Source organism: Ostrea edulis, chromosome 8 (assembly GCF_947568905.1).
Source record: "Ostrea edulis chromosome 8, xbOstEdul1.1, whole genome shotgun sequence".
NCBI classification, from domain to species: Eukaryota; Metazoa; Mollusca; class Bivalvia; order Ostreida; family Ostreidae; genus Ostrea; species Ostrea edulis.
Genome location: NC_079171.1, coordinates 17399460 through 17466913, shown reverse-complemented (window position 1 = coordinate 17466913; position 67454 = coordinate 17399460). Strand labels below are relative to the sequence as shown.

The 67454-nt window shown below is 35.3% G+C and overlaps 2 protein-coding genes across 2 annotated transcripts; one reads left to right on the top strand and one right to left on the bottom strand.

Annotated features, from left to right (window-relative positions):
- The first annotated feature begins 7969 nt into the window (after window positions 1-7969).
- On the top strand, window positions 7970-14349 carry LOC125661601 (uncharacterized). The gene is made up of 3 exons (XM_048893663.2): window positions 7970-8040; window positions 12068-14086; window positions 14214-14349. Exons 1-2 carry the CDS (start codon window positions 8002-8004, stop codon window positions 14048-14050), a joined length of 2022 nt encoding a protein of 673 aa, XP_048749620.2. The 5' UTR covers window positions 7970-8001; the 3' UTR covers window positions 14051-14086; window positions 14214-14349.
- A 653-nt stretch (window positions 14350-15002) lies between these two features.
- Window positions 15003-43165, bottom strand: LOC125661602 (calcium and integrin-binding protein 1-like). The gene is made up of 7 exons (XM_048893668.2): window positions 43109-43165; window positions 41777-41811; window positions 41533-41632; window positions 36000-36147; window positions 31037-31146; window positions 15339-15427; window positions 15003-15114 (listed from the first exon to the last, which is right to left on the bottom strand). Exons 1-7 carry the CDS (start codon window positions 43163-43165, stop codon window positions 15093-15095), a joined length of 561 nt encoding a protein of 186 aa, XP_048749625.1. The 3' UTR covers window positions 15003-15092.
- Window positions 43166-67454: the final 24289 nt, after the last annotated feature.

Sequence of the window (67454 nt, the reverse complement as noted above, 5' to 3'; positions counted from 1 at the left end):
TGAATTCTAATGCAAGATCGAATTAATGAAGGATATAATATGTTGGATGGTATCTGTAATCCAGAAGCATATGTTATACCTTCAATTTGAGGTAATGAAATGTGTTAACTGTTGAAACATTCTAAACTGAGTAGCAAGCATAATTAAGCTATATGTGAGGAAGAGGCCCATAGGCCACAATGCACATCTGACCTACCAAGGATGTGCTTAGTAGGAAGATTTTTAAAAATGTGGTCCCATCCAACCCCTTGGAGTCGTAACTAAGACAAACTTGAATCTAGACTAACTAAGGATGCTTCCATATCAATATTTTTAATGATGCCTTTGCTGTTCTTGAGAAGATTTTTTTTAAAATCCTATATATTTCATTGTAAAGTATGATCCCCAATTGTTGGCATACCCTACCCCTGGGGGTTATTACTTGAACATACTTGAATCAACACTATGAAACGAAGGTTTCACATAAGTTACAGTGTTTTTTACTCTGTGGTTGTTGTTGTTGAGTTTGTAAAAAAAAAAATGTGACAAAATTTTCACTAATTCTTGGGTATTTCCGCTTAAAAGAGTTCATATGAACAAAATTGATTGTATTTCCCCTGCATAAACTGGTAAAGCAGACACATGAAGCAACTGATTTTGAATGCAAACATTTTTGGGCAAGTCCTCTGGGTTAAGATGTTCATGTGGACAGGCCTGTCTTGCATGCTTGTATAAAACATCACCTTTTTCGAGAACAAAATGAATATCATTCGCATCCCAATCTCCAAACAATTTTTGGTTAACTGCATTAAATGCAATGCACACAAGTGAATTTGCTACACATTGTTTACCTCTGCTATATTCTGAGAAAGTTTCTGACCCTTGATGAAAGTTGGCAGACACGCATTTCAAAATTATGGGATCTTTTCTTACATTGTGACTTTTTCTTTTTTTGACAGATTTTGGGCTCTCCCTTTGATGACTATCAAAATCATGATTTTTTTCTTTTTTTGCTACCCTTCATATCTGATGACGACAACAACTGTCAACTCTTGAAATAACTCATTCAATTCTTGAGTCAAAGTTAAACCAGTCCAAGAAAATTTCCACTCTTGAAATATCAACTCTTGAAAACAAGTGTCAACTCTTGAGATAATTCATTCAACTCTTGAGATAAATCATATTTCGTGACAAAGAAATGTAAACTTGATTTCCAATATATTACTTCCAATGGAGTTCTTTTCTTGAATAACAAATATATTCACAAAAACATGTTCATTTATATTTCTTAATCAATGTTTACAGCTATCTGACTTGACCATGAAAGAGCGCGGGAAATGGCGCTCGGCCCTTTCGATCGAAGATTACATGTTTACACCCAGATTTAGTATTAAAATCTCAAAAAATGAGTCCAAAAGAAATATCTGGTAAACTTGTACGAAATTAACACATTGGGTTTCAGATAATTATCTTGAGTTAATGCGTTGGCAAGAATATATCAGTTCTCTCAGGCAAGACGTTTTCTCCTTGTTGATAAACAGGATAGCGTGGCGCGTATGGATACAGAGAAATAGTGCAGAGTTTAATATTAAAATTCTAATTACACACAATTTCTGCTTGATAAATACAACAGATCACATACAAGGAAGACTTCTTCAATCTGACATAAAACAGAATTTATATATAACAGTTTAATAAAAATGGAACATAGCATCAATGTGAACTATTTTTTGATAGGCGATAAATCGGCTAATTAACATAATTTTCAGACATAAGAGGAGACAGCTGTTTACCCAGAATTCCTAGAGAAAAATAGACCATGTTTTCCCCCGTCTATATGTGAAAATGCGAATGAATACAGAAGCAATGCAAATCGTTTCCTACAGTCCAATTCTGTTTTTCTACGATCGTGGAATAAAATGTTGGCAAACGACAAATAATTTTGATCTTGTTTACAAACCTAAACACTAATTCGCGATTCCTTTTGATGTGTGGACTTTGTTTCATATCGAAGGGATAAAAATTGCAATTTCATAAATTCTTATTTAACTCGCTTATCGTAGAGGGTAAACATATGGATCCTATATCAATCTCAAAGTGAATTGTGACAGCTTTTACGTTGCATTAGCATATGTGACAACAAATTTCTTATATTAAAAATCAAAGTGATTTCGCAAATGGTAGTGATTAAAACAGGGCGCCATTGAAGCTGGGGTCTGACATACGAGGCTGACTTACGTCACCTCGAAAAAGAAAAATACAAACCAACAAAATATGGGATTTATCGAACTCCAGTAAATGTGCTTTGTATCAACATTTTATTGATGATATTGATGTTCGATTATTGATAGACAAAACAGATATTAATCAATGTATATACGTGAGCAAAGAATAAAAATTTATCACCTAAACAAATAAAGATTAAAAATATCTTTACTTTTAAACAAACCTTTAGAAAACTCCGTACTTTCATTAAGAAAGTAATAAAATAAAATGTGCTCCCCTACCTAGAATGCCCATACTTCACATTAATGATAACAGGATTTTTTTTAACTTGATAAATACTTTATTACACGCATGTATTATATATAACACAGCGTTTTGCCTTTATATTTTATATACCATTGCATAATGGTGATGAGATCCAATAAATTGAATTGAGTACATGTAGTCTTGAAATATCACAAAGTATACAGTTGACAACGATTGAAATAAAAATGCAGACGTTTTCTTGTTTATTCAGTGACTCACAAACTTCCTCGTCTTCTGAATGAAAGTTGTAAAACAAACGTACTACATATGTAGGTATTGATCATTTATAACATAAAACGGGGGTAAAATTCATCTCATCTCCGCTATAGCTATGGGTTTTGGGTCAACTGTGCCTTCGTGGACGAATAATCTTGGCTAGCGAAGATGGAAAAAAATGCCTAGATAGTCCACTTGCATAAACATGTATTATGAAGGTTAAATCGAAAAATTATCCAGTAAATTCAATGATGCTGTAGTATATATAGCGTGTATTTATTTTATGTTTGACTGAGAGGGAGATAGACAGCTAAACACGTAACATCGTTTTAGAAGGGGGGGGGGGGGCTCATTCATTAGTCCTAACCCGTGCCAGCGAAAAAATTTAATGTTTAAAGAAAACAATATGGGAAATTAAAAAAAAATTCACAATGAAAGGGGATGGATAATTAATCAGAAGGAAATTGTACTTTCAAGATTTATACTGAACGTATTAAACTTCCGGTATCTGCATACATAATCAATGATTACCAATGCTCTCTCTCTCTCTCTCTCTCTCTCTCTCTCTCTCTCTCTCATTATCTAATGCATCTAAATTTTAAAATGATTTCATATAGCAATTAAAGATTTTAATAATCGATAGCGTATATGAATAAAAGCAACTAATCATTAAGTCATTTCTGTATATATTGGTATTAGTCTTTTTTCATGAACTAGTTGTATTTCACACGGAGGTTTTACATCTTTAAATATTGATTACAGGCACGTAGAATCGGAGAGGGTGTGATATGAAAGCTAGGGATTTAGTCTTGTAGCGACCTACCCACTGCGAGATTTAAGAAATTGAAGTCGGAAAGGGAAATTGAGACAGTTTCAGACTACTCCCCCCCCCCAACACACACACACACACACACACACACACACACACATGTACAGGTTATCGTGATCGGACAATTTAAGCACCATTTTTTGTTGTTATCTTATTGCTTGTCAAGAATTTTACCCAACTTAACCGGCAACATACTCCTTCTGATACACTGAAAAATATAAGTAATGTTAGCACGGGGCTCTATAAAGTTCAATCTGCAGTTTGGTCATACTTCGTCATTCAATAACTTATTTTAAAAAATAAAAAAAAGTTTGTCGGGTTGGCGGTACTATGATGTATGACTATAACAATGACCTGTGTATAACTTGTACATCCAATGCAAATTCGAAGGGTTTTTCGCCTCAGTAGAACAATTGGGGGTCAGCTAATCCGTGTATTTGAAATCAAGAGAAGTGCTTGGCTTCTTGGGGAAAGTGTGAAATATATTGGGTCGGCGCAAGATACCCGTGATCTTAGACTAGATCTGATATCGCGCAGACCCAATATATTTCACACTTTTCAGAAGAAGTCAATATCCAAACTAGCTAACCGTAATTTAGTTATATAAATACTGTGACAAAGACCCTAGGAATTTGCATGGTATATATACTTATTATACAAAAATCATTACATTATCCAGACACTCTCGATGAACATTTTTTTTTAATGAAAACCTCTATCCAAGTACAAATGTACATTGAACATAAGTCTCGGTCAAATTTAATGAACTCGGGATTTTAAAAACAAATCATTCGATTGTTTGTATTTTTGCTTCTATTAATTATGTAATAAATTCCAATATGTTAATGATCGATCGAGAGAAAGAGAGCACATCGGTAATTATTAAATATCCCTATTACATGTTGTACATGTATGCTTTTTCATTTACTGAATATACTAATTCACATTCAAAACAGGAATTGCCTGCAATACGCATTATTTAAATATAAAGTTAAGAATAGTTTAACGAACAAAGAAGACTAAAAGAAAAAATTCAAAGCCAGGTTTTCTCCAAAAAAAAATAATATATAGTGTTTGGCATCGTTGGAATTGGCTCAAAATGCTGAAAAACAATATAAGTATCGGGGGGGGGGGGGAGTATTGACATTTTTTTCTTTTCTTCAAATTCCACCCTTATCATGATTATTTGGCAGCTGTGTGTATTCGCAAATAAACGTGGAACATATTTTTTCTCAAGACTATTTCAAATTTTTACAGTGGATAGTTAAGCTTTGTTTAAATTCAAAATAACTGATCGAATTCTGAGCGACAATCTACCTCCACCTTTCTTCGATGCCATAGCAAAATGACTTGCACGATTCTCGGGGCGTGGCTTGAACGGTCTTCATTCAAGCTTCTGTAGGCGTGGCTACTGCACGAAACGTTTCTTGCATTGAACGATTCTTGCACGAAACGGTTTAAAGGTGGCAGGGGACAGTTTCTTTGGTTTTGAAACATGTGGATAGGGGGTATACACCAAAGTCAGATTATGACAGACTAATGAAAAATCATATTTCCCTTTTATGTCAATACTTGTATTTCATATTAGTGTAGTTAATAAATTATGACCCTAAATTACATGTAATCTATAAATACTGGTGCTGGTGCACAAAACATGCTCTGAGCAGGTTCCCCCTTTTTGCTTTGATTTTCCCTCATTTGGGCTAATCCGCACCACCCCCACACCATCACTGTACCAAACATGGGGATTTAGACACTGTGCACAATCAAGAATCCTATCTGCCCTTCTCAAAAATCTACCTCTCATATGGGGCCATCCACCTTCCCTCACAGCTACAGACCTTTTGCTAGACCCTGCATGTTTTCACCGGAATTTCTTCAACAACTGACCACGTGTCTTAGTTTCGTATTTGCACCCATCTATATGCTAGGAATCATGGTGACACCTACATGTTGTATATCAACATTTTTACTAAGCACTCAGCTACATTTGACATGCATCCTAAAATTATTGTATACATTTTTACACATGTAATATCACTTCAAATACGGGGTAATTCCATTTTTAAAAAAAGTTGACCGGGCCTATAGTGCGAAACTGTCCCCTGCTACCTTTGCACGCTTTGCACGGAACGGTGAACGGTCTGCACGGAACGGTGAACGGAACGAAACGAAACGAAACGCTTTGGAGGTGTAGTAGTACACTTCAGGGTCTGTAATACATTCTGAATCACGAGTACGTTACCGCGATGTTGTCAGTGTTCTATATACTAATACATTCTGAATCACGATTACGTTATCGCGAAGTCGTCAGTGTTCTATATAATAATACATTCTGAATCACGAGTACGTTACCGCGATGTCGTCAGTGTTCTATATAATAATGCATTCTGAATCACGAGAACGTTACCGCGATGTTGTCAGTGTTCTATATAATAATACATTCTGAATCACGAGTACGTTACCGCGATGTCGTCAGTGTTCTATATAATAATTCATTCTGAATCACGAGTACGTTACCGCGATGTCGTCAGTGTTCTATATAATAATTCATTCTGAATCACGAGTACGTTACCGCGATGTTGTCAGTGTTCTATATAATAATTCATTCTGAATCACGAATACGTTACCGCGATGTCGTCAGTGTTCTATATAATAATTCATTCTGAATCACGAGTACGTTACCGCGAAGTCGTCAGTGTTCTATATAATAATGCATTCTGAATCACGAGAACGTTACCGCGATGTCGTCAGTGTTCTATATAATAATTCATTCTGAATCACGAGTACGTTACCGCGATGTCGTCAGTGTTCTATATAATAATGCATTCTGAATCACGAGTACGTTACCGCGATGTTGTCAGTGTTCTATATAATAATACATTCTGAATCACGAGTACGTTACCGCGATGTCGTCAGTGTTCTATATAATAATTCATTCTGAATCACGAGTACGTTACCGCGATGTCGTCAGTGTTCTATATAATAATGCATTCTGAATCACGAGTACGTTACCGCGATGTTGTCAGTGTTCAAAATAATAATACATTCTGAATCACGAGTACGTTACCGCGATGTTGTCAGTGTTCTATATAATAATACATTCTGAATCACGAGTACGTTACCGCGATGTCGTCAGTGTTCTATATAATAATTCATTCTGAATCACGAGTACGTTACCGCGATGTCGTCAGTGTTCTATATAATAATTCATTCTGAATCACGAGTACGTTACCACGATGTTGTCAGTGTTCTATATAATAATTCATTCTGAATCACGAATACGTTACCGCGATGTCGTCAGTGTTCTATATAATAATTCATTCTGAATCACGAGTACGTTACCGCGATGTCGTCAGTGTTCTATATAATAATGCATTCTGAATCACGAGAATGTTACCGCGATGTTGTCAGTGTTCTATATAATAATACATTCTGAATCACGACTACGTTACCGCGATGTCGTCAGTGTTCTATATAATAATGCATTCTGAATCACGAGTACGTTACCGCGATGTTGTCAGTGTTCTATATAATAATACATTCTGAATCACGAATACGTTACCGCGATGTCGTCAGTGTTCTATATAATAATTCATTCTGAATCACGAGTACGTTACCGCGATGTCGTCAGTGTTCTATATAATAATGCATTCTGAATCACGAGAATGTTACCGCGATGTTGTCAGTGTTCTATATAATAATACATTCTGAATCACGACTACGTTACCGCGATGTCGTCAGTGTTCTATATAATAATGCATTCTGAATCACGACTACGTTACCGCGATGTCGTCAGTGTTCTATATAATAATGCATTCTGAATCATGAGTACGTTACCGCGATGTCATCAGTGTTCTATATACTAATACATTCTGAATCACGAGTACGTTACCGCGATGTCGTCAGTGCTCTATATAGCAATGTATTTGGGGAGATTTTCATCTCTCAGAATACTTCCATGAAAAGTACCAATTTCAAAGTAATGTTTTCAATTTTAATGACACACAGTTCGTGTTTCTAAAAACTTGCTTTTTTTTAAAAGAAAAATTTCCTTGGAAGTACGATGGTGGTAAAAATGTTTGTTTACGAATATTTTTAATCTAATTGGTTTTTTCTTTTGGCCTTCTGATTAGTAATCAAGGTTAATTAGAATTGTCATTTCCTAAAGTTAATGCTGGTCTTCCCCAATTCCTCTGTCCCGTTAAGAAATTAATAAATGTAATTTCTGTGAGCATCAAACGATAAATATTCCAGTCACATATTTTACCAACAAATTGAAATAAAATCAACGCATGTCTTAAAAGGAAAAACCAAACAATAATTCATTTGCATGACATCAATTGAAAGTGTCATTGTATTCCATACCTGTCAATCATTTCATTTTGGTCCCTATAAAAGGATATCATTCAGTTTCATTTTCCAGAGCTCAGAGGGAAGATAAGATGGTGGAAGTCCTGGTATTGGTCAGTCTCTTGATTCCGGTCAGTAGCTACTTGTTGTCTATAACGTAATTATTGGAGAGCGAATACCATATTACCATGCCTTAACCTTATTTCAATATAACGTAATACTAGAGGGTGAATATCATAATGTTATATCTTAGTAGGATTTCAATATAACGTAGTACTAGAGGGCGAATATCATAATGTCATATCTTAGCAGGATTTCAATATAACGTATTATTATATAGCTAATAAATAGTCTAATATAAAATCTGCGTAAAATCTAGAGAATGTTAGCTTTCAATATCCTGAGAATTTATTGAACGCTAACTTTACATTGCGTAAATTGTATGCGCCCGAAACATTCCGAGTATGAGCGTTCAATATTGACGTTACCGTAACGACGTAAACAAGCAAAAATGGCAGACGAAGGTCCTCCGAATTTGACAGAGCCGGTATTTGATATTTACTTAAGCATTATGTTTTACTGTACATAAATTATGATGTCCCCATTTACAAAATCAGTTTGCTTCATGCATTAATGACGGGTTAAATATTGAACAGTTAAGAAATGCATGCTGTTATTGCACACTGGCAATATTGATGAATTCTCGTCTATTTTGGAGTAGTTTGAGTGAAAATGGATATAACTTAACAACCAAATACTTTAGCTATATAATAAAAGGGTTATTGAACTTATATAGGTGAATATTGGCACTCGTTGGCTGTCAAAATGCACTCGCAAGCTCGTGCATTTTCACAGCCAACTCGTGCCAATATTCACCGATATAAGTTCAATAACCCTATAATATTGAAATCCTGCTAAGACATGACACTATGATATTCGCCCTCTAGCATTACGTTATATTGAAATCCTGCTAAGATATGACATTATGATATTCGCCCTCTAGTAATATAGGGTTATTGAACTTATATCGGTGAATATTGGCACGAGTTGGCTGTGAAGATGCACGAGCTTGCGAGTGCATTTTGACAGCCAACGAGTGCCAATATTCACCTATATAAGTTCAATAACCCTTTTATTATATAGCTAAAGTATTTAGTTGTAAAAATTATATCCCTTTTCACTCAAACTACTCCAAAATAGACGAGAATTCATTCATGTTGGCAGTGTGCAATAATAGTATGCATTTCTTAACTGTTCAATATTCAACCCGTCATTAATGCATGAAGCAAACTGATTTTGTAAATGGAGACATAATAATGTATGTACAGTAAAACATTTTGCTTAAGTAAATATCAAATACCGGCTCTGTCAGATTCGGAGGACCGTCGTCTGCCATTTTTGCTTGTTTACGTCGTTACGGTAACGTCAATATTGAACGCTCATACTCGGAATGTTTCGGTCGCATACAATTTACGCAATGCAAAGTTAGCGTTCAATAAATTCTCAGGATATTGAACGCTAACATTATCTAGATTTTACGCAGATTTTTTATCAGACTATTTATTAACTATATAATAAAACGTAATACTAGAGGGCGAATATCATATACATATACCCGGGGTAGGGGCGGAAGTGGGTATCCAAATAAAGTGAAATTTTCTGTGCTTTATATTAAATATATCTTCACTTAGGGCAGTTATGTTCATTTAAGAGTTCGTTGATATTTCCGTGTTTATATATATATATATATATTGTGGCCGAGTGGACTTACGCACTGGTTTGACAATCTTGCTAGGCGGTGGGTGCCGTACGTCGCTGGTTCGACCCCGGGCTGGGGCGAAAATTTTCAGTACCTAGTTGTGATTATTTAGTGCTTTATACATTAATTAATTGATTTTCACATGTATCGTTTAGATCCTAGGGGTAAACGTAAGGTTGGGTGTTATAATTGTTTGTTTGTGCTTTATATATATATATATATATATATATATATACATATAGTAAAATTATCACAAAGCCGCTGGAGTATACTGGACTAGTGTCTACAATTCTTCAGGATATCAATAGATATATCGAAACTCTGCAGTTCGTTGTATGTCTAAAACATGATATACAACTACGAAATGTTGTTTTTCTAGGCATTTAAAATTCTTGTAGTTTATTTTTCTAAAGATTTTTGCGTTCCAATACATGTAATTTTGTATCATATGAGTAAGTATAGCATGAGGTGTGCATTTAAAAAACTTCAGCAAGTGATAATAAACAAGATCAAGACATTGCATGTAATCGCTTGATATTCAATTCGATTATTACAGCGTGTGTGTATATAGTGCAAAATAATATTAAAAGAAAATGTTTTCTAGCTTTGAATATATTGTTGATTGGAACAATCAATATTGGAAGTTAATACCCATCGTTATCTCTAAAACGGCATTGTATCAATCTTTCGGAAGTTATTTTTATTTTGTGATGGAATTTGGAAGTTATAAAAAATTTCCTACTCCTTACCCCTAATGGAAAAAAAAGCATCTATCGCTTTTGGTTATATTGGTTCTGGGATACATGGAGCTATATAAAAATAAAGCTTTCAATTTTATAAACTTTTTTGCAAATAATTCATAATTATCAATCGTGTAATATTGTAGTATTTAAGCTTTAAACTAGAAATTATATTCATTCATACATTAGATGAAGGTCGTGATAAACAATTTTCTATGCCTTGATTGTATGCAAGACAGTATTGCATTTATCACGTTTGATTTACTGAATTATGCCCTAAAGGTCATTAGCAACAGGAAACTAAACCATAAAAATAAGCGAGGAAACCAATCGGCAAAACCCCTTAACTTGAAAAGGCTCTCAATGATTTCAAGAAACCACTTAATTTCTTTGTAAGGATGGAAGAAGATCATGTAATCTTTAACTTCGAACGGTTTCAAATTATTTATCATTAAATTCAGGGGAAGCTATTTTCATATTAAAAGAATTTTGGAATTTTCTTCAACACGTTAGAAGAGACAGTTGTGCATTTTCTTTTTTAGTTTTTTTTTTCCAATGTAAACGTTGGAGATTTAAGAAGGTGGTTCGTGGATATAGACTGAAATTCTGAATATTTATAGAACAGCCTACAAGTCTTACTTATTCAATCCTATAAGTAGCTCTGCGTGTAATATAAGTAGCTCTGCGTGTAATATATAAGTAGCTCTGCGTGTAATATAGAGAAAGGTAAAGCTGACGTGATCTCGTGATGAGCTTCTCTTAAACAGTGAAACAATATTGATAGTGAATTATCACACAATATCTCTGCTGAAATATTTACTTAGATGCATAAAAAACCTTAAGAAAACATGATAAACAGTATGGAACTCTCCGCTGTTCTGTACTAACGTGCTTACTTTATGTTCGTTCTTCGTTAACGTTCCGTTTACAATTTGATCATTTGATCATAATTAGTTCAACATTAGACACGATCTCCGTTTTTGTTGGATTGTATCGTTAGCGTTCCGTTTACTTTTCGATAATTTGCTCATCATTAGTTCAACTTTAGATCCGATCTTCCGAGAGGTCACGAGTTCGAGACCCACTCACGCCAATCCTAAGACGTAAATATAGATAGTGATTGCCCCTTCTGTTCAACAACATTAATCATAACTGTATAACTCCGCTTGGTATGCATACATATCCCCCTGACGGAACCTTTTCCTAAAACCAAGTTAATGTGATAATCCTAAAACTTCTAGAATTTACGGCTCAATACATGTATATTCATTGGCGATAAATTAATTTAAAACGGGCCAGAGACAAACAGCATTAGTGTCTTCGACAAAATCCAGCATTACCGCTTCGCTCAGAGAGTTTCATCGGACGTTCTACAGAGAATCACTACACACGGTTAATTTTGTTTCTATAATTCATGTACGAGTATATTGAAACGTAAGAAGTACTGCAATTGGTTTTTGTTGACATGATTTAAATAGTAAGGTTTGTTTAAAAATATACTGTATGAATTGGTTTAGGTCAGTTTCCGCTTGTTAAAAAAACCCCTTAAAAAACCCCCAAAACACGTTATGTACATTGACTAATTTGCTCAAAAATTAAAAAAAAGTAATGATATAGATGTTAATAAGCCATAAATAATTAATAATTTGTTACTTGCAGAGTACTATTCTCGGAATACCACAACATGGACCAGGTCAGACGACTGGACCCACGAATGGAAATCCCTACCTTAACTATTACCGCATGTTGTGGCAGTACTGGACTCTGTATAACCACGGTAGAATGAACATCAACAATGGACAGCGACAGCAGATAAACCCAGCTATGACCAACATGGGATTACATGGCACAATGGCCAACCGAGGCATGTCCAATCTAGCCCATGTTGACTACAACATCTTCAGCAAAAATAAGGACGACATCTATCCAGTTGGACATCACAAATACGAAGAGACCTATCCAAAAGAAAAGTATCCGAATAAAGATGTCTACTCCAAGCATCAAGACGAAGAATACACGTCAAGTCACTATGATACGCATCCCTCTAAATATCACAAAGATAAATATCACAAAGATAAATATCACAAAGATAAATACCCAATGGATTACAAACACGAAAAATATTCCAAGAATAAACATGTTGGTGATTATGGATGGGAGGACTACAAGCCAGGTCACAGACATGGTAAATATCCCAATGATAAATACCCAATGGATTACAAACACGAAAAATATTCCAAGAATAAACATGTTGGTGATTATGGATGGGAGGACTACAAGCCAGGTCACAGACATGGTAAATATCCCAATGATAAATACCCAATGGATTACAAACACGAAAAATATTCCAAGAATAAACATGTTGGTGATTATGGATGGGAGGACTACAAGCCAGGTCACAGACATGGTAAATATCCCAATGATAAATACCCAATGGATTACAAACACGAAAAATATTCCAAGAATAAACATGTTGGTGATTATGGATGGGAGGACTACAAGCCAGGTCACAGACATGGTAAATATCCCAATGATAAATACCCAATGGATTACAAACACGAAAAATATTCCAAGAATAAACATGTTGGTGATTATGGATGGGAGGACTACAAGCCAGGTCACAGACATGGTAAATATCCCAATGATAAATACCCCATCAAATACAAACACGACAAATATTCCAAGAATAAACATGTTGGTGATTATGGATGGGAGGACTACAAGCCAGGTCACATTCATGATAAATATCACAATGATAAATACCCAATAGATTACAAACACGACAAATATTCCAAGAATAAACATGTTGGTGATTATGGATGGGAGGACTACAAGCCAGGTCACAGACATGGTAAATATCCTCCTCATCACAAAGATAAGTACCCCATGAACTACATGTACGAAACACATTCCAAGAATAAACATGTTGGTGATTATGTAGTGGATAGCTACAAGCCAGGTCACAAGCATGATAAATATCCCTCTAAATATCCCAATGATAAATATCCCATCAGCTACAAACACGAAAAATATTCCAAGAATAAACATGTTGGTGATTATGGATGGGAGGACTACAAGCCAGGTCACAAACATGGTAAATATCCCAATTATCATCACAAAGATAAATATCCACATGGTTATCGGGATCAGAAATACAAACATCACCATTCAGACGGACATACAGATTATACTGCTGACTACCACGGTTTTAAATCCGGAAAGAAGGATCATATTTTTGACTTTGGATTGCCAATATCAGGCGCTAGAGAAGGGACCAGGGGAGTGGGTCCCGCAGGTTTGACAGGTGACGCTTTGGTCAATTTGGGTCTTCAGTCAAGTCTCACAAGACAGAGAAGCTTAGATCCAGAGTATAACCCAATACGTCCAAGAGGGGTCCATCGTTCACGTGCTGCAAGAGGGTTCCCTCGTTCACGTGCAGCAGGAGGATTGTTTGACTTTGGGCCATTTTCTGGACCATCAAGGAAACGACATCATAAGCACGACGATTATGAACATAAATATAACAAGAGAGAATACAAAACCAAGAAGACTGGACTCTATAACAACAAGAGAGAATACAAAACCGAGAAGACTGGACACTATAGCAAAAAGGGAAAGGGCAGTAAAAGGAAGACATATTAATGACAGTACGTGAAGGGAATAGCAATCCGACGAAAGGTAATTATATATTCAATAGCTTGTAGAATTTAACCAAATTAAATAAAACACAATTTCTCTGAAGTGATTTTGCCTGATATGAATAAAAATACGATTGATCGATTTAACAAGCATGTTATCATTGTAGATACGATGTTATCATTGAAGTTACGACTGGCTGATCGAACGTTGGGCAGTTTCTATGCAAAGGGGAATCATTTTGTAAAAGTATGACGCCATTGTTTCCTGTTTTGTTAATAAATTGTGTATGTATATGAATTTTATCACGGTGTTTTCCTCTATTTCATGCACAATATGTACTGGTTTTAACTTGATTAAACTGTCTAAACTGTAACACTCTGGCAATGAAATATATTTCCTGATCTTTGCATACTGCAATGGGACAAACACGTAGATGTACCAATAAATTATATGAAAATGATAAAAAAAAAAATAATTACGAATTTGACAAATTATCAATAGGTATTATACAAGTACTTATGTATTCAATGCAAGTGGAAATGTGATTTTTCTAATTCACATTTATGAAGGATTGACGTTTATGATTAATGCGCAATTGCGCGGGTAACATATTATCAGAGACATCACTGGTAAGGAGCGTTTGTTCACAATATGTAGTCCATTTCACGCCTCCTCCACACGTCCATCGCTCAATACCCCGCCCCCGTCTGACTATTCTTTCTGAACATCCATCTGTCCCATCACCATATTGTTGCTTTCTTTCTAAATTCAGCTGACAACCTTATGTGATCATTAATATTATCCGAGTCTGATATAAAAGCAATAAATAGGAATTTAGCTTGATTGGTTTTTTTAACAGATCAAATTAAATTTTAAAAATAATTTGCATCAAGTGTATAACATGTACAGCTTGATAAAAAATATGTAAATAGATCAAAACAATAATTCATATATATACGCAATGCACTTGATTTTATTTAGTCAAAGGATAATACAAGTACCAACTCGTCAATAATCGGTGTATGAAATAAAACGTTTAAAACTGTCAGAGACGGAACCGGAAGTTTCTGAAAAAAAAATAATTATTATTTAGCATTTGTTATTCTCGAATTCGAAAATGAGACTAAAATCGCCAATGTTCATTCATCTCATTCATCTTCAGTACTTATAGATACGATTAATTTCGGATCTATTCAGTGATTATGGATGACACAATTACTTTCTTGTAATGAGGTATATAATGTGATTGATATTGTGATTCCAGAAGTTTTGGTAAGTGTTGTATGTATACCTCACAATATCCGGACAGTTGTCCATCATGTTCTCAAACTCGACAAACGACAATGTTCCGTCATCATCTACATCTCCCTCATTATACATCTAAAATAAAACGACAATGTTCCATCATAATCTAAATCTCCCTCGTTATAATCTAATAATCAAAGGCCTGAAGGGCCTGAGAGTTAACTCGCTCTTCATTGTCAACTGGAAAAGGTAATCTTGAAGGAGCAAGATAGTAGTAATCAAGGATGACGAACATTGTGTGTGTGAGTTCGCATATGCACGCTTCTTTTAGCAGGATTTATACTTTAATGCATCATAACTGTAAGGTGACTAAATTTGACTAAGTCATGACCACTGCCATTTAAATTACATGTACATATCCAACAGGGATGTAAAAAGTAATTTCTAACTGATGATTGTGCTAAACAATCAATGATGTACAAATGCTAAGAATTGGAGGAAAATCATTATGTAGTCATATAGTACTTTATATCACAACAGAAAACCCTCAAATAAGCACAATGGTTGTAAGAAGAAACCATCCAACAAAAAAGTTTAGCAAATCAATTCCTTGAGCTTAAACTTTAGTCAATGTTACAATGACTATGCAGTTGACATCTGTAAGAAACATCGCTGTTTTTACTGTACTGACTGTCTGTGCTTATTTTGAGAGTTTATTCATCAACTAGTCATAAAATGCTACCATCAAAACAATAAAGAAAACAAGAAATGTTTGTAAAACAATACAAACATACAACAATACCCCCACTCCCAACGTGGTACAGAATTGTGAACGGTTATACACATGCATCATTGAATTGATAATAGTACCAAACTAATGCAAGTCAACATGTTGAGTGGATAATATCTTCTTATGTCCAGAATGGACTGACCTTTGAACATGTGACCTAAAATATATATGAGTCATAAAATATATATATTCCATAGGATGTACCAGTGTACCAAGTTTGGTGTCAGTCAAGCTACTGATTCTTGAAATATATGAGACAATATATTACTATGTCCAGTTTGACCCTTGATCTTTAACCATGTGACCTCAAAATCAATAGAGGTCATCTACTTCTTAAGATGTACCAGTGTTCCACGTTTGATGTCCGTCAACCAAAGGGTTCTCGAAATATTGAGTGGATAGTATATTCATATGTCCATTTTGACCCTTGACCTTTAACCATATGACCTTAGAATCATAAGGGGTCATCTACTCTTTATGATGTACCAGTGTACCAAGTTTGATGTCTGTCAAGCAAAGGGTCCTCAAGATATTGAATGGACAGTATATTCCTATGACGTCCAGAGTGGACTGACTTTTCACCTTTTGACCTAAAAATCAATAGGGGTCCTCTTCTACTCATAACCAACCAACATGTGAAATATCCTAACGATCAAGTGAATGGTTCCCAAGATATTGAGCGAACATGTGATCTGCCGACCGACAAGTGCAAAGTACCCCCCCCCCCCTCCTCTCTTCTTTGAAAGAGGGCATAAGTAATTTTTACAAAATCTCATATATATAGTCACATGAACTTAGAAATATGGCTGAATGGGTTTCCGTACTTCGGAAAAACATAAATACTGACTATCACATTGACATTAATGGCCTTCCATAATTCTAGAAAAAAACTGCAATCGGAATAATGCATTATGCTTATTAATTTACACTCGTATTTTACCAAATATAATACGCACTTTTTAATTATTTTTTTTTATGTGAAGGGACACATTATACATACCACTAAAGGTTTTTGACTTATTTTCTTTTAGTCAATGCAATGTGCACTTACAATGACGGTTTATCATATATAGATAAACCGTGTCATTTCATGCATATAGTAGTCTTATGGGTTATGAAAACCACGACAACTCTTGTAAGTAATTCCACATCAACCCCCCCCTTCTTTTTATTACGAACGACAGATATTATTAGTAGTCCCCCCCTTCTTATTACTTTCGGAGCATGCGCGTCATTTACTTCCTTTTCTGTCTCAGCATCCAACTTGGTACAGGCAAAAAATATCGAAAAATACAATCGTGCAAGATCGACGTTCTTTAAAAGAAATAAGTCATCAAATTCAACAGAAAAGATGCTGAGCGCAAAATCTCAACGGGCATCGAAATCAAGAAGCCCATACGCTACACAACCGGCATCCCGTGTGTTTTCAAAAAGTGTATTGGCCCGGGGGCGAACAAGCCATGATGTCGGACATGCGTCCACAGCGGGACAATCTACAAGGGTTACTCAGCCTCCATCTACCGCTTCATCATCGTCCGTGCGGACAACACAAATAGATGGGGAATCTCTTCAACAGTCGCTCGGTATCAACATTCCCTCTGTACCAGTGAATGCGATTCCTGTTGCTAATATCGTGCCCGACGCGGAGATGGCATCATCATCAGGGGCATCAATCAATCAAGGTATGGATGCTAATTTCGATATATGTACCCCTAGTCCATTTAACAGTGTGGCTTCTCCATTAGGAGCTCATGTCTCCCTGAATCTCAGAGAGAAAATTTGGAACAATGAATATGTGCATTTAAGTAAATTATTCCTGCAAGACCCCTGTTCAGAGAATCAAAACCAAATTGTTTTTGAAGGGGGTGTTTTCCTACTCAAACCTAAGATTAAGGAAAGAAAGATAGCAAATTTTTCTCAATGGCTGGATGCATTTTTCATCTATGCATCAATTTACCTACAAAAACACCCATTACAAGCCATTCCTCTTATAAGATACATCTCTACAATTAAAATGGGGGCGTCCAGCAATAATTTAGGTTGGTTGGAATTTCGTTTAAAGAAATCTGTTGACGCCTTCCTAAGTTGGGGATCAATTGATGCTGAGCTTTGGATGTTTTACATGCAGTCAGCACACTTTAACAAAACCCAGCAAATCACTCCAACCAACCATAAGTTTAATCTAAAATGTTATAATTTCAATTATGAGGGTTCTTTTCAGAAACAATATTGTAAATATATCCATCAGTGCATTAAATGTAATACACCCCACCCACCAATCAACTGTCATAAATTTAGTCAGTCTTCTCAAGCTCCCCGGAATCCCCAGGCTCGTTCAAATCCAAATAAATATGGTACCAATTTTTTCAGGAACCAGCAACAGCAAAATTCTGGACAACAAAATACCAGGTAGTTTGTGGTATAAGTTATGGGACATTGGATATTCTCCTATCAAAACTCAAAACTTGGATTTATTACTTAAAAATTATCCTTTCAAGCACATTGCAACAACTCTATCAAATGGTTTCAAGAATGGTTTTTCCTTACAATATTCAGGTTTAAGAAAAAAAAGTAGAAGTTAAGAACATTATTTCAGCTTAAGAACATGCTTTCGAACTCCAGCAAAAAATATCCAAAGAAGTTGACCTAGGTAGAGTTTTAGGCCCCTTCCCGTATCCCCCCATTTCAAATTTGAGATGTAATCCTATCGGTATTCTCCCTAAAAAACAAGGTGGGTGGCGAATGATTTCTAATTTGTCATATCCAATTGGTGATAGCATTAATGATCATATTGACGAACATTATTGTTCGGTGTCATATGCTACATTTGATGAAGCTGTATCATTAATTCAGGAGTTTGGAGTGGGTGCATTAATGGCCAAAATGGATATATCTAGTGCATTCAGGTTATTGCCAGTTTGTCCAGAAGATTTTTGCGTGTTAGGTTTCAAGTTTTTGAATTCATATTATATTGACAAATGTTTGCCAATGGGTTGTTCAATTTCGTGTTCATTATTCGAAATGTTCTTATCATTCATTCATTGGGAGTTGCAGCAAAGATCTAATTCAAGAGGAATAACTCACTATTTGGATGATTTTTTATTGATAGGAAAAGCAAACACCCAAGAATGTAGTTTGTTGATGTCACAATTGGTTGAGTTGGCTGAATTTTTAGGAATCCCACTAGCACCGGAAAAAACTCAAGGTCCGTGTACACGTCTTTGTTTTCTGGATATCAAGAACATTATTCATTCCTGATGAAAAGGTTAGTGAATTGTTGGAAAAAAATTTCCCTGGTCTTGCGTTGCAAAAAAGTTACTCTTAAAGAATTACAGTCATTAGCTGGTTCACTAGCATTTGTAGTCAAGGCTCTACCCTCGGGTAGAACATTTTGTGGGCGTATTTATGGTGCACTAGCAGGAGGAAAAAAACCTTTTCACTTCATTAGGATTTCAAATGAGATTAGAAAGGATTTAGAAATGTGGATAGAATTTTTGTCAAATTTTAATGGGTTGACAACTTTTTCATCTTTGTCTTGTCAGGATGATGACACATTTGAATTTTATACAGATAGTTCTGGTTCTAAGGGATGTGAAGTTATTTTCGGAAATGAATGGTGTTCATTGGCTTCGCCTTCACATTGGTCTGATCACATGATCAAAGAGATAACATTTTTGGAATTAGTTCCGATATTCTTAGGGATCCATATTTGGGCAGAACAACTCAAATCAAAGAAATTACTGCTGCATATTGACAACCTAGCATTAGTTCACGTCATCAACAAAAAATCGTAAAAAAGTAAAAACGTTATGGTTTTGCTTCGAGCTTTAGTCTTGCATACACTTCGTTTTAATATTCAGGTCAGAGCTACTCATGTGGCAGGAAAATACAACGATATAGCAGATGCTATTTTTCGTTTTCAGTGGGCAAGATTTCGACAGTTGGCGCCATCAGCAGCGAAGTTTCCTTCCCCAATTCCTACTCAATTTTGGGAAATCATTCAGCTACTATAGATCAGCTATTAGAAGCGAGCATATCTGAAAATTCAAGTAAAGTTTATAAACAAGGTATTCAGGCATTCATCAATTTTAGGATGCATGCTTCTCTTGATGATTTGTGGCCACCCCCTTTAGTTCATGTTGTAAATTTTATAGCCTTTATGAAAGAATCAGGTCTGACACAGCAAAGTGTTATATGAGTGGTTTAAGTAACGTGATCAACTTACATGGTTGGGAAAATCCAACTGAATGCTTTTTGGTTCGAAAGTTGATGGTTGGTTTTAAGAGAACTCGGGAAGTTGTGGATAATAGGCAACCCATTACATTATCTTTGCTTACACAAATAATCAAAATCATTCCTGTGTTGACTTACTCTTCGTATGAATCCCAATTATTCCAGTCAGCATTCCTTCTTGCATTTTTCGCTTTTTTTGAGGGTGAGTGAAGTAGTGTCATTGGGAACAAATCATATTCAAATATTTGAAGACCAAATCTGTGTTTTAATTCAGTGTTCCAAAACTGACCAGTTTGGGAAGGGTAATTCCGTTAGAATAATGAAAAATCTAAATTCTTTGGTGTTGTTTGAAATGTTATAACAATTTACTGATCTCCGTCGAAGCATTCAAGGGAAGTAGTTGTTTGCACATTACAATGCTAAGCCCTTAACTCAATATCAATTTTCATGTATGCTACATAAATCACAGAAATTTCTAGATATACCTAGCAATTCCTACAAATCTCATTCGTTTCGTATTGGTGGGGCAACTTATTTGTACCTCAGGGGTTTTTCAGAACTACAGATTAAACAAATGGGTAGATGGAATTCATCTGCCTTTAAATCCTATATTTGACCATAAATTTCAATTTCACATAAACATTTTCAGACTCTGTGTGGATCATTGGTTCATCAATTGTTCACTGGGCACAGCAATATGCAGAAAACACCAATCAGTTAGACCTTGGTTTGAAGCAGTTTGCTATTATATGGAATGGTAAAAGGGGGATGGTTTGGGAGAATTTGTCTTCAGTTGTTGCAAGAATGTCGAAATCTCATAGCCCTCCATCTATTTTGATTCTACATTGTGGAGGTAATAACATAGGCGATCCTCAAAATACCCTTAAAGGCATCCAAAAATTTATGAAACTTGCGTTAGCACAATTAGGTAAAGATCTGCCAAATACACTAATTGTGTGGTCCTATATTTTACCTCGCGGCAATTGGAGAAAGTCATTGTCAAATTTTGAAGGTGAAAAAGCAAAAAAGAGAATTAATAGTGCAATTGCAACTTTTGTTCTAAACCAACTTCATGGTGCCTCCATTAAATACCCTGATATTCAGGTATCTTACAAGAGGCTATTTAGAATGGATAGGGTACACTTGTCAGATCTAGGAAATAGTATTCTCATCAACTCTTGGGAAAATGCTATCGTGCAATTCGTCACTACATCTACTCGAACTTATCCTTGAATGAATTTTTACATATACTGGCGAGTCATGGTCAGTTTTCAGAAATTGTCATCTATATCTATCTTAAATTTATATACATCGTGCCAGTTATTTTGGTATATCTGGCACATGTGCATTATGACATTCATGTGCATATTAAATCTGGGTATCAATTGGTGTACATAGAAGCTATGATATATATATCTATATCTATTTGGCTGACATTGTGTACATGGTACATACAAGCTAAAAAATTATATATCTAGTGAATGCAAAATTGCCGCCTTGTAGTATTGGCGGATGGTTCCCATGACTGAGTCCTGGGATCCATTTGGCAAAATTTTGAGTAAAATATTGTCTCCGGTGTGTACTGTCTTTTCCAGGCTCATCGGATAAAGATAATATATTTTGTTTCATAATTGTGTATTTTACATCTGATATATGCTGTCATATTTACTTCCTTTTCTGTCTCAGCATCCAACTTTGGTACAGGCAAAAAAATATCCCTCCCTCCCAATCCCATAATAATTGTAGATCTTTTTTTTCGGCTTGTGTTTTTTCTTTTACAGCGTCATGGCCATGGAAAGCGATGTATGCTCATTGCAACATAAATTAAATGGAATGTGTCGTTGGACGGCGTTAATGGAACAGTGAATAACTTGGCAGTGTTCATTAACTATCGACTGGAATTTGTGACGTATAATTTTGATTAAAATATTGTCTCCGGTGTGTACTGTCTTTTCCAGGCTCATCGGATAAAGATAATATTTTATTTCATAATTGTGTATTTTACATCTGATATATGCTGCCATATTGTATGTTCGGCGCATTATATGTATCTATAAACATGTAGCATATCTTATCTGATGCACATGTATCATATTTGTCCACAGCTCTGTCAGTATCTGTTATATTGCAATTTTGATTACAGTGTAAACGGCCATGACAATATCGCCAAACAAATACAATTTTATTTTTATCACAAATAATTAGGTCAGAAATCTGTATCAATTTTTGTCTGTTGTCTGTTTACTCTGTAATTTGCTAATTATTTAGAACTTAGGTCCTGAAATAATTTTTCGCTGCGTTGTTTACCTACATGTATCTAAAAGCGTAAAACATTTTTTTTTTAAATACTGGTATGTAGAGTGTATAAGGACAAGATTGCCGTTTTCTTAAAAACAAATTTGTTGCACTGTATACAAATTCTAGTGCATGCTATTTTGAGAACCTGCATTATTTCCACAAAGAAATCTCGTGAAGCTAAATGAGTAAATGCGATTGTACACACGAACAATGGTATTTCCACAATTTACAGCAGGGGCGGGTCCAGGAATTACGGTTACGGGAGGCGCCACTTTATGAGGCAGTGGGTCCTTGGCGAAGCCCTCGTGGGGGTCCAGGGGGCGAAGCCCCCGAAAGCTCCTGGATTTTACAGATTTTATGGGGCTTGAAATATTTCTCCTATTTAGTCATTTGTACTATTTTCTATCATTTTAATAAGGTTAAATTAATAAAATGACCCAAATTTTAAGGGTTTTTGGAAAAAATTAAGTTCTCCCAATAAAGTGATTCAAGGAATCAAAAGATTTTATAATTTATTTCTCCGGGAGTGGAAGAAATTATTGCTTCTTTTATCGTTTAGTACATTTTCCTAAACAAGATACCGCGATTTACCTTAAATTTGAAAATTTTAGGGTGGGCGCGCGACGGTTGCGACCCCCTCTAAATCCGCCACTGTACACGCCCCAAAACTTGGCAAAAGGGGATGCGTATTAAATATATTCGGCAAAATACGGTAATCACCGTAAATGTGATTATCTATATCTGACTGTAGAAAAAATAACAAACTGAACGTGCGTTACTCGTATCACCCCGGTAGATTCCCACAGAAATAGTCACATGGTTTTAACTTTGACACACTTTCGAAGAGGCCTCGACGGGGAGTCTGATCGGTCCTAATATACCAATACCATTTTCAAATATTTACTATGCTTTTCCAACTTAAGAAAGCGAGATATTACTTTCTTTCCTCTAAAATATTTACTTACAAGTTATTTGTTTCATGTTTACGAATCTATTTTTGTAGTTGATATATTTATACACACGTACGTCGCATGTAAAAAAAAAAAAAAAAAAAAAAAAAAAAAATGTACAATCGCCTGTTGCTTACATCTTGTATTCATGCGCACTATGTTTAGTTTCTTTCAGGGCCGTAAATTAACCTTCAATTTGGAGGAGGCAGGAAATTAGGCGGGGGTCTGGGGGCCGCCCAGGCCCCCAAACGCTGAGCACATTTTGTGCACACTGAACACGTTTCGTGCAAAATCCTTGATTCTAGGGCCTTCTAAGATGTTACTTGACTAACTCATTCTAAAAGAAAGATTTGGAATGCTTTTTAAGGGAGGTATCATGTTCTTAGTTATTGGAAACAACATAAATTCTAATGAACTTTAAATTTTAATTTTTTTTGGCTCAAAAGTTGGAGGAGGCAGCTGCCTCCTCCGCCTCCATGTAATTTACGGCCCTGTTTTTAAACGTATTGAGGGGACTCATTTAAATTACATTGTTATAAGAATGTCAACATACATGTATGATATGTCTTCAAAATTTAATGAAGCTGTTCAAAGAGCAAATGAACAATATTTCAAGATCTTTGTGCGCGGGATTTTTTTGCTGTCGGTGTAAGAATGTGCCTCACGTGAATTTCACGTGAAATGCTGTTCACGTGAAATTCACATAAACCTTTCACGTGAAATTCACGTAAATTTCATGTGAATTTCACGTGAAAAGTGATTCACGTAAAATTCACGTTAATATGTCCAAATGAATTTCACGTGAATCACTTTTCACATGAAATTCACGTTAAAATATTCACATGAATTTCACGTGAACAGCAATTCACATGAAATTCACGTTAAATTTTTCACATGAATTTCACGTGAAAAGCATTCTATCACTTTTCACATTAGTTCCTTGCGAAAATTTTAATGTGATTTGATTTTCGCAAGGAAATAATGTGAACGTTGATTCACGTGAATTTCACGTGAAAAGATTCACACGAATTTCACGTGAAATTTCTTCATGTGAAATTCACACGAACAATTTCACACGAATTTCACGTGAAAAGCTATTCACGTTAAAAATTTCACAAGAAAAGCGATTAAAGTGAAATATTCACACAAATACATAAAATTAAGGTAAAATATAAAACGATATGGAGATTCGGCAATTCAAAAGTTAGAGTACATTTATAAAATATAGGCAAACGACCAATAAAAGTAGATTCTGCTCACGCCTCCCTCTCCTCATTTATTTGCGAAATTATTAACTTGCATTGTAGTTCTGTACGTAGTATGATTACATGTACTTTCCACACCTGATTTCTCTCATTTCCCATTATTTTTTCTCTTAAGAATTAAAATATAAATTAAATCTCCCATCATCATAGATATTAATGAAAGCATATTTTCCATCTACTTGAAGAATCACTATATTGATAGAGTTAAAATATACAACTTCAAAACCACGAAATTTTCTAAACATGGAAAATTACTATTTTACAGTAAAATCAGAAAGAACTATGAATTAAAACTAATAAAACCATTTGAAATTTCCATTTGTGAGAGTAGTACGTTTTAAATAGCTAAGAATATTTGCCCACCCTTTAGAAATTGAAACTGGTGAATATTCAAAACCATGCATTCCAAAAGATTGTTGTTTTTGTCAGTTTTGTAAAACTACTGAAGATGAGTTAAATTTTTTATCTCGCTGTTTTATGATGTTAGTAACAGGCTACTTGTCGGAGTGCACTTGGGCTGTTTACATACATGTGATTTGAGGGTAGCATTGTGCAGGTGGGAAAAAATGCCATGATATTGTTTTCCGCTGTCGGTAGTTTGGCATCAATTTTAATTAACCTCCCTCCCCATCCTTATTAGATACATCGAGAATAATTACCGGTGTGATACCTTGGAAGCTGGTGTATGCATAAAGTTAGACCTACTGGAAATTGCTGATACAAGCATGTAGAAATGGAAATTTTCTATCAGCCGTATTCACTATCCCGAATTCGTAGATCGTCAATCAAAAGGAAAACACAGCATGGAAAATACTTTCCCAAAAACTACCTGCACGTTTTTTCATACGAGATCAAAGTACAGTTCCATGCCAGTTGCGATGCCCAAATACCAAATCGAGCTGCAAAACTAAGCATTGCACTGTTATAGAAGACAGGCCTGTATCATTAATCATTACATGTCTCGGGTTTTCTCGTTCTAAAAATAGTTGGCTGCGACAGAAATATTCCAACATCACAACTTCCGTTCGTTATAGTCCGAAATGAGAAGTGGCGAGGTTAAAACGATGAAATTGAGCGATGTGAAGTAATTATTGCGCACCAAATACCGATACATTTAATCCACGAATCATCAGTAGATTTAGAACGACCGTTCTTTTCAGTTGGTATGTGCATTATTGGTGTTTTTTCGATAGGATTTCTCAGCGAGGTGTAGATTTTTTCAACATGTCGCTGGCTGAGTTGCACACCTTGTTCATATATTATGATCGGTGATATGACATTTTTAAAAACGGTTTCTATGCGAGATTTGTGTATTCCATTGAAATATATAAACTTTGAAGTTACATATTTTATCAAAAATACGTCCGGAATACCCAAGGAATTGAACATTTAAAAATACAAGAAGGGGGGTACCGGAAGTCCTGTCCACAAGCACCTGTGCTCCGGAGTTCTGAGTTATCTCATGTACGAGTTAACGATACAGACCTCCGGTGTTCTGAGTTATTTCATGCACGAGTTAACGATACAGACCTCCGGAGTTCTGAGTTATCTAACTGAGAGACAAACAGCCAGCGACCACGGGTTCACTTGACAAGTGAATAAGCAAGTGACCTAGCATCCACCTAGTCAGGTGGCAAATTGATAGGGCAAGTAATTAAAGGATTTATTTTGTAAATATCATTGGTGTTACTATAATTTATCACACTAGGCAAGTGTTTGGCATATCTGTTTCTCACATAATCACCAGTGTGAGATTGACTTTACCCATGTGAGACAGCCATGTGAGATTTTTCTGTCTCACACTGCTGCGACGTCATTTGATTGTGACGTCATATATTTTCTATGATTTACGTTACACGGTGAAGATTTACGTTACACGGTGAAGTAAAAATATTTTGCATTGTTATCTTTGAATTTTAATTTATATAGCTTTCTGGCGGACAACCTTAGGTTTTTTAGTTTACACTTACAGTGTAAACCATTTTCGGGTATGCTCTTTCTGCCTATCTAATTAGTTTTGGCATCGAAGTTCAAATGAGGATTTTGATAATTTAGAATTTTCTCAAAGCTCCTAAATTTATACACTAAACTGTAGGTAAAATGTGAGAAAAATAATCCTTCATTATTTACTCGTGTGGGATAGGGAAATTCCACCTCTGGAACAAGATTCGCTGTCTAGGACTCGGCAAAGCCTCGTCCTAGACTGCGAATCTTGTCCCCTCGGTGGAATTTCCCTATCCCACACTCGTACTTATGAAGGATTCTATTAATATCATATACCTAGTAGTGTATCAGCCCTGATACACCTATCTTGGCTAAGGTGAGACAGCTGCAAGTAGGTAGGGCTGTCTCGCCCTAAGGGCCGAGATATATAGAATATCACACTCTAATGTTGATCTCGGACCTGGGATTGGCCCCGAGAGTTGATATCGGCCCGAGCCCGTAGGGCGAGGGCCGAGATCACTCGGTATTGACCCAAACATAAATACATGGTATACTGTACAACGATATTTGACTATTTCATTCCTTCACTGAGTTTACTTTAATGGATATGTTTCCAGTACTATTGGCATTGTGAAACATGCTAAAGTCTGGGTTTTGTAGCTTTATTCCATTGCTGGTCACGGTAATTGGATGATTAATTATGGACCTCATGTGGTCTAGAATATTAACTGAACTGCTTGGCTGAGAAACCCGTCATATCTATCGCTGTGTTGTTCATGTACATGCATATTCTATTAAGCAGCTCCTAGGGGCTTGCTAATTGATACTAAAATTGGAAATAAGTGAATTATTTTTATTTCTTTTTTCGGATTTACCAACTCGCCCGTTTTCAATATTTCATATAATTTGTAAGAGTTGTAGAACTTTGTTTACGTGGCGTCATCGTATGAACGTCTGATGCTGCTATTTCTTTGCTAAAGGGAATGTTACCTTATACTGAAGTAAGTTGGGTTTTTTTCCACCGTTTCCCATCTGCTTAGCATCTATAAGTCGTTGAAATACGTCGGAAGATAATGGTTCTGCTTTTCTCGTTTTATTGCCAAGTCCTCGGGATTTTAGATTTCAGAAATCGTTTTAAAACAGTTTTCTACATCAAAATTGCCGTAAATTAACATTTTATCTCCATTAGGACCGGGAATTTCTGAAAATGCTTCAGAATCACCCTCCATAATCCTCCTACTGTTTTCTGTCGCCTAGAACGTTGATTGTTTTGAAATGAAGTTAAACGTGTTATTGTTCTAAATAGACAGTTGTTACTTGAGACAGAGATATCTCGGCCCTTAGGTCGAGACAGCCCTACCTACTTGCAGCTGTCTCACCTTAGCCAAGATAGGTGTATCAGGGCTGATACACTACTAGGTATATGATATATCTCTGTCTCGGCCCGTTGTCAAGGGGCTGTCTCGCCCTCAAATTTCAAATGGCTATTTCTTCTTTAATCTTTTAAAATCTAACATAACTACATGAAAAAATGATGTTAGACACAATTTTTTTCAAATATAATACTTTCTTCCACGACAAAATTTAATTTAAGCAGAAAAATTAAATAAAAACGTTTTCAAAAACAGCGCTAAATTGTAGCGAGTATCTAAGCAAAGGAGGGTAACCCAAGTAACAATTGTTTATTTAGAACATAGCACGTTTAACTTCATTTCAAAACAATCAACGTTCTAGGCGACAGAAAACAGTAGGAGGATTATGGAGGGTGATACTAAAGCATTATTAGAAATTCCCGGTCCTAATGGAGATCAAAATGTTAATTTATGGTAATTTTGATGTAGAAAATTAAAACGATTTCTGAAATCTAAAATCCCGAGGACTTGGCAATAAAACGATAAAAGCAGAACCAATATCTTCCGACGTTTTTCAACTACTTATAGATGCTAAACAGATGGGAAACGGTAAAAAAAAAACTTACTTCAGTATAAGGTAACATTCCCTAAGCAAATAAATAGCAGCATCAGATCTGTAAACATTCCCGTTCATACGATGACGCCACGTAAACAAAGTTCTACAACTCTTACAAATTACATGAAATAATGAAAACGGGCGAGTTTGGTAAATCCGAAAAAAGAAATAAAAATAATTCACTTATTTCCTATTTTAGTATTCATTAGCAAGCCCCTAGGAGCTGCTTAATAGTATATACATGTACATGAACAGCACAGCGATAGATATGACGAGTTTCTCAGCCAAGCAGTTCAAAAACGTTCAGATTCTAGACCACATGAGGGGATGTCCATGATTAATCATCCAATTATTGTGACCAGCAGTGGAATAAAGCTACAAAACCCAGACTTTAGCATGTTTCATAATGCCAATAGTACTGGAAACATAACCATTAAAGTAAACTCACTGAAGGAATGAAATAGTCAAATATCGTTGTACAGTATACCATGTATTTATGTTTGGGTCAATACCCCCCCCCCTCCCAATTTTTAAAAAAATGTTTATCAACTTGTTGTGTTTTAGGTATATGATATAAACAATATCACACTCTAATGTTGATCTCAGACCTGGGATTGCCCCTCGAGCCAATCCCAGGTCCGAGATCAACATTAGAGTGTGATATTCTATATATATTTTGCATTCATTATTGTTTAGCAATGTAAGACCCGGGCAAACCGAGTACCATCCCAACCACGTATGCCTTTTATGTCGCCCTGTTAGATGTTTCGATGTTTCGCACCTGTCTGTTAGATGTGTCGATGTGTCGCACCTGTCTGTTAGATGTTTCGCACCTGTCTGTTAGATGTTTCGGTGTTTCGCACCTGTCTGTTAGATGTTTCGCACCTGTCTGTTAGATGTTTCGGTGTTTCGCACCTGTCTGTTAGATGTTTAGATGTTTCGGTGTTTCGCACCTGTCTGTTAGATGTTTCGCACCTGTCTGTTAGATGTTTCGCACCTGTCTGTTAGATGTTTCGATGTTTCGCACCTGTCTGTTGTAGATGTTTCGATGTTTCGCACCTGTCTGTTGGTCAGTTGGTATACGTAGTGTTGTCCACCTAATATATTTTGGAACCTTTCCTTGATACAAAAACATACCTCTTCCGCGGAGAGAGACAGGGGAGGGAGGTGAGAGCAGAAAGAAGCAGGGATGGGATAAAGGAGATAAACATCTAGATGAATAAATAAAATGTTTACACTGTTCCGCAAGAAATACTGTATACGTGCGTACATCCTCCCTGATATGTATACGTACATACATCCTCCCTGATCTGTATACATACTCACATCCTCCCTGATCTGTATACATACTCACATCCTCTCTGATCTGTATATGTACTCACATCCTCCCTGATATGTATACGTGTACGTATTCACATCCTCCCTGATATGTATACGTAGGTACATCCTCCCTGATCTGTATACGTGTACGTACTCACATCCTCCCTGATCTGTATACATACTCACATCCTCCCTGATCTGTATATGTACTCACATCCTCCCTGATCTGTATATGTATTCACATCCTCCCTGATCTGTATACGTACTCACATCCTCCCTGATCTGTATACGTGTACGTACTCACATCCTCCCTGATCTGTATACGTGTACGTATTCACATCCTCCCTGATATGTATACGTAGGTACATCCTCCCTGATCTGTATAAATACTTACATCCTCTCTGATCTGTATACATACTCACATCCTCCCTGATCTATGTACATACGCACATCCTCCCTGATCTGTATACATGTACGTACTGATTTGTACTTAGTTCCTTAACATAGTACTTACATACTAGTACACACAGGACTGTACATCCTCCTTGTGAAGCACGTACATCCTCCCTGAATTGTACTCGAGCTCTCTGAGCTGCACTTAGATTCTCCATGAACTGTACTCACATTCTCTATAAGCTGTACTCATATTCTCCATGAGCTGTACTCACATTCTCTATGAGCTGTACTCATATTCTCCATGAGCTGTACTCACATTCTCTATGAGCTGTACTCACATTCTCTATGAGCTGTACTCACATTCTCCATGAGCTGTACTCACATTCTCCATGAGCTGTACTCACATTCTCTATGAGCTGTACTCACATTCTCTATGAGCTGTACTCACATTCTCTATGAGCTGTACTCACATTCTCCATGAGCTGTACCCACATTCTCTATGAGTTGTACCCACATTCTCTATGAGCTGTACTCACATTCTCTATGAGCTGTACTCACATTCTCCATGAGTTGTACTCACATTCTCTATGAGCTGATACATGTCGGTCTCTTTAAGTTTCTCCTCTCCTGTCAGTAAACTTATGACTGTCCTAATGTCTTCCCAGCCCAAATAGCCGTCTTCATCAAAATCTGCATTTTGTTAATAAAAAGATATTTCAAAATCATGACATTATTCAAGAAAGATTCCTGAAGTACAAAACAACACGCCCTTTTTAATACCTGAAAGAATTCAACTGTTTATTTAAAGTTTTGTGTAATAATCATTGTGATTTACAGTATAAATTTGATATGTGGGTCCGGGTAATGTGTGTGATTACTATTTGTGGCTTATGAAAAATAAATTGTACTTTATTTTACTTTACTTTATGTTAAAGTTATGAATGTTTTCGTAACCTACATCAATTGATCAGTACACGTTTTAGTTATTTGTTTGGGAAAGGGGTATTCTTGAATTGAAAAAACATGTTGCACTTGAATCAACCCGCCATATCCTTAAATCATCATGGTAAGGTTTTACCTTAAGTGGAAATGTATCAGATGTTATAAGGATTCAATCATTGAACTGTGTTTTTAAAACAGGTGTACAGTCTTGTACCATACCGTGACAAAGTGAAAGTATATACGCTGATTGCGTCCGATATTCATTTACGTATATATGCAATAGTGGTGGGTTTATCTAATTGATAAATCTACACGAATGCACATCTAATATTTCAAATACGGAACTTTCGGGATGTGCCAGAACGACCGATTAGAATTGACATTTTATACACAGTGGTCACGTGATAGTAACCAATTGTAGGGCAAAGTTGACATTGATTGTTTACTTAGTTGTCATTCTCTACCCAGAGTTCCGTGCGCTACTCACGCTACAACGCTCGGTCAACAACTTTTTACAGAAATCTGGTAAAAGTTTCTAATATCCAACATTTATGTTTTGGACTAAATATTTAGTCATATTATGAAATGCTATTGGTGCTATTAAATTGATACTTACAATAAATTGTATAAAATCGTCGTTTTCTGATCCTAAATTTGGAACTATTTCGTAATATGCGCATGAATGTAGGGTATTCATGTGTTAATGTAAAGATGGAATCAAAAGTAAGAAAGATTGTAAAAATACGATAAAACTTGTAAAACAAGCATTTTGAAAGCACTTTACTTGTCCCCGACCGGCGACCCCATTAATTGACGACCGTACTTAATATTCGAGGAAATGTACATAATATGTTGTTTGACTTTGAACTGTGACCTGATACATTTGTAACAAGTCACTATGTTTGCCAGTGTCGAATTAATTTAATGTTTTGTTATTCATACAACAAAATATATGGGGGAAATATTTAAATAATCGTGCAAATGAGACCCAAAACAACACACCGATATAACATTCATATTTATTATTATAAAGGATTTCAAAAACATTGCTTACTATCAACTGTTTGAAGTCCGATTTCAAATACCCGCGACTGCAGGAATGCGGTAAATTGAGAACTGCCGACGTATCAGACTTCACTCACTGACTACACCAAAATGCTCGTGTAATTAACAGATTTGATATATTTTTTTCATTTCTTTTGTGATTAATGAACTTGAAATTTCGAATCAGTGAATCAACGATCAAAATCAGCGATCGACGCTCGTCGACTGCCATTATTCAGACGTCCTACTAATTTTTACCACATTTCCATCGGATCACAATCCCGACGAATAAAAACGAAAAATATGAAAATTAATTTCTTTAAAACTTGTCCATCAAACGTTACGAAATTCGAACTTGGTCTGTGGCAAACACTCGGAAACTACGCAGACAGTTTCAAATGAATCCACACACAACGGGAAAAGTCTGGAAAACCAGTGTGCGACAGACTTGCAGACAGAGGGACAGATGGAGAAGAAAGTTATCGTCCCCTTTGGTTTACAAAGTGTAGGTGACTAATAAGAGACAAGCAGCTAAATGGTAAAAATGTACTTAACAAAGTGTCAGTGGGCTATGAAAAGAGCCTGATGTATCACCTGTAGCCAGAAGAAAACGAGAATGGCTGTTTTTATCAGGCGATTATATTATCACGCAGGGGTCAAAACATGTTAGTTACACCCCTCTTTCGATCCAGTTCGCCTCCCCAATGTCAGATACTTGCCGATGCCCCTGTCACGTGATTCCAAGCGATGACGGAGGTGTATGTGAAGCTTGCATAACGCGCCCTCTGGTGAGAAAATGTTAAGTTGTTATTGTAAACTGGAATAAATTACGTTCAACACGCGATAAAAGTCAAAGTGAATCCGTATCTCGAAAGTCCCGTATTGAAAAGTATTTGAATCCCCATTACACTGTATATTGAAATGTATATTGAAATGTGTTTTATATCCACAGACAGTGCTGCGTACATAATTCAAATGCAAATTCTAAAAGGTTTGAAACAAAACTTGTAGGACATTTGAGCAGTCGCGTTCAATCAGGGGTAGAGCGTTTTCTTCGTAACCGGGAGATGTGAATTTGAGGCCCGCTAACCGGGAGGTGTGAGTTAGAAGCCCACTTACCAGGAGGTGTGAGTTAGAAGCCCACTTACCAGGAGGTGTGAGTTAGAGGCCCGCTAACCGGGAGGTGTGAGTTAGAGGCCCGCTAACCGGAGGTGTGAGTTAGACGTCCGCTTACCGGGAGATGTGAATTCGAGGCCCACTTTCCGGGAGGTGTGAGTTAGAGGTCCGCTCGTACCATGAACTCATCAAACTTTAGACGTAAACAGATTCTGATTGCTCCTTCGCCAAAAGGTGAGGATGATCTTTAAAAATGACGTCTCGTGTCGCGACAGGCGTTGGCACGTTAAAGAATCCTCACTGCTACGGTCGTAAGCATAGATCTTGTGCTTCACCTACAACTGGTGACGTCTCAATATGAGTGAAAAATTCTTAATTATCTATAGATTCGGTTTAACTGGCTAGTTAATAAATTTTGAACATCATTTACCAAATCTTTCATAACTAAGACGGTTTCCTATCTATTAACAAAATAATATGTGCATGTTCGCTAACGAGAAAATGAAAATGAACACCTCAGTAACATGTATTTTAATTATGTAGCGGTCTACCTAGCTGCAAATATTGGGACCGATCAGAGAGCGAAGTCATTAGAAGTTTTGAGTTTTCGGGTCGTATGGGGCTTTAATGAATATTTGAAGGTATATTAGGATTTTTTTATATATTAAATCTATATGATCCGATGTTAATGCATTGTACATAATTACTTTAAAAGCAGATTAAACAGTTTTTAAAGTTATTAAATTTCCCTTAATTACGTGCTTGAAAACATTTGTTTAAGAAAACAGTGAGAAGATAATTTAAAAAGTAAATAATGGTGGGTACGCATTAATTATAAATTTGTCTGTTAGGCGTCTATAAATAGCCCCACGTGGGTCAGGGGAATTCCAACATGAGGTATATAAATCAAACGCAATTCCAATTGCCTAACTTTAAGGCTGAAATTGCGTAAAACAACGAATTACTATGAGGTATTTAATATTTTTATTTATCTTAAACTTATGGCACGATACTGTTGTAACAAAATACACAGCCTTTACACAGACAAGATCACCGATGATCTGAAAGTCTGAACTGAACGAGTGACGGTTGTTTATAAACACCGATATAAAATAAAATAATTCTGGTTAAAACAGATGAAATAATGCATGACAAGTCATGTGCGATGTTTTAACAGCGGTTTTACAAGGTGAAAAAAAATTGTCGAAATTCAGACCATACAACTTTAACTTTTTTAGACGGCGTTACAAGAATACAACGATGTGAGGCCTCCACCGTGCGCACTTTTTTGTGCGCCGTAAGTCGAACATCAAGATGATTTTAAGGGGTGGACCTGTAGCTCTCTGGTCTGTCCCAATATTTTCTCAGAGAGCTGCAGTTCTGCAGCTACAGTCCATCCTGAAAAATATATGCTCGTCGTGATCGCAAAATTCTCGTTGAATCCAACAGACTACAAATTTGAATGACATTACTGGAATCTTCACGAACAGTTAGAGGGCGGTTGAGGTTTTCCAACTTTGCACGAAGGAAACGAGGAAAGCTTTGACTGTTTGCTCTGAAAATCGTACTCGCCATGTGAACTGGTGTAAAGGTTAGACTGGACAGTGAATAACAATTGGAAAAAGATGACAAATTGTCAGTAATCAAAACGGTGTACATTTGGTGAACACCGATCGGTGTCCGGCGACCGGAGTGTTGCTGTCTTTGGAAACAAATTACTCCGTAATCTGGGGTGGGGTGGGGGTGGGGGACGTCACTCATGAAAGAGTCGGAACATTCTCATATGTTGATACGAATATTGATTAACAGAAGTACATGTTGAACACAAAACACCCAGGTATTGTTCATCATTATCAAAATGACGACTACTTATTTCAGGACGATAACACACTAGTTCATCTATTGCAACTCGACAATGGAAAACTGCAAATAACAGTCAATGTCGTTTTGGTCTTCAAAATCTCCTAACTAAAATCATCAGAAATGAAAGACATGTAAATAACATTCATAATCATAAAGGTCCCTGAACAAAAACTTAAGAGTTCATATGTTTCAATTCTGAGATGTAAAAGGGATGTGCAACAGAGTACTGGATTGATTCTTTGTTGTGCCAACGCCTGCCGCGACACGGGACCTCCATTTTTAATGTCATTTTCACTTCCAAATGCCTAGCGTTTGGCAACGGAGCAATTTTAACGTCTTATGTTTGATGCTCAATGGCATGAGCGGGGCTCGAACTCATGATCTCCAGGCTACAAAGTACTGGGAATAAAAAAGATAAAAACACTTTCATTGCAATGCTTACGTTTCAAGCGGTGCGTTACGTCAACCATTTCAATGGCCAGGTACTGTATATTAACCCTTGATTATTTAACATGCCCACCCAAGCATGATGATATAGATCCAGTTGTAGATATTGTCATCGTATAGAAAGAACTTACCGTATATCCTAAAAACATATTCTGCTTTTATTTGTTTAGTCGACTTTTCGCTGAAGACAGACATCATATCCAAAAAGTCCTCAAATGTCATACTTCCGTCTTTGCTGGAAGAGAACACAGTCACCATCCGATCTTTGAATGGGTTTATCTAAAGAAGAAAAACAACTAGGGTGAGTTAAATACACACGAAAGGCACTGAAGGAGAAAATCACAGACCACTAGGTTTGGGAAAGGGTGGGCTTAAAGTCCGTGCATCTCTCATACCTTGGACGATATTTCCGTATCATTATTATTGCGATCTCAAGAGGTTGTTGTAATGAAATACTTAGGCGACCGGATCATGAACATGTAAGCTTACTGTGAAATACTCAAACAACCATATAATCAGCATACAAGTTTTTTGCTTTGATATACTCAAACCACCATATGATCAAGATCATAGTTTGTGATTGTGAATACTCAGGAGACCATATCTTAGTTTGTGATTGTGAATATTCAGGAGACTATATCTTAGTTTGTGATTGTGAATACGCAGGCGATCATATATTAGTGTGTTATTGTGAATACTCAGGCGATCATATCTTAGTTTGTTATTGTGAATACGCAGGCGGTCATATCTTAGTTTGTTGTTGTGAATATTCAGGCGAACATATCTTAGTTTGTTATTGTGAATACTCAGGAGACCATATTATCTTAGTGTGTTATTGTGAATATTCAGGCGATCATATCTTAGTTTGTTATTGTGAATACTCAGGAGACCATATCTTAGTGTGTTATTGTGAATACTGAGGCGACCATATCTTAGTGTGTTATTGTCAATACTGAGGCGATCACATCTTAGTTTGTCATTGTGAATACGCAGGAGATCACATCTTAGTGTGTTATTGTGAATACTGAGGCGACCATATCTTAGTGTGTTATTGTGAATACGCAGGCGGTCATATTTTATTTTGTTATTGTGAATACGCAGGAGATCATATCTTAGTTTTTGATTGTGAATACTCAGGAGATCATATCTTAGTTTGTTATTGTGAATACTCAGGAGATCATATATTAGTGTGTTATTGTCAATACTGAGGCGATCACATCTTAGTTTGTCATTGTGAATACGCAGGAGATCATATCTTAGTTTGTTATTGTGAATACTCAGGCAATCATATCTTAGTTTCGCATTGTGAATACTCAGCATCTTTGTTTCCTGTATGTTGTTGTACGTATAATTTTTCACTCATGGAGAGACGTCACCAGCACTCTACCTGTGTTAAACTTCGCAGGTTTTACGAGGCACCAGGATCATTTACGGGCCTCCTGGTTGCGAAGCGAAAACCCCAATCACTAAGCCACCATTACCATTAAAGTTAGTTATTGTGTGATAGCATCATAGTGTATTTGTTGTAAGATTCTCAGAGGAACGTCATGTTGTACGTTTCTTGTACATTCACTTCACCATATCATCAGTCAGTAACTTCACCGTATCATCAGTCAGTAACTTCACCGTATCATCAGTCAGTAACTTCACCGTATCATCAGTCAGTTACTTCGCCGTATCATCAGTCAGTAACTTCACCATATCATCAGTCAGTAACTTCACTGTATCATCAGTCAGTAACTTCACCGTATCATCAGTCAGTAACTTCACCGTATCATCAGTCAGTAACTTCACCGTATCATCAGTCAGTAACTTCGCCGTATCATCAGTCAGTAACTTCACTGTATCATCAGTCAGTAACTTCGCCGTATCATCAGTCAGTAACTTCACTGTATCATCAGTCAGTAACTTCACCGTATCATCAGTCAGTAACTTCACCGTATCATCAGTCAGTAACTTCACCGTATCATCAGTTAGTAACTTCTCGCCGTATCATCAGTCAGTAACTTCACTGTATCATCAGTCAGTAACTTCATCATATCATCAGTCAGTAACTTCATTGTATCATCAGTCAGTAACTTCGCCGTATCATCAGTCAGTAACTTCACTGTATCATCAGTCAGTAACTTCGCCGTATCATCAGTCAGTAACTTCACTGTATCATCAGTCAGTAACTTCACCGTATCATCAGTCAGTAACTTCGCCGTATCATCAGTCAGTAACTTCACTGTATCATTAGTCAGTAACTTTACTGTATCATCAGTCAGTAACTTCGCCGTATCATCAGTCAGTAACTTCACCGTATCATCAATCAGTAACTTCACCGTATCATCAGTCAGTTACTTCGCCCTATCATCAGTCAGTAATTTCGCCCTATCATCAGTCAGTAACTTCACCGTATCATCAGTCAGTTACTTCGCCGTATCATCAGTCAGTAATTTCGCCGTATCATTAGTCAGTAACTTCACTGTATCATCAGTCAGTAACTTCACTGTATCATCAGTCAGTAACTTCACCGTATCATCAGTCAGTAATTTCGCCGTATCATTAGTCAGTAACTTCACTGTATCATCAGTCAGTAACTTCGCCGTATCATCAGTCAGTAACTTCGCCGTATCATCAGTCAGTAACTTCACTGTATCATCAGTCAGTAACTTCACCGTATCATCAGTCAGTAACTTCGCCGTATCATCAGTCAGTAACTTCGCCGTTTTGAGATACTCAAGTGACCGTATCACTAGCATTGAACTTTGCTCTCGTGAAATATTCAGGTGTGATACTTCGGTGACTGTATTATTACTCCTTGACATAGAGCCCTTCCTGCGGATTTACCTCTTCACTACAATCCTCATACGCAACTGAATATAGTTTGACTTACAGTGTAAGTTAATTGATTTGTTAAATGAAACCATTGCCGTGTGTTTAAAATTCGTAATAATGTCAATCACGGTAGCGAATCACGTGACTTTGACATAATCAATTACATGGAAAGTCAACACAAGGGAAAATTCAAAGAGTAAGTAACACTTTTATCAATAACGAATTTTCACATAACTTTTATCTACATTTGATGAATTTTCGCAGAAACAAATCTATACTAAAATGGTAGTTCTACTTGCAATAAAAGCAGACAACACGGACACGGTTTTTTTTGTTTTGTTTTTCAGTCAAAAACTTTCCCACCGCCACAAAACTGCCAATACATGTATATAAAATGCTTTTTTAAAGGTCTCAAGTGATATTTAAAGACTCCTGTAGGAATCTGGGTTAGAATAAGTCCTCAGTACCCCTTGCTTGTTGTCTAAATGAGGCGGTCCTTCGGATGAGAACGCAAAAACCAAAGCCCTGTATCACAGCAGGTGTGACACAATAAAGATCCCTCGCTGTTCAATGGCCATCAGCGCCGTGCATAGGCCTAAATTTTGAGTGAAATATTTTCGAGAGGGAAGTTAAACAATATGCAATCAATCAAAGGCAATGTTGATCTAGATTATTAAAACTGGAAATGAATTAAATCAACATTTACAAGTCAAATCAACTTAATTTACTTTCTAATGACAGTGACACTTCCTTACAAAAGATGTTTTATCCAATTTGTTCAAAGAATAAGAAGATGTGTTTGTGAAACACTGATGTCCAGATCATGAGGTGAACATTTGGTTACCAAAAGAAAGGCTTTGTCACCAGAAATACACATGTGAAAGATCCATCACCATCCATTCAAACGTTATGACCAAGGTTAAAGTTACTGCGGACATACAGGCAAACATAGGAACCAAAAACTATTACAGTATGTCCCCGAATCCTATGAACGGTGGCATAAAAAGGGAACATGATGCAAAACAGGTAAAGATATCTGAAATTAATGATGAGCATATCATTATGTATATTATTGTGCAATGGAATTTGTACGTGTGCTATTTTGTCAATGCGCTGAAGAGGAAGACGATAAATTTACACTGAGAGGAAATATAGGCATCTACCGTGGACATTTCAAGCTGTTTGGTCTTTTAGAAATTCAAAATCAAAATATGCTGCTAAAGTCATTCTTGGACACACCGCACTTAATAAATGTCAGAGGTTAGATGTCAGAGGTTAGTTGTCAGAGGTTAGATGTCAGAGGGTAGTTGTCAGAGGTTAGATGTCAGAGGGTAGATGTCAGAGGGTAGATATATGGCATTGTACAGGTATTGTTCTCTGTTAACAGATGTTTTACCTATCTGAGAAGTGCAATATTCAGAGAGTCCAGAAGGCGAAGTGTACATACTATTTGTTTTAGTATATCATTTAATGATTTCAAACATCAAAACCACCTACTAGAATTTACAAAACGATATCTTGACGGCCATCTTTGTTGATTGGTAGAAGGCAAGACCTAGTTTGTAAGTGAAAAAAGACGCAAATTTACATAGGACGGCCAAAAATCATAACGTATCGTATCAATTTAGGACTTCCCAAATTTATTTTTGGTCTGATGTTGAAAATATCAGATATATTCACCTTGAACAAACGAAGAGGTATATAGCTACCCTAGGCACTGGAGAGGGGTGTTTGATTAAGAAATAAAGATCGTGTCTTCATGTACATGTATATTGTAGGATAACCTCCGAGGTTGAGAAATGTTGCTTTATATTTCAACATGTTGTATTTCAAACAACATTTCGAGATCGAGGAGGTTATCCTGCAACATACACGAGAACAAGAACTTTATTTCTATTCTTTATAATTCTACTACATGTATGTAGTTCGTCCTTCGATGTCGAAGATGACCATAATTTCATCTCTGCTAATTTCTGTTTTTAGTGTTGTGGGTTCGAAGATGGCTGACAAATGCAATCCTCCTATGGAACGTCCTTCCACATTCCGGACAAGACGGTCCGGGTGAAGATACGGTTGATGCTTTTCTCCCCTTTCGCATAGCCCTCTTCTGTAGAGTTGAAGTGATGTAGGTGGTTCTACTGCCTGTTAACTCTACAGCCGAACGTTTACCTATACAGCTACGAATTAGGTCACCGTGATGTCATGACATTTTCCGAAACGGACTATTTGAGATCGTAGGGTATACTAGATCTATTTTTAAAAAATATTGTATTTAGTTTGATGTTGACTGCTTTGAATACACAGTCCAAGAAAACTGTGTGTGCAACTACGTGTTTGTTTACATGTATATCGATCTCGGAATGCGGCCAATTGATTTATACTGAATGGCAACTGTTCTTCACTCATTTATGAATTTGTTTTGCAACATATATTGATTAATTTTTATGATTATAAAATAGAATTATCAGTTATCGACTTTATTGTTGTATTAGATAAACACGAAGTGCAAGCGAGATGTGTATCAATTTTCTCATAATCAGTTATTACGTATGAAGGTATATCGCAGAATAATGACCGCGGCATTCCGTTGATCTTTGTAATGGCCGAGCTTTGTAGATGACTGATATAGTTGCTTTAAAGGTTTTTCTCACAATCCATCACCGTAAATATATTTACTCAGTGTATCGCCTTGAATATATTAACCTTGACTTTTTCTAATGATGGTGTGACACTGTGAATATAATTGCCCTGGTCTTCTCCCACTGTGTAACTCAATGGATATATTTAGCCCAAGGGTTTTCCACAGTGCCTTACTGACTGTGGAGACATAAGGGAGATATTTACCCTGAGTTCCTTCAGTCTGTAAAGATCCTCCCTGGGGATTTTACTGTCCCTTGTCACAGGTTTATCTTTGGTCCCCAATGCTTGGAACTTCTGGTAAACACTGCATCATATTACCATTATTATCAATTAGATGTTTAAAAAAAGAGAAGAATTCAGAATTAATGTTAAATTTTCATGCCATAAAATAAACGTTAAGGAAATAACGATCACGTAAAATAATGGATAATAATACTGCATTACTTACTGGCGAATTTCGTTCTTAGAGAAAACAGTCAGATCCTGAAAAATGATATATCTTAGACAGGTTTCAATATTCTTCTGTTACATAATTATATATATATATATATATATATATATATATATATATATATATATATATATATATATATATATGTGTGTGTGTGTGTGTGTACTTATGTATGTATATGATTATAACTTTCGTCCTTCATGTTTGATTATGTAATTCCCTTTAGAAGCCAGCAGCACTCTATATTACAAGTTTGAGTCAACAGAAAATTTAATAAAGCAAATTTTCATGTGATTTTATTAGTAAATCTGTTTTTAAATAATTTCCTCCTAATATGACGTCATAAGATTTTGCTAAATCTGTGATTTAATTAGATTCATGCATAATAGGAACATAAATTGTGTTGGTTTTTTCGCGGATTATAAAGCATAAACTGACCCAAACCAGGTTATACTCTATAACTTGCCCCAGAATTAAAGTCATTCTGTAAATATAAAATATTTCAAAAGTTTTAAGTTATATATAAATAATCAATAAATTGAATCCTGGGGCAATAACTCTGTTTCGATTAATGTCTTTATCAAATCGGAGTGTCCATTATGAGATATATTTTCTTTATTTTCACTGAACCAATCTCAGTAGCTCAGTGGTAGAGCATTCGCTTCGTAACCGTGAAGTCGTGAGTTTGAACCCTGCTCGTGTCATGGCCGCGTCAAATCACAAGACGTAAAACATACGAGTGATCGCTCCTTCGCCGAGCACTCGGCATTCAGAAGTGACAACCACATTCTTTTGAATATGACCTTCAAAACGGAGGCAGGTGTTGGCACGTTAAAGAACCATCACTGCTTCGGTCGTAATTGCTAAGCATAGGTCTAAATTTGTGGTACTTTACCTATAACTGGTGAAAAATTCTCGAAGGGAATCAATCAATATTTTTCACTGACATTTTGTATATATATATATATATATATATATATATATATATATATATATATATATATATATATTTATTTATAAAGAAACGGTTTATAACCAGTTTTGTGAAATTCAGATTTTGCTATTTAAGGAAAATTGTAATTTTCTGACGTTGATATATAATTCTGTTTACGTTTAAAAAGTGCATTTGAAAAAAAAAGTTCATTTGATAATATATTGGTTTTAACTCTAATAAATGGAAATAAATACTCTTTATGAACTTTTATCAGACAATAATGCGTGTATTGAGGTACCTTAAATAAAATATATTTTGCTTATTTGCTCGTGAAGAGAATCTGTGAACTTACATGACTAACGTCTAATACCAGACAAATTTATCCTCAGTCTCACCCTGTACATTCTGAGCTCATCCTCCGTAAACACAGGCACACTTTCCTTGTTCCCCATAATTGTGCTCCAGAGACCTAATTCTCCTCCGACCTATTCCAGTTAATGTTCCCCCGACCTATTCCAGTTAATGTCCCTCCGACCTATTCCAGTTAATGTTCCCCCGACCTATTCCAGCTGATGCTGATGATGACAACCACTATTCCAGATGTATCGATGAGTGAAGGATTAATCCCGTGTTACGGACAGTTACAATATTCCTCACCAGGATCTCGCTTTATATCTGGCCGGATGTTTATCTGTGACATTGTACACATGTCGCTATATATTGAACATTGTTTACATGTACAATTACTTGTCAACCTTAAATGACCAATTATGTGACTTGTAAGAATCTCCAAGTTAACATTTGCCACAAATATATAAACTAGATGAAACCCCGCTCAAGCGCGGGAAATCGCAATTGAATAATAGAGGATATACGTGTGTGAATCGTTGTGCACATGAATTGAATGAACGATATTTTTAATTCAAATGAGTCTAAGAACATTTTTTTTCAATAATTGCGTGCATTACTTATTTTGTATTTATTGATATCGTATGCAGTAAAAGTTTGATTCTTTGAAAGTCACTTGGAGCTCCAGATTAAATTTTTCCTATGTAAAATAAAATATTTCTCTTCGTATTGAAAATCATATAATGATTTTACGAATGCAATTGTAATCCGTCATGCCGAATAGTTGAACAAGACAAAATGAACGATCGTTCATTTCAAAATTTGAAACTCAGTATTGTCAATGTGTTTCTAATGGCAGTGTTTGTCGAGTGTGACAATATAATTATGTGTTTCTAATGGTAGTGTTTGTCCAGTGTGACAATATAATTATGTGTTTCTAATGGTAGTGTTTGTCCAGTGTGACAATATAATTATGTGTTTCTAATGGCAGTGTTTGTCCAGTGTGACAATATAATTATGTGTTTCTAATGGTAGTGTTTGTCCAGTGTGACAATATAATTATGTGTTTCTAATGGCAGTGTTTGTCCAGTGTGACAATATAATTATGTGTTTCTAATGGTAGTGTTTGTCCAGTGTGACAATATAATTATGTGTTTCTAATGGTAGTGTTTGTCCAGTGTGACAATATAATTATGTGTTTCTAATGGTAGTGTTTGTCCAGTGTGACAATATAATTATGTGTTTCTAATGGCAGTGTTTGTCCAGTGTGACAATATAATTATGTGTTTCTAATGGTAGTGTTTGTCCAGTGTGACAATATAATTATGTGTTTCTAATGGTAGTGTTTGTCCAGTGTGACAATATAATTATGAATACACGTCGTTTATTCTCATCAAGCGCAATAATCGAAAACATATTTGTACTATATGAATGAAAAACAGAAAACTGCTATATTGTAAACAGTGGCCTGATTTCTTGGACATTGTTAGGTAGTGTACAACCTAATTTCGGAAAAATGTTTTAACTTTTAAAAGTTAAAAGGCAAAAACTTCATAGAACAGTTACGTACCATTCGATATCTAAAATATTTGACAGTTTTTTTTACTTTTTACTTACTTTCAAGATCTGTGTCATCACAAAACAAGTTCAACCAAAATAAAAACTTTTTTGTCTTTCTCCATGTGTTTGTACATATCAGTAATTGTTAATGAATTGTTACAAAAAGTCGTAACAGTGACTTCTATAATAATGTCAAAAAATAAGAACATCGAAAATATCAGATGATTATCGTATTTACAAGTTTATCGATGTGTCAAACCGTTAGTCTCGGTCGGAGGGGGTATCTTTCGTTGAATGAGATGTATATGAGTAATATTATACAATTATTGCTGTTTTTGAGGTCAATACGATGATTTAGACACCTGAGGAGTACAATATTCACCGAGCCCGAAGGGCGAGGTGACTATTGTACTTCGAAGGTGGCTTAATCATCGTATTGACCTCAAAAACAGCAATACTTGTTTTATTATATGATTAAATGATTAAAAAACCCTTCAAGATTGTTCTTTGCTTTAATTGTAAGTTTCAACGACCTATTTTTGGTCCTATGTGGAAAAAATAATTCCTTATGTTCACCTGGAAGGTCTATTTTTGGTCCTATGTGGAAAAAATAATTACTTATGTTCACCTGGAAGGTCACGTGCAGGTAAACATAACGTCGTATGATTTCTACATTGTTGGATCTCAGCCAGTTAGAGAGCTAGGAATTATTCAATCATATAATAAAATTGTTAATCATCATAAAATGATGTGCCTAGTCAAAACTATTATAAGTATAACTAACATGAACACAGGTCTATTCAATGTATGCTGATCATGTTGTAAAACAATCGCAACTTCTCGGCTTGCCGGAAAGGCCCGAGAATGTGCGATTGGTTGTAGACCTAAGCGTCTATGATGTTGCCTCGTCCTGCGCGCTTCGTTCTGGAAATTTCTATAATTTCAAGACCAAAATCACGAATCGAAGAAACGATCAGGCATATTTCAATTATTCAACAATTATTAAAACTTATTTCTTCTGTAAAATCAAAATCAAGCATTGATAAACAATGGGTTTACTTCATATCGTATTATCTTAAGTTGTCATTTAAAAAAGAGAAAACTGGCTTAGATCCGCCAAAGCGTGTCCCGTTACTCTACTCTCATTTTTGCTTTTTAGTAGTTTATGGAAAACAAAAGTAGATTTTTGATTAATTTTACGATATTTACTAATCAAGTAAGATTTTATTATAGCTTCCGGGCTTCACCTAACATATGAAACAATATTAAAGGTGCAAGCAGTAACTCTGGAGAAAGCGTTTCGGGGTTTATTGGCAAAATTTGTTAATCTATAAGTATATATATTCATTGTAGTATTTCATAGATTATTGTTAAAGTTATTAATCAAAACTTATAAATGTATGCATACTGACCATTTAGGAGATTGAGGGGGAGGGGGGGGGGTCAAGATATTTATTTTTCCAATATCTTTGCATTAGACCTTTGATATCGTTCAAATTGTATTTCGGAAAATTGTACTCGTAAAATAGCTTTTAATGTAGTCGGAAAATAACTAGCCTAATAAGTTAACCTAAATATTATGTAGGCATTTCCACATGAACACGCTGCAGTTGTAAATAATGCGCGTATAAATACAGTACTACTTGGTAAATATAGTACGCCAAGTTTAACGTGTTGACCTAAGGAAAATGTTTAATAAGTTCTACCATATACCTTTGAGACCTTGCCTGGAGGAAACTTTCATATCGACTGTGATATTATGATATCATTAATCTGCTTTCTCTGTGTGTTCTACACATTTATGTGTTTTCTCTGGTCAGTGTGTTCTACAGATTTCTGTGTTTTATTTGTGTATTCTACAGATTTATGTGTTTTCTCTGTGTGTTCTACAGATTTCTGTGTTTTATCTGTGTGTTCTACAGATTTATGTGTTTTCTCTGGTCAGTGTGTTCTACAGATTTCTGTGTTTTCTCTGGTCATTGTGTTCTACAGATTTATGTGCTTTCTCTGTGTGTTCTACCGATTTATGTGTTTTCTCTGGTCAGTGTGTTCTACAGATTTCTGTGTTTTCTCTGTGTGTTCTACAGATTTCTGTGTTTTATCTGTGTGTTCTACAGATTTGTGTGTTTTCTCTGTGTGTTCTACAGATTTCTGTGTTTTCTCTGTGTGTTCTACAGATTTATGTGTTTTCTCTGGTCAGTGTGTTCTACAGATATCTGTGTTTTCTCTGTGTGTTCTACAGATTTCTGTGTTTTCTCTGGTCAGTGTGTTCTACAGATTTCTGTGTTTTCTCTGTGTGTTCTACAGATTTATGTGTTTTATCTTGCCAGTGTGTTCTACAGATTTATGTGTTTTCTCTGGTCAATGTGTTCTACAGATTTCTGTGTTTTCTCTGGTCAGTGTATTCTACAGATTTATGTGCTTTCTCTGTGTGTTCTACAGATTTATGTGTTTTCTCTGGTCAGTGTGTTCTACAGATTTATGTGTTTTATCTGTGTCTTCTACAGATTTCTGTGTTTTATCTGTGTCTTCTACATATTTCTGTGTTTTCTCTGGTCAGTGTGTTCTACAGATTTGTGTGTTTTCTCTGGTCAGTGTATTCTACAGATTTATGTGCTTTCTCTGTGTGTTCTACAGATTTATGAGTTTTCTCTGGTCAGTGTGTTCTACAGATTTATGTGTTTTCTCTGTGTGTTCTACAGATTTATGTGTTTTATCTGTGTGTTCTACAGATTTATGTGTTTTCTCTGTGTGTTCTACAGATTTGTGTGTTTTCTCTGTGTGTTCTACAGATTTCTGTGTTTTCTCTGGTCAGTGTGTTCTACAGATTTCTGTGTTTTCTCTGGTCAGTGTATTCTACAGATTTATGTGCTTTCTCTGTGTGTTCTACAGATTTATGTGTTTTCTCTGTGTGTTCTACAGATTTGTGTGTTTTCTCTGGTCAGTGTGTTCTACAGATTTATGTGTTTTCTCTGGTCAGTGTGTTCTACAGATTTATGTGTTTTCTCTGTGTGTTCTACAGATTTATGTGTTTTCTCTGTGTGTTCTACAGATTTGTGTGTTTTCTCTGTGTGTTCTACAGATTTATGTGTTTTCTCTGGTCAGGGTGTTCTACAGATTTATGTGCTTTCTCTGTGTGTTCTACAGATTTATGTGTTTTCTCTGGTCAGTGTGTTCTACAGATTTATGTGTTTTCTCTGGTCAGTGTGTTCTACAGATTTATGTGTTTTCTCTGGTCAGTGTGTTCTACAGATTTCTGTGTTTTCTCTGTGTGTTCTACAGATTTCTGTGTTTTCTCTGGTCAGTGTATTCTACAGATTTATGTGCTTTCTCTGTGTGTTCTACAGATTTGTGTGTTTTCTCTGTGTGTTCTACAGATTTATGTGTTTTCTCTGGTCAGTGTGTTCTACAGATTTATGTGTTTTCTCTGGTCAGTGTGTTCTACAGATTTCTGTGTTTTCTCTGGTCAGTGTGTTCTACAGATTTGTGTGTTTTATCTGTGTGTTCTACAGATTTCTGTGTTTTCTCTGGTCAGTGTATTCTACAGATTTATGTGCTTTCTCTGTGTGTTCTACAGATTTGTGTGTTTTCTCTGTGTGTTCTACAGATTTATGTGTTTTCTCTGGTCAGTGTGTTCTACAGATTTATGTGCTTTCTCTGTGTGTTCTACAGATTTAAGTGTTTTCTCTGTGTGTTCTACAAATTTCTGTGTTTTCTCTGGTCAGTGTGTTCTACAGATTTCTGTGCTTTCTCTGGTCAATGTGTTCTACAAATTTATGTGCTTTCTCTGTGTGTTCTACAGATTTATGTGTTTTCTCTGGTCAGTGTGTTCTACAGATTTCTGTGCTTTCTCTGTGTGTTCTACAGATTTCTGTGCTTTCTCTGTGTGTTCTACAGATTTATGTGTTTTCTCTGTGTGTTCTACAGATTTATGTGTTTTATCTGTGTGTTCTACAGATTTATGTGTTTTCTCTGGTCAGTGTGTTCTACAGATTTATGTGTTTTCTCTGTGTGTTCTACAGATTTATGTGCTTTCTCTGTGTGTTCTACAGATTTATGTGCTTTCTCTGTGTGTTCTACAGATTTATGTGTTTTATCTGTGTGTTCTACAGATTTATGTGTTTTCTCTGGTCAGTGTGTTCTACAGATTTATGTGCTTTCTCTGGTCAGTGTGTTCTACAGATTTATGTGCTTTCTCTGTGTGTTCTACAGATTTATGTGTTTTATCTGTGTGTTCTACAGATTTATGTGTTTTCTCTGGTCAGTGTGTTCTACAGATTTATGTGCTTTCTCTGTGTGTTCTACAGATTTATGTGTTTTCTCTGTGTGTTCTACAGATTTATGTGTTTTATCTGTGTGTTCTACAGATTTATGTGCTTTCTCTGGTCAGTGTGTTCTACAGATTTATGTGCTTTCTCTGTGTGTTCTACAGATTTATGTGTTTTCTCTGGTCAGTGTGTTCTACAGATTTATGTGTTTTCTCTGTGTGTTCTACAGATTTATGTGTTTTATCTGTGTGTTCTACAGATTTCTGTGTTTTATCTGTGTGTTCTACAGATTTCTGTGTTTTATCTGTGTGTTCTACAGATTTCTGTGTTTTCTCTGGTCAGTGTATTCTACAGATTTATGTGTTTTATCTGTGTGTTCTACAGATTTATGTGCTTTCTCTGTGTGTTCTACAGATTTATGTGCTTTCTCTTGCCAGTGTATTCTACAGATTTAAAGTTCTGTGAGAGACTGTGGAAATACAAATGCCAAACAAATACAGGATGCAATGAAGCTTTGTTGAAGTAACTAAAACACCCAGCTAAAAGACTGGTAAAAGCTTTAGCTCTTTTATTTCTTCCAATTCACAAAAGCCAAATCTTCAAGTCTTCATCTTCAAAACATATTATAATGCAATCCATTTGCCCCCGCCATTGAAAATGGGCGAGGGAGCTTACAATGTTATCCTTAGATGTCCGTCCGTTCGTCGGTCCAAAGTAGTTTTTCTACCTCTAGTTTGAGAATACTTAGCAGTTTAAAATCATATTTGCCGTAATCTTTGGATATTATCGCAGAAATAAAAAGCATGTGTTTTATATCAAACTATATGAGTTGTACATTTTATACAATCTAACTCAATCGGATTAAAAAGTAATCAAGATAATTTTCTATTTAATTCTGTATTCTCCGAGTCGGATAGTGAACGCCGCATTTGAAATTATCATGATCACGTGACGTTCCACGCGGAATTTCGAAAGTCAACAAATTACAAACACCATGATGAGATGAGAATTTCGTTTACAGTATGTAGTCGTACTGAATGGTGATTTCATGTTAAACATGAAATTTAACTCCCCCTCCATTGCTCAAAGTGGTTCTCTCTACCCTGTTTCTGTCTGACTGTCTTTCTTTGCTGAATGTTGCCCCCCAACAGCCACGCTTTCATTTACAAAACTTTAGATGGAGTCTTTCAATTAATTCAGTATTCACATAGCCCCATATTTCACAGCCGTATAATAGTATTGGTGTTACAATTTTGAGAAACAATTCGTATTGACAACTAATAGATAAGTTACGTATACGACCCTTTCTTAAAATGTCATACATTGCCTGTGTGCCTTTATTTACATTACGTTTAATTGTAATAATAAATGTCATACATTGCCTGTGTGACTTTATTCACATTACGTTTAATTGTATTAATAAATGGCATACATTGGCTGTGTGACTTTATTCACATTACGTTTAATTGTATTAATAAATGGCATACATTGGCTGTGTGACTTTATTTACATTACGTTTTATTTTATTAATAAATGTCATACATTGCCTGTGTGCCTTTATTTACATTACGTTTTAAATTGTATTAATAAATGACCATCCACGTGAGAATACAACACCTAAATATACAAATTCTTTTACGATTTCAAGATTTTGAGTATCAAATTTAAATATACATTTTGGCATTCTTCCATTTGTAAAAACCATAACTTTCGTTTATTTATATTAACCTTTAACTTCCATATTTTGCAGTATTCACAGAACAAGTTAAGTTGTTTTTGCAAGTCAGCGTCAGATTCAGCCATGAGAACTGTATCATCTGCGTAAAGCAGTAGGAATAGTTTTAGGTATATGAATAACTTGTCTTCGAGTTCCTGACCCATTACAGACAGTCCTATAATATTTTTGTCTATAAAAAACTTTTCTAAATCGTTCAAATAAATGGCAAAAAGAAACGGAGACAAATTTTCTCCCTGCCTTTATCCGTTATTGCAAGAAAAATATTCAGATATTTCACCTTGAAACGATATTCTGGATTTGATATTTTCATACATATTAAGAATTACTTTGAACATTTTCCCATTTATATTACATGTTAAAAGTTTATGCCACATAGCCGATCTCCAAACCTTATTGAATGCCTTTTCAAAATCTACGAAAGTGCAAAATAATTTCTTTTTCTTACTCTTTAATATGTCAATAAGCGAGTTAAGAACAAAAATAATATCTGTTGTAGAGTAACCTCTCTGGAACCCAGCTTGGTTTTCACATATGATGTTAAATTCATCCGATGATATAGTCAATCTTATTGTTTAATATCGATGTGAAAAGTTTACCTACACAGCTTAATATCGTGATCGGCCTATAATTTCTAGGATCGCGTTGTGCTCCTTTTCGTTTATATATTGGAATAATGTTTCCAATTACATGTAACCACTCGTTTGGTAAATTGCCACTATCTAATATAACGTTGAATATTTTCACATATGAACTTAGTAGCTCATCAATGGAGTATTTTATGTATTCGTTTATTATTCTATCATCTGAACTAGCCTTTCCATTTCGTAAATTTTTGATAGCTTTCTTGACTTCGTCTTCAGTTATTTCTGCATTTATGATATCATCAACGCGTTCATTTTCCTTTACATCAACATGCGGGAACTCCCCTCCACCATAATCGGCTTCATTCAGATCTCTAAAGTATTTAAAAAGAGTATTTATATATATGTTATTCCTACACTTTGTCTTCTGATTACCATTAATTAGCTTCCAAAATTCTCTTGGATTATTGCTTTTTAATTTATCAATTTTTTTTCTTCATTTCGTTCCTGTGTTCCCTTATGGATTTATATATGTTTTAGCATTTCTTCTCACTTCTAATTGTGTTTCTGTATTTTTATTTTGCATGTGGGTACGCCTAGATCTGTGTTATTTTTTCCTAGCAATTTTACATTCTTTGTTGAACCCGGGGTTATGATGTGAACCAGGGTTTATGATATGAACCAGGGTTTATGATGTGAACCAGGGTTATGATGTGAATCAGGGGTTATGATGTGAACCAGGGTTATGATGTGAATCAGGGTTTATGATGTGAACCAGGGTTATGATGTGAATCAGGGGTTATGATGTGAATCAGGGGTTATGATGTGAATCAGGGGTTATGATGTGAACCAGGGTTTATGATGTGAACCAGGGTTATGATGTGAATCAGGGGTTATGATGTGAATCAGGGGTTATGCTGTGAATCAGGGTTATGATGTGAATCAGGGGTTATGATGTGAATCAGGGTTTTTTTCTCCCTTTTGAGTTCCGACAGTGGATATAGCTGCATCTGTAATTATTTGACATAAAGTCTCTACACGGTCATTAACGATGTGTTTATCACAGATAGTGATTTACCAGATCTAAAAGAGGAGCGTTAATATTGTACATATGATTATCTTCATGTAATTACTTGAGATCCGCGCCCTCCTTTCTGGACTTTGCGCGTTAAGGTGGCTCATTACATTTAATGTGCTTTACTGTCGGGACTTGCATGTCTTCTCAACACGAACAAATAATCATCATTTGAAAAACATTTTAGTAATTTTATAACACATCTCATTAATTCTGTAAAACATTCAGTAATTCTATAGCACATTTCAGTAATTTTAAAGCATATTTCAGTAATTTTATAGCACATTTCAGTAATTTTATAGCACATTTCAGTAAATTTATAACACATCAAGGCCTTTATACACACTAAATCTATTTTCAAAAATATTTCAGAATTGACGGGCAAAGTCCCAAACTACTATAGTAATAGTATTCCTAGCTATCTTACATGTACCATAACAATGATTGCGTAGTCACGTGACAGTTTATCCACTACATGATCTGAGGAAGAGTGGTCAATGGAAATGTTTGCTTAAAATATACACGGTGATTGTTTCATACTTATGTGAATGCAAATTCCTTCCCGTTTAGAAACACCAGTAGATATTGCACTAATTGATAATCTTCTATAGAGTAGGGCATCAAACTCAAGGTACTGAAGAGTGACAAGAACACTAACTCTGACTGGTCATTATCTGTTTTAAATGCTTTTGCTGAATAAAATTTTCTCGTGTAAATTTATGTACAAGAAACTTCATAACTTTTGACTACGAAATATAGAAATTTCCTAGTGATAGATCGCTCGTCGCCTCTGGCAACGGCGCTCATTGACTTAAACGTGATCCAGTACCGTATAGTCTTATCGGAGTTAATGCCTGTACTCGTCTCGATAAGATCTGTAATGACAACATTCTGACCAACATACATGGCAAAATAGATGTTTAATGTGCATCTAAATGTGCATATTGACATGTTTTTATTTTTATCGCATAATTAATCAGCTTTGACAATTAGTACGTATCAGCGGCTATTGTCATGGTATTCATAATCAATCTGTAAAGAAAATGTAGATTCAAAATCTTAATGTTTATTTTCATTCTTTGATAACACATCTACAGATTTGTTTTTATAATGTTGTCTCTGGTATGTATAATAGGTATACTATGCTTTATAAAGTCCGAGAAAATATTTTGTAAAGATTCATGTTTCAAAATGAAGGTGGACGGCAGATGTAATTGTATGTTCGGTTTACCTCCTATTGACAGGATAGATAATGTTAGAAAAGGACTCACAAGCAGCCAAAAGGTGAGAGTGGTGGGTTTGAACATAGTTTATTACATCAAAGTACAAATGGATTGAGGAAAAAGTTCTGATATTGGTTTAGTAAGTTTAAATCCTTGTAGACCAATGTTGCAAAATACCCGTGCTTGGAAATCGGTACCTACATGCAGAGGTTGGCCCACAAAGGTTATGACCTTACGCAAGGACCTTCGAATATTGGAGAATTCATCAATACCTCAGTTTGATCTGACAAGCGAAAATTAAAAATTAAGACCCCCAGTAAAATAGATAAACAACGTAAAGAACATAAAGGGGATAGTTCCGCTAAGATGTCTCAAAATCGTTCATTGTAGGGGAGGGCAATCAAAGATTTTTTAAAGATATAATTCATTGGATTGATCCATCGGTTTACGGGTTCAATCCATCATTTCCAATATGTCAATGTCTCAAAGACACTACCTGATAAAAAATATTATTATACTTATCTTTCATTCAAACATTTAATAAACTCGCAAATTAAACAAATTAAACTCTGTCTCATTAAATCAGATACATTGTTTTATTACACTTTAACCCTTTCTCTACCGGCACATTTTAGAAGGTTTTAATGACTAAATGACAGTATTTTTAAAATCGATTTAAATCTATCTCAGATATCTGTACCCCGATTTGGGGTAGGCATATGACATATACTTTTGTTAGGAATTTGATATGAAACAATTTTTTAAAATAAAGTTTGTCATGGTATCCCATGACCTCAAAGAGGTCTACGGGGTCAAAGGTCATATAAGAGCACATTTTTTATTTATCATTTATTCCCCAACCTTCTTTCTCTGAAATATATATACATGTATAATGTATTACGACCCCTCTCACTAGATTAGAGTAAAAAAAATAGAAAATTCTAAATGTATGAGCTGATGTGTCTTTTAAAATACTACAAAAACATCATAATTAAATGAATCAAATTTTATGCTTTTATTTACTTAATTGGTTTTTACCTAGTTAAAAAAATAGATTTTGTTTTTTTTAAAATGATATATAAACCATATATTTTATGTCCGTCGTAGTCCAGTTTAAAACGCGCTATCGGTCATATTGACCGATACGGTAGAGAGAAAATGAACATTCAAAAATGAATCCATCCTGTGCTGATACAAAGTCGTTGGTAACTGCCGAAATGTTCAATGCATTTGAGCCTCCCTGCTTAATGTTTGCACGTGCGTCAAGTACAGGTAAAGGCATTCGACTCCGTTTGGAGACTGGGATTGTGGAACAAAATTTTGAACAATTCAGTTGATGGAAAATGCTTCAATGTTATTGTAAATATGTACAATGGTATTAAGGCAAGAATTAAGGCAAATAATGTTTTCTCTGAAAGTTTTCCATGTACTAAAGGTTTTAGAGAAGGCGAAAACCTATCACCTTTTTTATTTTCAATATTTTTGAATGACCTTGAGAATTTCCTTTCAATACATGGATCGAGGGGGCTAGAAACAGTTTTAAATTTATATGAAAATGAATTTAACATGTATTTTAAATTGTTTGTGCTATTATATGCGGACGACACGGTATTGTTATCTGAATCTAAGGAGGATTTACAGTACCAACTAAATATTTTTCGTGAATACTGCTCATTTTGGCACTTGAAAGTTAATGAAGGAAAAACTAAGGTCATGATTTTTGGTAGGGGGAGACAACCAACCGATTTAAAGTTTGTATATAACGGTTCTGATATTGAAATTGTAAATCATTTTCTGTACTTAGGTGTATTATTTTCAAGAACAGGGGCGTTTCCGAATCATATTAGGTATTGATATGACAAAGCTATGAAAGCTATGTACATGTACAGTGTAATTTCTAAGTGTAGAAACCATAATTTACCAATTGATTGTCAATTAGATTTATTTGACAAACTTGTTTCACCAATTTTATCAAATAGCTGTGAGATATGGAGTTTTCCAAAAATAGACATTGTAGAGAAATTACATCTGAAATTTTGCAAATATATTTTGAATCTTAATAACTCTACTCCAAATCATAATATGGTTTATGGAGAATTGGGAAGATATTCCTTAACTTTAAACACAAAAGTACGAATGATTACCTTCTGGGCAAAATTGGTATATTCTCATAAATTGTGCACTAAATTATACTCTTTTTCACATAAAATAACTTGAACATCTTGGATGAAATGTATTAAAAATATCATTGATGAATGTGGATTATCCTATATTTGGTTGTCTCATAGTTCCTAGTGTAAAATGGTTACGAAATACTGTTTATAGAATACTGCATGATCAATCTGTACAAAAATGGCAGAGCGATATTTTTAATTTGCCTAAAGCAATCAACTATAGAATTTAATACACAACACTGAATCTAGAAAGTTATCTCATACATCTCCCAAACAAAAAGCAAAAATATTATGTAAATATAAATGTTGTAGTGTCAAAATACCAATTGAAACTGGTAGATGGCATAATGTTCCACGAGCTGAAAGAAAATGTACACTTTGCGACTTGGATGAAATTGGAGATGAATATCACTATCTTTTAAAATGTAGTAATGTTGATATTGCATCCATGAGAAAATTCTGTTTACCTGAAATATATCACTTAAATTCTAATATATTTAAATATAATAACCTCATGAACTCAAAGGATAAAATTTTGCTGTTAAATTATGTAGATTTATAAGTTATATTAAGGACAGAGTCCAACCTCCAGGTTGATTAAGAGGTCTACTAATTGCGTATGTGCTGATTTGTATTGTATATATGTATGTATCTTACATGTTCTCTACACTGATGTAAATTAGTTTATGATAATAAAGTGATTGTCATTGGTAGATAGATTTACATACACATCTTGCGTCTCTGTTAACAATAGCTCTCCATTGTCCACAGATCGCCCGTTACTCGCCACTCCAATGCGCAGATATCGCCATTACCAATTTTCTAAAAAAAAAAAAAAAAAAAAAAAAAAAAAAAAAAATTGCCGCCCCTGCTGCCCCTTTGCTAACAACCTTGCCATTAGGGCGAACGCTTGATAAGAGAACTCAATCTTTTACATAGGAGGGAGGGTCACTACATACATTTTTTCCCAACCTATTTTCCGGAATAACACAAAATATTCTACAATTGGAGATGTATAAGACTAGAAATCGGCAAACATTTATTTTTATCTACCAATATTGGGTGGGGGTGTGGGGGGGATGGGTGGGGGTGTTCATGTGGGGTGTGTGTGGTGGTGGTCGGAGAGGGAGGTCGAGCACACCCTTCCCTCTATATGCTCATGTATTGTAACATTTAGCCGATCTAAAGGAAATAAAGATGCTGATTGAGAAGAAAAACAACAGATATTATATTGTTCTGTTATAATATCTAATGAGGTTAATTATTGAAAAGGACTCGCTTATTTTGGACTTTTGGGGTATGCAAGACATTGTTGACATGCGTTAGAGAGGTTTTCAACAAAACATAATTCAATCAACTCATGTAGGTTATATTCGGAAGGGGGGGGGTGTGTCCTGAACCCAAGCACCTGAGGCAAAAACCAGAGGTTTGTATTTTCTGTTGCACAAAACAAAATGCTTTTTTTTTCTTATTGACTCTCGATGTATGAATATACAACCAAACGGAATATTCAGGGGCTGGTCCAGGAATAAGTTAGGGGGCGCAACTTCAGGAGACAGGGGGTCTGGGGTCACCTTAAGACCTCCAGTGGGTCAGGGCGAAGCGGGGATAGCCCCCGGAAGCCCCTTGATTAATAGATTATATATATCTTCTGTGTAGTGATTTTTATTATTTTCTGTCACTCTAACAAGGTGAAATTAATAAAATGACACATATTTATAAAAGTAACAATAAATCAAAAGATCTTGTCATTCATTTCTCTGAGAGTGAAGGGGAAATAATGATTGCCTCTTTTATTGTTTTTTGTTTTTCCTAAACAAGAGACCATTATTTACCTTAAATTGAAAATTTTAGGGGACCTCGCGCCCCTTTTAAATCCGCCACTGAATTATTTTTAGATGGTACACATTTTAGGGAATAAAAAGGGGGGGGGGTAAATATCTTTATAAAATAGAAATGAAAAATCTAGGTCCAGTGCCTGTGATGATACATGATAATAAACGACACATGTGAATGTTCGCATTCGAAGGCGAAATTCCACCAAACTTTTAAAATTCAAACGTGTGAAATTATCCATGTGAAATTGCATGCCTGAATTGGAAATATTCGAAGTGAATATATGTTTTTTCTGTTATATTAACGAACATGTATATAATGAGTTGTCTTCCATTATCGTAGTATCTCAAAATGAATTAATATATCATTTTTCAACTAAAAACAGCTATTTCACGGTGCATATTTATACCCGCGTTCTGAGTGTCACTGAGGGGAAGGGAACCTGTGTTCTAGTGTATCATAACCCGCGGTCCTTTGTGCCCAAATTCCTTCACCCGTTGTTATAAAAATATGAATTATGAGCTATAAACCTCAAGTTGAAGGTTAATATTTTAATGTATTATCTATTATAGATTGGTGGAGGTACATAGATAAAAATAAAATCAGAGCCTGTTCTTCTTCAGCAGATATAGTCGAATAAAGTGAAAAACTCGTTCATTTCTCATAAACTTTTGATAATAAAACAGTCGTGTATATTGAACATCCACTTATAACACTCACAATTTGGTTAGAGCAAAGCACGATTATCACTAAGATGATTTTTTTTATTTATTTCTGTTATGGACTTTGCGTGCAATCGGTGAGAGTATATATTATGTACTTAACCCAAACGGCATTTTACATCTTTGACCCGGTTCTTAGTGTCCTGCCCGGCTCTTAGTATCCGAACACCCGGCGTGAAAGTGGCTCAGTGATTTGATAATCAAATGAAATAAATGTTCTTTAATAAATATAGACTTAATTCAAATATTGTTGGTATCTGTTTATCCTTTTTTGCCCCTTGTTTTGACCTATGTGAGTGTTGTTTTAGTATTGGCCAAATCTGTAAATATTGACCATCAGTAAATATTGACTATCAGTGAATATTGACTATCAGTGAATACTGACTATCAGTAAATATTGACTATCAGTAAATAATGACTATCATGAATATTGACTAACAGTGAATATTGACTACTGACTAACAGCGAATACTGACTATCAGTGAATTATGACTATCAGTGAATATTGACTATCAGTGAATATTGACTAACAGTGAATATTGACTACTGACTATCAGTGAATACTGACTATCAGTGAATTATGACTATCAGTGAATATTGACTATCAGTGAATATTGACCATCAGTGAATTATGACTAACAGTGAATAATGACTATCAGTGAATACTGACTATCAGTGAATATTGACTATCAGTGAATATTGACTACTGACTAACAGCTAATACTGACTATCAGTGAATACTGACTATCAGTGAATATTGACTATCAGTGAATATTGACTATCAGTGAATATTGACTAACAGTGAATATTGACTATCAGTGAATATGGATTATCAGTGAATACTGACTAACAGTGAATATGGACTATCAGTGAATATTGATTATCAGTGAATACTGACTAACAGTGAATATTGACTATCAGTAAATAATGACTAACAATGAATATTGACTATCAGTAAATATTGACTATCAGTGAATAATGACTATCAGTGAATATTGACTATTAGTGAATATTGACTATCACTTAATATTGACTACTGACTAACAGCGAATACTGACTATCAGTGAATATTGACTATCAGTGAATACTGACTAACAGTGAATATTGACTATCAGTGAATACTGATTATCAGTGAATATTGACTATCAGTGAATATTGACTATCAGTGAATACTGACTATCAGTGAATATTGACTAACAGTGAATATTGACTAACAGTGAATATTGACTATCAGTGAATATGGATTATCAGTGAATACTGACTAACAGTGAATATTGACTATCAGTAAATAATGACTAACAGTGAATATTGACTATCAGTGAATATGGACTATCAGTGAATACTGACTAACAGTGAATATTGACTATCAGTGAATATTGACTATCAGTGAATATTGACTATCAGTGAATACTGACTATCAGTGAATACTGACTATCAGTGAATACTGACTATCAGTGAATACTGACTATCAGTGAATGTTGACTATCAGTGAATATGGACTATCAGTGAATATTGACTATCAGTGAATGTTGACTATCAGTGAATACTGACTAACAGTGAATACTGACTATCAGTGAATACTGACTAACAGTGAATACTGACTAACAGTGAATATTGACTATCAGTGAATACTGACTACCAGTGAATATTGACTAACAGTGAATGTTGACTATCAGTGAATGTTGACTATCAGTGAATATTGACTATCAGTGAATACTGACTATCAGTGAATACTGACTATCAGTGAATATTGACTATCAGTGAATATTGACTATCAGTGAATATTGACTATCAGTGAGACGATTACACGTACTAAGTTTTAACTTTGGACAGCGGTGGTATACCTTTAAATGAGGATTTGTCCTTTTGATGAACAATTCTGAAGTTTCGTACCTGATAATTTCAACAAAGAAATCATAAAGATAGTACTAATAAAGATAGTACTAATAAAGGTAGTACTAATAAAGATAGTACTAATAAATATAGTACTAATAAATGTAGTACTAATAAAGGTTTACGAATCGGGACATTAGGATTGGTTTAAGGAAGGGAAATGAGAGAGATAATATTAATTTGGTTGTTGCACATCTTTAGAATGATCTAGTCTGATCTTTGATTTAAATGAATATCATTTTCTACCATTTTTGAAGTTACAATTATCTTTTGAAATACATGTACATGTAATGTGTGGTCTAAAAACAAATAATAATAACGGAAGAAACACGTATTTCTTTTCAGATATTTCTATTTTTCACAAACTCCGTTAACTTTCTGATATGGAGTGGAGAAGGATCCAAAGAGCTCCAAAAGCTCCAATTAATCCAGATCACTGGGAAAGGGGAATGCTGTCCCGTGGAAAACTATGAAGTGACGACAAGTATTGCAAATGTATACCATCAAACAGTGTATTCATACGCGGAGGATAAGTCTATCTTCTACACCGAAACAATTGATATCAATCAAGCACGCAGAATGACAGCACGTGTGTGGCAATTTTTTAAACAATACATCGGGCATAGGAAAACAGACTACAGACTATTAATTCTTGATTTAACATACACTAAAGAAGATTTAGGAGAGACAATTCTTGGAGAGAACGCCATCATCCGGATAAACATATCCCGCCATTTTGGATACCTACACTTGCTGAGTACTTATGTACACGAGCTGGCCCACTTCCTGGAGAACAGATACTGCGAGGACGATCACGGGAACACGTTCTACTGCCTGGGGCTGACGCTACTTAACATGCTACAGTGTTCCCACGTGGATCTCACGGAGTTTGGGATATCACAGACAGATATAGAAAAACTGGAAATTTCTATTATGTAGAATGATATCTTTGATAGTCTTTAAAAATTGTAATGAAACGCTTTGCACAATTGTTCATTAAAGGGATACGTCAATTTGAGTGTCGACGGCACTGATATTTTCGGTGAAAAAAAATAAAAAAATGTTGCTATTTAACAAAGTTAGCGCAGAAGTGTAAGGATGTTATTGTTAATATTTCATTGGCCCAAATATCATACATTTGTTACGTAAGCATATCCTGTTGATTTTTTAAAATGTCAATTTAAATCAAGAAATGATATAGAAAAACTTACATTCTGCGGCAGAAGATTATTTGTATTGAAATGCTATAACATGCATATTTTAGTATGATACATCGTCAATATTTCTACCCCTAGACATGCATTTCAATATTGCAATATACATGTAGATCAGGGTATTATTGCCTTTTATAAATCAGTATCTTGGTCTCTGACAGTGTCAATAATCTAATATTAAGTTGACACACCAACCTTATGCTTGATCCAGTGTGATTGATTTAAAGCCTCTGTTGTTACCTTGGGTTACTGTGAATATTCTTCAGATTTCAGAGGGGGTCACTAACAACTTTTCCTCTCTCTGATTCTCTGTCCTATTCGTCCACAATTATACCCGTGGGTTGGTCCACAATCCTGACACAATTATACCCGTGGGTTGGTCCACAATCCTGACACAATTATACCCGTGGGTTGGTCCACAATCCTGACACAATTATACCCGTGGGTTGATTCGCAATCCTGACACAATTATACCCGTGGGTTGGTCCACAATCCTGACACAATTATACCCGTGGGTTGGTCCACAATCCTGACACAATTATACCCGTGGGTTGGTCCACAATCCTGACACAATTATACCTCTGGGTTGGTCCGCAATTCTGACACAATTATACCCGTGGGTTGGTCCGCATTTCTGATATATTGACAAATGTTATGCATTGAAGTATTAAATTTTGTATTTGTTTTTAATTCAAATTCTTTGTCTTCTTTACGAGAGAATTTACTTCATATGCATCAATTTTGATATTCTCGTATAGTAGTGTCTAACAACAAAAACACATTTTACATAGTGTGAAGTTCATAATATGATACAGGTCTACTACATACAGTAGCATTTGATTGTTACGCACAAACTGATTGTTACTGCTTGGATTTGATAGATCACACGCACTGATGTAGAGGATCATCATCTGGTCAGGTGTGCAAATTCACTGACCGACTGGCCAGGTGGAAAATTATCGACCGGAGGTGTGAAATACACTAGTGGCCTCTTTAATTTCTATTGTTTACCTGTGCTGTCAAGGGTGTTAAGTGACACTTGGCTAATCCAAGTGACCCTTCCAAATTTTGTACAAAATGTAAAAAAAAACCAAAAAAAAACCGTTGGGAACATAATGAATGAATACAGTATCAAACGCCATATTGTTGCACCATACATGTTAATGATAATTATTAAAAGATAAAATTTTCTTGGTTTCCATAGACTTTTTAAAATTCCTTTGAAATATTCAAATTACAATTTCATCTTTACTACTGCACTTTCACAAACGTCAAAACAAATTTGTTAATGATATAAGCGATGAATGTAAACAGAGTTTTTATAAGTAAGAGGAATTCCAATGATATGCCTCTGTATTTTCTTAATGTATCCTGTTATAGATTTTCAGTTTAGAATTAGATGATTTCAGCGAGAATATTTCTTTTACTTATAATTACCTGTAGGTACAAGCGGACTAATTTGTTCTCCATCGATAATTGATCATAGGTCACCAGAACAAAGTGAACAGTGAACTTTGTGAATATTGAGATACAACGTCTCTAAATGCTAAATTCTTAGTAAACCGGCCATCCCTCTAAACCGGCCGGTTTTTTTCGGTTCGAGAGCCAGCCGGTTTAGAGACGTTTCACTGTATATACAAAGCACTAAAATGACCGACGGCACGAACAAACAGATTGTCAAATTTTCGGGACGACCCGTCCCTTCTTCATGACAAATGAAAAGAATTACATAATGTGGCCAATATCAACAGAGAATAATAACAAAAACTACATATAAATACATCTAACACTACAACTACACTAATCTACAAACGTATTTACAACGCAGAACACAGGTTTTTTTGTTTTTAGGCTTGCCAATCAATGTTAAAAGCGGAGCGAATTAGGACATGCCTTATTTGTCTAAAGAGCTGATCCAAAATGTACGAAGTAATAAAAATAGATTAATTAATCTCAGGTGGAACGAGTTAACCATATTACGTTGATAAATAATAACGCCAACTCGTACCCAGAGAGATTCTATTTTAACTATGCATTAAGAATAAATAATTCATAAATGATAATAATAATTTAAAAAATCATAAATATAATAAATGTATATAAATGAACACTATAAAAATAAAGTATAAAATAAGAAATGAACAAAAATTTGAAAGAAAAATAACATGTTTGAATAAATAAACAAAGTGGACCAACTCAAAACAAAAAACAAAGAATAAGCAGCCTAGGAAATCGAATCAACATCAGACATTCCCGTACTGATCATGTCTAGGGAAGACGTGTAAAAAACATAGAATCACGGAAACTGATAAATGGGTTTTACATATAAGTAAGTAAGTAAGTAAGTAAATGATTTATTACAGTGACATGTGTTTTATACATTACATAATTGAAAAATACATTAAACAGAATAATAGGAATTTAAACACCCGGCCCATCAGGCCTATATGTCACTTTTAACAGAAAAAAAAGTAAATAATAAATACAGTGGTACATGTATTACGCATTACTTTTACTATTATGGTATATGATAGACTGTCTATAGGTCTATGTGGAGAACAGAAATTTTGCAGTTTGTCTTGGAAAATTTAATAATAGAAATTTTGTTTTGTCTAAATCTGACATATTGATCATAGTGGGGTTAAATCCAATACTGGTAAAAAAGATTACTCTAAGATTTGAATAAAAGGAACAATGAAGTAAAAAGTGACATTCATTTTCTACACTATCTGAAGAACATAAAGTACACAGCCTATCCGATAACGCCTCCGCCTTATACCGTCCTGTTTCATTTCTTATTGGTAAGACACCACATCTGAACTGGGCAAGTATGGAACGATGACTTTTTGGAATATCCATGATTACATATATTTCAGTTTGAAAATCACTAATATTTTTTACGGTTTGGTAGGTTCTAAGTTTTGGAACGTTTTGGACCTCTTCATTCTAGCCATTCATAAAATCCCGACGAAGTTTTTCTTCCACTGTGTTTTAAGTTACAGACCATACGATTTAGAGAATATACTGTCATGTCAAGAGATTCAAAAAGGAATTTGACTGTATTTGACCAATTTATGTTGTGTGATTGTTCCGTATCCCACATGAAATTTATTTTCGTAAGCCTGTCGTCCGGCATTGTAACGAGTCGATTCCATAGACGTGAAATATTCATTTGATGTCGATAAAATGAAGGAAGCCAACCACATTCTCCTTGAATAGCTAAAATTGGAGTAAAACGATGTACACCAAGAAAGTACCGCAATGCACGATGCTGTACAGATTCAATATTATGATATTTGCAATACCCCCATACACCACTGCAGTAATCCAAAATATAGGTGCGAGTCCGCTAAGGTACATTTTCTCGTATGTTCTGAATCCTACTGATTTATTCGTATGCAATTTGGATATAACAGCTCCTAGGGCTCGTCCCCCCGATTTCGCAAGATTTTCGCTGTTGTTCTTGAATGTGGAAAATTCATCAAACAATATAAATACACCGAGATACTTATAAGATGATACATAATCAAGAAGATCTTCTCCTATGTTGAATACTGAGTATATGATCACTTCGTTTTCGCTGGGTTTTTTTTTCGAAAATGTACTATACTTTACATTTAGTGGAGTTGATATACAGCCTCCATTTCTGACACCAGCTAGAAACAACATCGAGCATTGCATCCATGTCGGCCTCATTCTGTGCAATTAATGCCATGTCGTCTGCGTAAAGGGGGACATTTAGTTTGAAGTCATCGATTTGGATTACATTGTGTAGGTCTTTTAATTGTACAGCAAGACCGTTAATAAACAAGGCGAACAATGTTGGAGAGAGATTATTATCCCTCTGTCTAACTCCCGATGTACAGCCAAACCAGTCGGTATATTAGTTACCTAAGCGAACACAGGACTCGGTATTTCGATACAAAGATTTCACTGCTTGGTAGAAAGGTCCATCCACTCCATTCTTAAGTAAACTGTATTCCATCAAATCTCTATCCACCATATCAAATGCCTTTTTTTAAATCGATGAACGTAATAAACGTAGAGTTTCTGTTTTTAATAATACTATTTAGGGTAAATACATGATCTAAACACGATCTGTTTTTGATAATACTATTTAGGGTAAATACATGATCTAAACACGATCTGTTTTTAATAATACTATTTAGGGTAAATACATGATCTAAACACGATCTGTTTTTGATAATACTATTTAGGGTAAATACATGATCTAAACACGATCTGTTTTTGATAATACTATTTAGGGTAAATACATGATCTAAACACGATCTGTTTTTGATAATACTATTTAGGGTAAATACATGATCTAAACACGATCTGTTTTTAATAATACTATTTAGGGTAAATACATGATCTAAACACGATCTGTTTTTGATAATACTATTTAGGGTAAATACATGATCTAAACACGATCTGTTTTTGATAATACTATTTAGGGTAAATACATGATCTAAACACGATCTGTTTTTAATAATACTATTTAGGGTAAATACATGATCTAAACACGATCTGTTTTTAATAATACTATTAAGGGTAAATACATGATCTAAACACGATCTGTTTTTAATAATACTATTTAGGGTAAATACATGATCTAAACACGATCTGTTTTTAATAATACTATTTAGGGTAAATACATGATCTAAACACGATCTGTTTTTAATAATACTATTTAGGGTAAATACATGATCTAAACACGATCTGTTTTTAATAATACTATTTAGGGTAAATACATGATCTAAACACGATCTGTTTTTGATAATACTATTTAGGGTAAATACATGATCTAAACACGATCTGTTTTTAATAATACTATTTAGGGTAAATACATGATCTAAACACGATCTTTCGCACCGGAATCCGTTTTGCTCATCGACTAAAAGATCATTATCCTCTAAGTACGCGACCAGTCTTTTGTTAAGAATGGAACTATAAACTTTGGTTACAGCAGAGAGAAGGCTTATTCCTCGATAGTTCAATGGAAGCAGAGGGTCGGAGGATGGGTCCTTCAATAACGTGCAAATTATAGCTTTACGCCATGTTGAAGGTATAATTCCGGTATCAAAGTACAGTATAAACATCTTATGTAGAATTTTACCGTGTCCGACTTAAGTACCTCATAAGGAAGCCCGTCTACACCACACGATTTTCCAGATTTAGCTTTCATCAAAACTTTCTGAACTTCATCCTCAGTAATTTGGCTATTGAGATAGGCGTAAAGAGGATCAAGCATATTACGTTTGATGTGATCTTTATGCATTATAGCAATCAGTTATGAAGGTCATAGTAAATAAGGGGGGAGCTGATTCTGTAAACAGAATTTAAAAAAAATGTTCAACATAGTTTTTGTTATTATGCTCTGTTGATATTGACCACATTATGTAATTGTTTTCGTTTGTCCTGAAGAAGGGACGGGTCGTCCCGAAAATTTGACAATCTCGTTGTTCGTGTCGTTGGTCCTACTAAATGAAGAAATAAAAAAAAGTATATATAGCTTTATTTGTAAAATATGGTATTTTTATTACTTCTTTTATCATATTCATCATCCTGGTGATCTTTCAAATCGGAAATACATGTATATAGGTTTTATAGTTTTTCATTTAGTAGGACCCCAGTGTAGACATCCCATTGGATTGGTACTAAGATATCACAAAAGACCGCGGAATATTGATGTAATATTGTCCAGTTTCTAATGGGAGCCGCCCACCACAGACGGACCATCGATTTTGAACATCACAACTGAGCGACCAGTTATGGAGAGTACCAGACTCGATGTTAGGTACATAGATTATAGTCCCAAAGAATGAACCAAATCTAATTGTATATATTTTCGATACATCTCCAACACCTATTCCAGACATCACCCCTATTCCAGATCCCACCATGTTCCAGACGTTCTGTTATGGCAGTTGGAAGGCCTGTACATGTATATTAGTTTTATTGGCTTATATCCCTGAAGTAATATGAAAATTAGCCAATGTCATAATAAATGCATTTCACAATGATAGTTGTACACGAGTTTTTTTTCAATTACTAGTTTAATCATTTATAACAGTCCGTGTTTTGTCGTAGTGCCACCCCTGTACAA

Excerpts from the sequence above, each read along its gene's own strand:
- LOC125661601 (XM_048893663.2), top strand. The coding sequence starts at position 8,002 with ATGGTGGAAGTCCTGGTATTGGTCAGTCTCTTGATTCCG. Across the intron at positions 8,041-12,067 it reads TGGTCAGTCTCTTGATTCCG|AGTACTATTCTCGGAATACC; the intron begins GTCAGTAGCTAC and ends TGTTACTTGCAG.
- LOC125661602 (XM_048893668.2), bottom strand. The coding sequence starts at position 43,165 with ATGGGGAACAAGGAAAGTGTGCCTGTGTTTACGGAGGATGAGCTCAGA. Across the intron at positions 31,147-35,999 it reads ATATGTTTTTAGGATATACG|ATTTTGATGAAGACGGCTAT; the intron begins GTAAGTTCTTTC and ends AACAAAATGCAG. Across the intron at positions 15,428-31,036 it reads TGTATCAGCTCATAGAGAAT|ATGTATAATGAGGGAGATGT; the intron begins GTGAGTACAACT and ends GTTTTATTTTAG.